Source organism: Alnus glutinosa, chromosome 7 (assembly GCF_958979055.1).
Source record: "Alnus glutinosa chromosome 7, dhAlnGlut1.1, whole genome shotgun sequence".
Lineage (NCBI taxonomy): Eukaryota > Viridiplantae > Streptophyta > Magnoliopsida > Fagales > Betulaceae > Alnus > Alnus glutinosa.
Window position 1 is genome coordinate 20,041,433 of NC_084892.1, and position 72,089 is coordinate 20,113,521.

Sequence of the window (72,089 nt, forward strand, 5' to 3'; positions counted from 1 at the left end):
TCCATGCGAGCCTTGGTGGCAACAATTCCTTCTTTTGTCCTCTATCTGACCTTGCGCTGAGAGCTGCCTGGAGACATTTTTTAGAACAAAATACAAAGAAAATATTTCTAAAAATACCAAAAAAAAAAAAAAAAAAAAAGTCAAATCCTGTTAGTTCAACCGAAAAATGGGCATTATAACGACAGTAAAATGGACTTTAAAAAATTACATAAATATTTATCTCAAGAATATCCCAAAATAAATCCTAATATTCTTAACAATGAAAAACACAAGAGAATAATATATCAGACATAATGAAGTACTTGGGATGGAGAAAATATGCAGAAAATGACAAAAGAGGACGAAAAATGACGAAAACTAGTGAGAAAATCACACAAAACCGCAAGAAAACTCGAGAAATCGCAAAAAAAATGGGGAAAAGAGGAGCTGTGCGGCGGCAGGAGGAAAAGAACATGAATTTAAACATGTAGGGCACCCGTTCGGACATGTCACTTAACCGTCAGGACGACTACTGTCAGGTCAGCATTGGGCAAGGCCGCACGCGTCCGGACGCAAGAAGAAGTTCGTCCAGACGCTCCACACTAAAAAGCTGAAATTAGAGGAAAATTTGCAGAAAAATATTTTTCTTAAAATTAGCTTCAGAACACGCATGTATAAATAACTAATAAAACAGTCAAATAGCAATTCAAAAATATGCAAAGATACATTTGAGAGTTAAGTATTCAATAAGCACAAATTTCCCTGCATTTAGAAATTTTAAATAGATTACTCAACTCATGCTATGCGTGTGTGCGTGTGTGAAAGCTTCTCAATAAGGTATGATGTTTGTTGATATGATTTAAAGCAACTAAATTTTCTAAATAAGATAGAAAATCATTGTTAGATTAGTCAAAAGTCAAACCTTATTTTATTAGGGCCTAGCCACTCTCATCTGATACAGTCCCCCTAAGATGCAGCACTTTTCTTTTACTTAGTCCTTTAGTGACCGTCTATTTCAGTAATGATTTGGTCACTGATTTTTTCTATAGACTAGTTTTAAGAATAGATTTATAACACATTAAGCAATGGATCTTTTTAATTATCCATATATAATGAAATTTAAATGATTTTTATCACTTGGTGTTATAACCTAGAGAGAATGCCAAAAGTTGAGTTTTAGATTCAATTAGCGAGTTGGTCAATTTGACCATCTTAGCAAAAAAAATAAAAAAATCTCTCTCATCAGAATTTTCAAAAACTAAAAATCAGAGAGTAAAAAAAATGTACCTTAAGAGAGCTTTGGATAATGCACAATTTTTTATCGCATGAGAAAATTAACTATCTAGCATTAAAATGCAACAGGAAAACTTAGCACATATCAGACATAAACTCTCAATCATATATAAGCATATTCAAGCAATGTACAATAAACTGAGATATCAGACAAAAAGACATGCAATATCTGAAAAGCTATCAAAACAAAAATAAAAATTATGCTTCTTCAAACCCCCCCCCCCCCCCTCCCTTTATTTTTAAGTTAAAAAAAAAAAAAAAAAAACAACGACAACAACAACAACAACAATAACAACAACAAAAAAAAACATGGTTATGGAGAAAAGACATAATATTTAGTCCTAGCATGTAAAGTAATAGCAAACCTAACCTCAGTGAAAGAGGTTTGAAATTACCAAGACAGAAAAGCAGCTGTCCGACATGCTTTTTCTGTTATCCCCATCAAATATCTGCAGAAATTTTTACTCAAGACAATAAGAGAAAATATAGGGATAAAACAAATATTGTTCCTAAGAATGCAAAGCATGTGAACAGATATATGATAGGAAAAACCCAATGTAATGCAAGCAAACCTAACATGTTCTAGGATTAGTAACTAAAATCATAGGCATGTGTGACCTTACCAACTAGAAGGGTCCATTCCTCCTCGAGGGGTGAGTGTCCTCATCTTTTCTATCCCAATCCTGCCTTTCCTATGGTGATGGTTGATCGTCTTTCAACTGTTTTTCCATATATTTCGACAAGTTATGCATAAAACTACAGAAAAAGGGGCGGCCCTTCATAAGATGGGTCTCTTTTAGGCGTCTACAGAGTCTCCATGTAGTGTCTTGATGTGTCCTTCTTTGGGATCCATTTTTGATTGACAGGAACAAATCTTTGATGTTGAAGTTTGATGCTGCGAAGCTTGATATCTTGCTGGAGGTTTTAGTTCCTGATGGAACGTGTCTTGATAGCTTCTTTTGACCTTGACGCTGAGGACACCTAGGTCAGATGTGATAGCTTACACCACAGTGATGGCATATGGGAGGTCTAGTTACTGATGGAGCATGTCTTGATAGCTTCTTCTGACCTTGACGCTAAGGACACCTGGGTCGGATATGACCGCTAACACCACAGTGATGGCATATGGGAAGGCTTCTTTTGGTAGGAGACTTCTTAATGATTTCAGCATCAACTACACCTTCTCCTTCAATGACAACCTCTCCCTTATCCATGCAGGCGAGTGGAGGCTCGGGGATTGTGGGCTTGACAAACACAGTCTTTGAAGTAGAAGGAATATAAGAGGTAGAAGCTACATACCCGAGTCCTGTCTTAAGCAATAAGGAACTCTTCTCAGCCTGCAGACTATTTAGCTCATGCACATGTTGTTGGTGAATCTCTATCAGCTTTAAGAACTTTATATAGAGGATTTTATAGGCCTCTTTGAGTTCTTCCTCGTCTTCATCGCTGCGCTCTGAGTAGTAGGATTGGGAATCATTCTGGTCTTCATGTGGAGCCACAAACGCTAGAAATTTCTGATCTTGACCATGAGTTTCTTCTTCTTCTTCTTCTTTTGACTCATCACTGAGAGTAGCGTTGTAGGCCTTCCCTTTAGCCTGCTTGAGATTCCCATAGTTAGCTCGAATATGCCCAAAGCCTGAGCACTCAAAACATTTGGGACCAATTGGATCCTTCTTCTCAGCTTCTTCTAGTTTCGATTCTCTGGAAAGTCGCGTGCTGGTTTGAGCAACAGTGAGTTCGTCAGTTGTTTCCTGTGGCTTAATCCAACCAGATTCAACAATCTTCCTAACATCAATAGATTTTAAAAAAGAAACACATACGAGCTTTTCAATAGCCATAATTCGTTCCATCAAAGACAGGAACAGAATTAAGAGTTTGAGATATGGTAAAAATAAATAGAAGTCTAAAAGATCACACTCAAGAATTTAATCTAAACACAGTGTACCAATCTTTGATACCAATTGAAAAATAATAAAGACTTCTAATTTACGGTGAGTGTGTGTGAATAATGTGTAACAAAATATCAAAATGCATAATTTAAATGAGACAGATATTTTGCTAATGAAACGAAAACTCTATTAAGAAAAAAACCACTCCGAGGCAACCAAACTCGTGAATTCCACTATTCAGAAGACAAAGCTAGTAACAAAGCAGTAACACTCACATACACCGATGCAGCGATCGTACCTTGTACTCTGACACGTAACCCAATGTGAACGCTTCCTAACCAGGTCTCCTACCTGAAGGGTCCTTCAATGAATGCCTTTAGCTTAGTGCTCCTCCCTAAGCTAAACTTCACATGAACAAGAACCACACACCAGGCATCACTTAGAGAGCTAGTAAATCTTCACAATTTCTACATAACCACCATTTCTAAGCTCTAGAGAATTCAATACCGAATTCTGTATATAATACATGCCTAGAGGCCTCTATTTATAGGCTTAGAAGACCTAAATCGCCTATGATTTGGATTTCTCTAGGTGGCGTCTGGACATAGTCATAGAGCGTTCGGGCAGTGAACTATGCAACTGTAACGACCCACTCCCAATGACACAATATTGTTCACTTTTGGCTCCTCAAACCAGACTTCCCAGGAGGTCACCCATCCTGGGATTGCTCTCGCAGAAGCACGTTTAACTGTGGAATTCTGATAGGTTCATCGCCATCACGGCTTTAAAACGGGTTATGTCATAAATGGTGCATTTATATATATAAGCACATCCTCATTCCCAAGCGATGTGGGACGTCACAATCACCCCCTCTTTGGACCTAACGTCCCCGCTGGCGTCCTTCATTGGGCTTGTGCACTCTCCCACTTTCTCAGGCTGGGCAATGGCTCTGATACCATTTGTATCGACCCACTCCCAATGACACAATATTGTCCACTTTTGGCTCCCCAAACCAGACTTCCCAGGAGGTCACCCATCCTAGGATTGCTTTCGCAGAAGCACGCTTAACTGCGGAGTTCTGATAGGTTCATCGCCATCACGGCTTTAAAACGCGTTGTGTCATAAATGGTGCATTTATACATATAAGCACATCCTCATTCCCAGGTGATGTGGGATATCATAGCAACCGCCTTTCCATAATGCGCATCACACGTTTTCATATTAAGGTCGCGTCCGGACGGTGTTGCCTTAGCGTCCGGACGATTGCAAGCTGTCTTTCTCTATCCGTGTCTGCAAAGGAAATCTGGATTCTTCTTGAACACTGAAGAGTGTCTGGACGGTGTTGCCCTAACATTCGGACGGATGCACGCTGAGCTGTCAGAATCTTCTCGACACAAGAGGGAGTCCGGACACTTCACTGGACCATTTGGACGGGAACAAGGGATTCGACTTTTGCTAAGTTGGAAACTTCACAGAATCTTCCTAGAACACTGAAATTGCCTTCTTGAAGCTTATGAGACTAAAACTTTTCATAATTGGGCCCTTTCCATATAGATAAATAAACTCTGAATACCTGAAGATTCTGAAATAAAACGACATTCCTATTAAGACAACAACATTGCATGATAGTGATTTTGTCAACAGAATGAAGCCAATAAAACTAACACATTACAATAAAAATATCAAGATATTCTGAATGCAATGAAGTTGGTTGAACTTTCGAAGAAATGTTTAGATGTTATTGGAGAATATGGGTGGGACTTTATATTTGAATAAATTTCTGTATTTTGTGCCAAAAACAATATTGTTGTTCCTAATATGGATGATTTGTACCAACCATGGCCACCATTTTGGATTTTTTTGATTGGGGGTGGGGGAGAGGGCAAAATTTAGGAGGGTGAAAAAAAAAAAAAAAAAAATTAGTGGTAAAGTTTTAATTTTTAAATTTTTTTAGGGAAAACATGATGGCTTAAAGGGCCCAAGCCCCAATCTAGCTCCACCCCTGGTCATGACAAAAAGCTCAAAGCTCAAAGCATGAAAAATTCACATCATTACCATGTAGAGTTTGATTATACTGTTATAGACATACAAGTATACAACTCTAGGAACTTAACAGTCGTTTTGTTGAGCTGATTTATGAATTATTACTTTGTGTTGCATGCTTGAGTCTAGATGACTTATCATTTGCTATTTTTAACAAAGAAAAATTACTCTGTCTTGCTCAATTAGACACAAATGATTTTTCAGCAGTTCAAATTATCATATTAGATAACCAACTTGAAACATATATCATTGACATGTGTTATAGTGAAGCATTTTCAACACTCAAAAGGATATGACAATTTGCTAAGAAAATGGTAGAGATGAAAAGGAATATTGTGTATCAATTGGTTTATTCATTGGTGACATTTTCATTGATTCTGCTAGTTGTGACAGCTACTATTGGAATAGCCTTTTCAGTAAAGAATATTACTAAAAATCATTTACGTAATAGAATGGGAGATTAGTAGATGAAATTGTATGGTTTCATACATTGAGATGGATATATTCAAGACTATCTACAATGAAGAAATCATGTAGCAATTTCATAATATGGAGACTTGTTGAGAACAATTGAATAAATTAACAATAGGCGTGAGAAAATAAATTGTAAGTTACATTTATATGTTTCAAACAATAATTAAATAGTGTTGAATTGTTTATTTATTTCGTTAGTTATATTCTTTAATTGATTTTTGTTCAACTTTATTTTTTAATTATGACCCCCCCAAAACCTAAATCCTAACTCCGCCACTAACATCAGCTATCTATTACGCTATGAAACATCAAACCCCGAAAACATAGAAAAAAGACAACAATTGGCCTTGATTTAGCCAATCTTTAGAAAACCCTTTTTCCATTTTCCCATGACTCGAATTCATTTCCGCAAAAAGTAACTGCACAAAACGACGGGGATGTTAGTTTATTGGCTACATTCTGTTGACAAAAACACTATATTGTAAGTTACTGCTTTAACAAAGATGCCGTATTATTTCAGAGTCTTCAAATATTCAGAGTTTATTTCTCTAATATGGAAAGGGCCTTATCATGACAAGTTTCAGTGTCGCAAGCTTCAAAAAGGCAATTTCAGAGTTCCAGGAAGATTTTGCGAAGTTTTTAACTCAGTAAAAGTCGAATCCCTTGTTCTCGTTTGGACAGTCCAGTGAAGTATCCGGACGCCCTCTTGTGTCAAGAAGATTCTGACAGCTCAGTGTGCATCCATCTGAACGTCAGGGCAACACCGTCTGGACACTCTTCAATGTTCAAGAAGAATCCAAATTTCATTTGCATACACAAATCGGGAAAGACAGCTTGCAACCGTTCAAATGCTAAGGCAACACCGTCCGAACGCGACCTTAATATGAAAACGCGTGAAGCGTATTATGGAAAGGCAGTTGCACAGTTCACCGTCCAGACACCGCCTAAAGAAATTCAAATCAAACTCGATTTAGGTCTTCTAAAGCTTATAAATAGAGGCCTTTAGGCATGTATTATTTACAGAATTCAGTATTGAATTCTCTTGAGCTTAGATAGGGTGTTTAGGTAAAAATTGTGAAGATCTGCTAGCTTTCTAAGAGTTGTCTAGTGTGTGACTTGATCGTGTGAAGTAAAACCCCTTCAAGCAGTGGACCTGGTTGGGAAGCGTTCGTGTATAGGTACACGTCAAAGTGCAAGATACGATCGCTGCATCGGGGTATACGAGTGTTACTGCTTTGTTACTGGCTTTGTCTTCTGAATAGTGGAATTCCTGGGTTTGGCTACCCCTGAGTGGTTTTTCTCTTAATTGAGTTTTCACTTTGTTAACAAAATATCTGTCTTCTTTAAATTCTGCATTTAGATATTTTGTTGCACACTTGATTACACACACACACGATAAATTAGGAGTCTTGATTTTTTTAGGGGAATTAGACAAAAGTAAAGCAAAAAAGCAGGGTGAAATTGGGTTATCAAATGCAACGAATATTTTTAGATCGGCAAATTTTTGTGACATTTATCCTGTGGTTATCTCGTTGAGACAAATGTCATTTGTCCTTTAGGTTTTAGTGTAGGAGTAAATATAGTGGCAGCGGCTCATCTCTAAATGAGTTAGCTCACATTTTCTCTCATTTAATAAAATTTGAAGACCTAAAATAATATATAATATACAACCAATCCTCTCTTCCTTTACTACGCCAATCCTAGCAACCATTGTTGCCACCATCACTGTCGACCATTGCCATCACCTCCACCTCCTCCTAGTATGTTACCGTTTGAAGCCCTAATTGCATCATTCCTTCTACTAGACATTTTATCCAACCAAGGGATAGCCAATTGTGTTGAATCGATTTAAACAACCTAAAGTTATTGGTTAGTTCAGGGCGCTATCTCCAACTTCTAACAACCATCAATTCAAGTACTGTTGAAGACAGCCAACATACAATATGTGGGAGTTGATGCCCATCCCCAATTGGTTCATTGGTTTGATGAAGAAACTAGTTATACCATAGTTGAACTTAGAGGCAACTTCAACAATAATCATCAACAAATTACAATGGTTTTTGGGATTAGGCTTAGGAGCCAAAATAAAAAAAAAAAAAAACTACAGCAATTATGGTGTAGTTTTTTTAATGCAGATTTAATTTCAAGTGTTCCATGAGAAAGAGAGAGAATGTGAAATTAAATCTAGATACTTCAAAAACTACAGCATAGATACAACATAGATGCTGTAGTTTTTTTTATAACACTTAAGCCAAATACTGATTTTTGTTATGCAAAGTTATAACCAAGATTCCAATATCACTTTTTTCCCATATGTATATATACATCTAAATTCTAACAGTTTAAAATGAATTTGTTTATGATCTAATTGCATATATAAAAATAAAAGCTCTAGGTAGAGAGGTTGAGCTTCAGTTAAACCTCATTTGGTAATGGTTTTGGAAACCCTTTTTTGGTTTTTAAAACAAATTTTTCTCAAAATCATTACTAAACAATTCTAAACACAAAAATATTTTACGGACCCACACTTCCCACCTTTATAACACATTAAAACATTTTTTTTCCCAAACCAAAACTAAAAAAATACTTTTCAAAACTATTATCAAACGAGAATAACTTCTATGTGGTTTTGGCACAAACCAAGGTCTTTGTGCCCTTCAATAAGGAAAGGAAACATCAACGTATTACACCAAATCAAATAAACACATAAACACAAGATTACTATTCAAGGCATCACAAAACTCTTCTATTTCCAATTTGGACCTTAGCCACCGCCCACCCCACTACCCACCACCGCCAAGCACCGCCGACCTCACTTCCTCTCCTTCGTCAAAATGTCTAGTGAAGAACCCAAAAAATGACAGGCTCTCAGCTTTTATTATTGGCCCTCCAAACAAAATTTTCATGGACGATTATCAGCTCAATAAGTCAAGAGAATTAAAATTGGAAAACTACTAGAGGGCCTAGTTACCGATAGGCTCCTAGTTTTTATTAGTGACCCTCCAGACAAATTTTTCATGAGATATTATCAACTCAATTGCTCAAGAGAATTGGAAAACTACTGGAGGGCCCGGTTACCGATGGGCTCTTAGTTTTTATTAGTGGCCCTCCAGGCAAAATTTCCATGAATGATTATCAAACCAATGGCTTAACAGAGTTGGAGGACTACTAGAGGGCCTAATTACCGACGGCTCCCTATGGCCACCCACTAAAGAGCCCAAAAGATCTGCTGACCCAGTGCCCAAACGGCCATCCAAGACTCGAGTGTGCTCGTGCTCAAGTTTGACGCCTAGCAGATGATTCTCCCTTGGCCAACTCAGTTAATAACAACATTTCTCACACCATGTGTCTGGTCCCAACAAATTTAGGGAGATAATCTTCACGTCAATAACAACTTATTGGTGGGAATTTCCAAAACCCTAAAGAGGAGAGAGGGGGGGAGATGACACAACAAAAAATTTCAATTTTAGTAACCTTACTTTAGTAACATGTAAAACTCTTAAGCAAGTTACTAACGTGTAGTAACCTTACTTTAGTAACGTGATGCTCAGGTTACTAAACCTTCGGTTACTAAAATAATTTTAGTAACGTGAAAAGTCTCACCAGGTTACTATTTAGTAACCTGCAAAACTTTTGCGCGTTACTAAATTTTTTGCAATGCGCAAAAGTGTTGCAAGTTACTAAATAGTAACTTTTCATTTTTTGCACGTTACAACAATTAGTAACGTGATAAACACTTTTGCAAGATACTAAATTTAATATATATATATAGATATCAAAAAAAAAAAAGAGTTGCTCGTTGCCAGAGAGAGACGCCGACGATAGTCACGTTACTCGCTGAAAATCGCTCCTCCAAACCACCGGGATTTAGGTTTGACCCTCCGGAAGTCACACCCCTGTTTTCACCGGAAATCAGTCCCTTACAACTTTTTCAAATTGTATATCTTGCCACAGGAATTTGGCAAGATACGATTTTGCCAAATGTTTAACTACATTTTTAAAAACAACTTTTTCAAATCGTATATTTTTAAATCGTACTCTTTTAAATTGTACTTTTTTTGTTCTTTTCTTTTTTTTTTTGTTCTTTTCGTACGACATTTACCTTACACGCCTCCCACATCAATACGTACGGTTAGATAGAATTAGGACAATTCTTTCTTTTTTTTTTATTTTTAAAAAAAAGTAATTAATTAGGATAATTCTTTGATTAGCAAGACATGCAAGAAGAAAGATAATTAATTAGTAACAATAATCATTTATCGGCTCCCTAGCTATTAGCTAGATAGCACCAAAGCATGCACTTTCGCGGAAAGACACCAAAAGTATATATATGCTGTTATTTATATATTAATTAGTTGAAGAAGAAAAAAGTTGTTGGTCAATTAAACAACTAAAAACAACATTGAATGTAAGTACCGTTTCGATCGTGAGCCTTTGAATTATCCAGTTTTTTTAAGCTTTTCTTTGAAGCAGTGTAACCACCATTCATGTGCTAATTAATGTCAATCATCTCTCTCTCTCTCTCTCTCTCTCTCTCTCTCTCTCTCTCATGTATTTGCATGTCTCACGCAAAGTGGCCTAGCTCTCACATGCGTGGGTTTTTCAACATCCACCAAATGTGCACATATTAACAAACACATCTCTCTCTCTCTGTCTCTCTCTGATCTGTTAGAGCAAGAAATTGCTTAGAAAGTGAAAGAAGAAGAAGACAAATCAAACACTAGCTAGGTAGCTTCTTCTGTCCTCTTCCATCTATCTATCTATCTTCTTACCATGCATGCTGAATTCTGCCGTCATCTCCAACTTTATGACACATATAATTAACAAACACAAATTAATCCATTCTATAAAGGAGTACTCAATGAGAATCAAGCTAGCTAAAAAGAAGTAAGAACGTTAATACTCAACGTATAGTAATGGCCATTGAATTGGATAGTTTAATAAATGCGTCTGGTATTTCACTTTCTATATATAAATGTAAAAGCGAATGCACAAAAGAAGGGCAGTTAAGCTACTTGCATTGCTTGCCATCCGTTCGTTTTTCTTTTTCTGTCAGTTTAATGAAACAGACAGAGACAGACACAGCTTTCGCTTTAGCTTTCTTCAAACGAAAACAAGGAACCTAATCCACCACTTTCGGTTCTGGTTTTGGTGGTTGGAAACTCATGCCAAGCCAAGCCCTCCCCTCCTTTGCTCTCCCTACACTCTCTCTCTCTCTCCCTCTCTATCATTTTTTTTTTTTTTTAAATAACCCGGCTTTGCCCCAACTAGATCTCCGAGATACCGTGCAAAATACTCTCTACACACGGTTCACGTAAAGACTTTTTTAAGAACTATCACCCTAATAAAAAAAATATATATATATTTTTGTGATAGGTTTGTTTAATTCTTGGTTAGAAATATAGCGAAGTCGTCTTTCTTATTCTTTTCCTAGACCCCGCTACTAAGAAAGATATTCAGTACTTAAAATATTCCATATATGCAGGCAGAAACAGGGAAATGGGTCAGATTTATCCCGACGGTAGCAAGAGTAATAATAATGTTCATAATGCTACACTAGTAGCAGGTATAGCAAGCAAAATTATACAAAAAGAAAATGAAGGATACGAAATAAACATAGTAGATGCATCGGATGGACGTCAAGTGGTTGATATTATCCCTTCAGACTAGAACTTCTTGTTTCATATAGCGAATCTATCAAACTTGATCAACCATTAACCTCAGGCTTCATGAGGTATGAGGGCCGGTCCGGCCCACCCCTTGGGGTTCTCCCTATCAATTTTCTCATATGCTTCTGATCACACTAACTAGAGAATTAATGAACAACAAGTGCCAGAAAACAAAGAAAAAGGTGGGGGATCAGATCAACTGCCAGATGAACCCAAAGAATTGAATTTCAAGTATATCATCAACATGAACATCAAATTAAAGAATTTAAAGAATGAACAATTATAAACAACATCATGAATACTAAAAGTAATGTCAATAGTTCACTTTGGTTGTGGGTTGGATGAATCCATAAAAAAATTTATGGACTAGTAATGGCAATCCACCAAAGGAGAGGCCGAGAAGACGAGGACTTGTTCTTTAGAGACGAAGGGAAATTTGGATTCTCGGTGATGATGATCATCTTCTGGGGCTGGAAGATTCAGGTCCAACTGCAGAATATTTCTTTGTTTCTTAGCTTCTTGGGACTGATGATCGGCAGAAGTAGTAGTAGTGCTCACAAACGTTCTGTGCCGCCTCATATGCCCCCCCAAGGCTTGGCCGGACGAGAATTCAGCGCCACATATCGAACACTCATGAACCTTGGATTTGTTATTACTACTGTAAATAACCCTATTTGCTATTTGCAAAGAAAGGGTTGTGCTTGTGCTTGTGCTTGTGTTGTTAAACTGATCAAGAACCTGTTCTTGATCATCAACAAACGCCACCGCTTTGATCTTCTCTTCCGTATTAGCCTTGGGTTTCTTGTGACTAGCTCTGTGCCCGCCGAGCGCTTGGAACGAAGGGAAGCACCGGTTACACGTCTTGCACTCGTACGCGTATAACCCTGCCGCCTTATTACTGGCTGAAGCCACCGGCTCGGAGGCTTTCCGGCCGTGGCCGCCTCGAGCCAAGAGAATCAAACAGTTGGCCATGTCCTCCTCTTCTTCCCTGCTCTCTATGAATTCGGCTGAGGTGGTTGCTGACGCCTCTCCGCCATCACTAGATGAGCTGGAAGCCATGGCTAGCCGGAGCGGCGACGGTAGCCTTTGACGCTTCGTGCGTTTGCCTTTGATTATTTGTGTGAGATCCTTACACCCCATAACTTCTTCTTGGGATTTCATCATCGTCTACGATCTTCTTCTATAGCTGATCAGAAGAGTTTCAGAGAGAGAGAGAGAGAGAGAGAGAGAGAGAGGGAGATGGAGGCCAGGAAGGAAATGGAAGAGAGTGGGAGTTATTATAGCGAATGATGTGAGAGGGTTCGAAGTAGAAAGAACCAAAAAAGCCGCCCCCGTGAACAGTAGCCGTGAATTTGGTTTGCCAGTCTTGCGTTTTTCCAAGCTTGGAAGTTATATATATATATATATATATATAAAGAGAGAGAGAGAGAGAGAGAAAGATGCAATGCAAGTATGAGGAGGCGAGGAAACGAGTGAGATTCGGTTGGCTTTGAAGCAAACCCGTTACTTTTTCCCAACGATTCCTTTCTGGAGGATTGGTTTGCAAGCCTGGAACCACATAATTTGCGCTTCTCCCCTTCCTTTTTTCTCCTCATCTTTCTTTGTTTATTTTGTATAAACTACTATTTTTGCTTCTAATTAACGAGGATAATTCAGTCTCTAAAAGTGTTTTATATTTCTAAACATGTCAGAATTACATATTCAATAGTACTTTTAAAAGTCACGTGACATTTAATAAGATAGAAGAAAGACTTTAATCCTCTTTATAACATTACTCTAAAATTACGTACTTTTACATATATTTTTCACATGGCTAATGCTAAGGAGCAGCATTTTATTCAAATGAATTCGTAGCTATCACTTTTATTATATGCTCAAAGGACTTTTATAGATTGAATTTGAAGAATTTTTACAATCCAATTTGGAAAATTAATTTTGATTAACCAATTTAATAATAACCAAGAAGTTGAAAAATGTGAGGAAGGGAATTTGTAATAGAAAGGCTTCAAGTAATGTAATTGTGTGAGGGACTAGTTAATAAAGGAGTTCATGTGGAGTTGACCCACCCACTCCATATTTAATAATAATTAATTATATAGTGGTCACTTCTTAACCCAAAAATCACGCCGGCAATATGATCCAACACATCTTTTGCTCTTACTCACCAATCATTAGGGCTTTGCAAATCACGAAATTAAATGATTATTACGACGGCAGCAGCGGAATTAGTTACGTACGTCAAGGGTAAAGCTTCCGTGATGAATTTTTCTAATCCAAACAAGTAGCGGCTCATAGTAATCTAATCCATGCCATGTGTTACAATCATAGTAATATCCTTTCCACATGCATCAAATTAATAGTATCATAATCCGATTATTATGACGTGATTTTTTATATTATTCGTTCATTTCACAGGCATCATCTTTTTTATTATTATTTTTAATACAATTAAACTTCTCTTTACTGGTCAATAAAATAGAACAAATTATTCTAACAAAATATGACTGGCATTATCACTCTACTATTAAGCCAGGTCATTCAATAAATCACATATAGTCCTATCATCCGTTTTTAGTAGTGGACGTAGGTTTGTAAGTTCAAAGTATTATTTTAAATTGAAGTAAGAATATTTAATTAAAATGGGATGTGAACTACAGAGTTAGGGTTTGAACTTATAACCTCTGTCTTCGATACTATGTTAAATTACTATTTATCCTAAAAGTTTAAGCTGATAGAAAAAGATATTAAATTTAATCATTTAATTTATATTCTAACACTCCTCCTCATGTGTGGATTCAAACTTTCCCTTAATAGGTGAGGCCTAACACATAAAATATTTAATTGAAATATGAAGTAAATGACGAAAACATGATTCAAACTCAGGACATCTTGTCCAATACCATGTTGAAAAACATAAACTAAAAAAATTATTGATTTAATCATTTAATTATTTAACGGTAGTCATGCATTACATGCACCAAAGCTTATTTCCTTAGGCTTGCAAGCCTAGGCCAATTTCGCCAAAGTTGGTCCAATGTGGCCTATAGTTAGCCAAATTAGCGATCGTTGTCAGCCTAGTTTCAAAGGCCTATTGTCATCCCAATTATCCTGCCATCGCCTTAATGCAAGCCATCACACTATGTTTCCGACCACCAATTGCTATCACGGTGGTCCTTTGGCCACCTTCCATCGATGTTACCATTGGCCACTCCTAGCCATAATCTCTGGTCATTGACCATTAACTACGTCGTCACCGATTATCATCGTTGTTGTCTACGACCATCATTACCACTGTCCCAAGGCACCATCACAGTCATTTCTAGCTACCATTTTCTTCCGTCCTCCACCGGCCATGGATCCGTTGGCCATGTTCAATCACAACTGTTTCAATCAAAAAAAAAGAAAAAAGAAAAAAGAACTTCAATACAAAAAAAGAAAAAGAATGTCAGATTTATTATTTTTCTTCATTATTTCTCAAACTCAAGGTGTATGAGCTCATACACCTTGAGTTTGAGAAATAATATTAATTTTATCACCACATGACATAGCTATTGGCATAGCTATTGACTTTTTTTATTAAAAACAAAAAAACAAAAAATTATGTAAATGGGTTGAAGTCTAGTTTTGTAATTTTTTTTTTTAAAAAAAAAAAAAATCAACAGTTGTATCAATACCTATATTCCTGGATGGCCAAATTAATATATTATTCAACAATTTAATAGGGATCGGCTCCCCTCCAATTAGGTAGCCTAAAAATGGGAGAATGCCACGTTAAAATAATAATAATAATAAAAATCTAACCATTATAATGTTGCCACGTAAATTATCTCACAATTTTAACGTTGTCCTTTTTTTGTTGTTGTTTTTTTTCATGTGCTTTTTCTTCGCCCCCACACCACACTCTCTCCTTCGTCTTCGACTTGGACGGATAGTCAGAGAGCAGAGCTTGTCAGTGTTCCAATTTCCCCCCTCTTTTTCCTGTAGTTTTTCTGCCCCTCACCACTCTTTTTCGTCTTCGAATTGGAAGAAAAGACAGAGGCACAGAGCAGAGCTTGTCCCTGTCTTTCTCACTTCTTGACCACCAGTAATGGAAGCCAAGCTATTAGAAACAGCTAAACCAGGCACTCCGGCCCACATTCCCTTCAAATCTTAAAGACCCACTTTGCATTTCGCCTCCCAGACCACCCTTAAATTTCTCCAATCACATTCTGGTGGGAATAGGCTTTGCCCTGCTCTGCTTCTTCTTCTTCTTCTTCTTCTTCTTCACCCATTAGGTACAGAAAAAAAGCCTTTCTTTTCAGTACATATATTTATTCAATTTCTTTCTCGTTTACGTCAATCTTTGAGCATTATCATCCCAATCTTTCAAAACTAATTCTACATCGTTAGTACTGTTTAAATTTGTTTTTCTGTTAATTTTATTTTCTCTGTACCACTGCTCATGACACACTGAATAAATACAAATACTAACTAATAAAGACAGGCAAATGCAACGTTGAGTCTTGTCCGTTGGTGCTGGGTGATTCCCACTGTTCCTCCCCAAAGAGTTCAAAGACGAAGGACTGGAAGGAGGGTGAGCGGTGTGAGGCGCAGAGAGCACAGGATAAAAGAGGAGCAAAATTGGAGAAGAAGGCTAACGTTAACAATAAATCAGCGTTAATAGGTTTTTTTAAGGAGATAATTGACGTAGCAATATTGTAGTTGTTATCTTTCTATATATTTTTATGATTTTTACCAATATACACCAAGAAACTAACATGTATTATGTATATAGCGATATCCAGTTTAATTTCCAATTGATCATATTAGGATGAATTATGCTAAAAATTATATTTTTATTTTACAATATTAACGTGACAATAATTTTTGAATCATTTATTGCTAAAATGAAAAAAGAATAATGCTATATATTACATCTCTCCATCTCTCTTGGTGATGTGTTAGTGTTCATCAGCTGTATAAACTTTTGTTTTTTTTAACAAAAAATTCAATGGAATACGGGCACTATCACATCAGCACAATAAAAAAAGATTAAAAAAAAAATCAAGAATTGATTATAACTGTGACATCAAAGTATTGTAATATATATATATATATATAAAAGAGGTTAGCCGAAATTGGAAGCAAGGGCAGATACAGGCGGTGGCACCTTGCTACAACGTGAGATAATGGATGGAAACAAATTGAGAAATGTATAATAAATAAATGGTGGACGGTGGCCATATTCGACGGGTTTCCGGTTTCCTCTTGGTAGAAGGTAGAGTAGGTGGAGTACGTGAAGCAAATGGATTTGTGAGCTAGCTAGGGGAAGATTCTTGGCGTGAGGAGTTAATTGGAGGGGTTGTGAGGGGCACGTAAGAACCAAAGCTAGCATCAGCACTAGCCAGTACCCAGTCACCACCCAAAGTAAAGCATCAATTTCAATTTTATACTTTGTATATTTCTTTTTTGTGGATTTTGTTGCTGAAATTACACGGATTTCCCTCATCACTCCTTGCTTCTTTATTCTCTCTTGATCTTCTACTACTACTTCCCCACCTTCTCATCTTCAAACATGTCAATACTATAAACTAAAGTTCTAAAAGAAAAAATATTAAAAACTGCAATTATTAGATTAAAGATCTATCGGTAGATTCTTTAAATATACCTCCACAGAAGCTCGTTTAAAATTCGACTGAAATTCAATGGAATCATTATTCTCTATGATCTCGTGTGACTACAAAAAGAAATCTATATATTGATCAACACATTAATTTAAAAAAGCAATCTGATGTAAAAGTTTAGATCAGTAATTTTGTCGCTTAGTAGTAAATTGAAAAATAAATCAATGTAAAGTTTCTTTTTTTCAAAAAAAAAAAAAAAAAAGGATAAATTTACGGTAGAGAAAAAGGTTAGGTCATTTTCTTAAAAAAATTAATAAAATAAATAAGGATCCAATTATCTTGATTCTGAAAACAGTATAGTATTCCCCTTTCTAAATATAGCCTCTTTATAATTTTGAATCAAGAGGGTCCGAGGAAGTTTCCATTTCCATTTGGCTGCCTCCATATTAGAAGATTCACGTGTTTGGTGAAAAGAGAAATATGTACTTGGCAAAGAAACAAAAGATAAAAAAGGAAAGAGAAAGACAACTATTTGTTTCCTTTCACTCATTTCTCCACCCACGAGGATGCTACTTTTCTTTTCTTTTCTTTTCTTTTTTTTTAATATAAATGTTTTTTATTTTTATTTTTTATTCAAGGGATAAAATTATAATTTTACAAAAAGCTTCCTTCAGAAAAAATGAAAAACAGAATTGGATGAAAAGATTAATTTGATGCAAAAGGCTTACACGAATGAGTTGTAAGATAATTTTTTAACCTTAGGAATCGATTTAATACAAGTCCAAATCTTAGGGATGACTTTAATCATATTCCCTTTTATAATAAGTTTGGCATTCCCTTCACAAGGTCACTTGATAATAATAATATTTACAAAAGGAAAGATTTTATTTGATCCTCTATTTGGTTAGGAAAATGATATTTGTATACACATATCTTGTACATACATTCTACACACACTCACAAGAGATGTGTTATTTGCACATTACCTAGTGTACACCAAGACATATTAGGTGTGAAACTCATGCATGTGTGTCTCATATATACATCAAAGTGATGTACAAGAATCATTAGCCCTACTCGTAATGGGTGGATCCTACATGCATGTGTCACACACCCACTGTGAGTGTGTATACTATGTGTATAAAATGAATGCATGCAAATTAAATAACACAACTCATTTGGTTAACCCCCGCCGACATGGTAACAAATATTTTACTTCTACTTTCAAAGATCTAGAATTTGATGAAGGTAAGTTATGCAGCATCAATCAATGAAATCACATTAAATATATTTTATCTTTTAATAACTTTATGTTAAAAAACAGTGTAATTCTATAAGGTAGAGTTTTCATTGTTTCCTCCCAAATGTGATGTGACTTTTAAAATTACTATTAAATTTGAGATAATCATTAATGAATTTTGATTCAATAATAATTTTCAAACCACATGACATTTGGAATGACATAAAAAAATATATATGATCCTCTTATAGCATTACTCTAAAAAGCACGTTTCGTCCTCGAAAATCATTCAAAGTTGGTGTTTTGGTTTTTATTTAATATATATATATATATATATATAAATTTTTTACAGACTGGTTTGTAGGAATTTCTACAGATATTAAAAATATGTGTTTCTCACATGCTAAGTGACACACATCATTCTTAGATGGTTATTTGTAGAAAATTTCTTACAAATCACTCCTTTTGAAATTTCTTTTCTTTTTTTTTTAGGAAAAAAAAAAAAAAAAAGCCATTTTAGTCTTTTTTCTCTTATCCCATGTACTGGAATGACGGAAATATTGATAGATTTGGTAGTTTTTTCTGATGTGGAATCACTTCAAAAGTCAAAAAGCCTAGTAAGCAACCAACACTAAATGTTTATGGCCAATAATTTTTAGTGTCGTTCCAGTTGCTTGCTATGGGGGGTTTGGTTGGTATCTTTTTTTCCATTTTTTTTTTCCGCTCATTTCCTACTTTTTTTTGTCGTATTTTTTACACTATATTTCCATTTTGAGTTTGTTGTTAAGAAGTCCACCCCTTTTTCAGTATTTTGAATCCCGGTAATTAAGTCTTTCTCAATTTGCTTAGAAAAAAGAAAGAAAGTATTTTTACCATATGAATGCCCAAAATTTGTTCTATACATGCAACTATATATGTAATTTGTTGATCTTTATATGCTTGAGATTCCTTATCAACTGAATATTGATCAATATATGCAACTTTAATCACTTCTTGAATCTTTTCCGTTTGATCCAAAATGAGAATATTCAATCTGTCATTGAGTTCTAGAGTTATTAAACCTAGGAAATTTAAGGTATCCAAGGGGAAAAAAAGAAAAAAGAAAAATTACACCTCAAAATAGTGATCAATACCATCATAAGTGTGTAACTTGAGAATATCTCTGTTACTTACGTGTTGAAACTTTTTTCTTTTTGACTCAGAAAAAAAAGTGTTGAAATTTATTTTCCCCTTTGTAATGAGCTTTTCATTTCAAAGAATGAATGGCTATGCTTAAAGAAAATAACAGTGGATTACAATTTACTACGTACCTCATTTTTCTTCCCCTTTCATATTTCTTGATCTATACAATTTGTTAGGAAGAGAAACATCTTAGGAGTCCAACAAAAGTAAGTTATGCTCCGTTTGTTTCGACGTAAAATGGTTTCCGTCGTAAAATATTTTCGACGAAATCAATTTCAAAAGAAATTATTTTCTCGAAAATATTTTTCGGCGTTTGGTTCGCACGAAAAAATTACGAAAAGTGAAAATGCAACTGTCGCCGGAATCCGGCAACGACCGGTCGCCGTCGTCGGAATCCGGCGAACATGTATGGCCGGATCCGGCCAAAATTGCCGGATTCCGGCAGAAAACCTCCGGGCCCGGTCAGATCAGGCCGGATTCCGGCCATTTTGGCCAGATCCGGCCGGGTCAGTGTCCGGATCCGGTCATATCCGGCCGGATCCCGGCCATTTTGGCCAGATCCAACCGGATCAGTGGCCGGATCCGGTCAGATCAGGCCGGATTCCGGCCAGTTTCTGTCCAGGGCCGGATTCCGGCGGCCGGCGGTATTCCGGCAGCCGGCAGTATTCCAGTGGTCGGATTCCGACGCCGGCATTATTCCAGTGACTTGATGATGCCGGATTTCGGTGCTGCCTATTTTCGAACGACCGACTATTGTCGGATTCGGACAGTCAGATATCAAACGTGCGTGTAAGGACGAAGAATATAATTTTGGAAAACGATTTACGGTTTTAAAAACCGTAAATCGTTTTCCAAAAATTAAAGAAGGTTTTACGGTCAAACCGAAAATGATTTTCGTTGACCATTATTTTCGCCCCTACCAAACACCGTAAAATACCGAAATCATTTTCTGGAAATCATTTTACGCCGAAACAAACGGAGCATTAATATACATATTAGGATATCATTTCTTTTACGTTGGCCCAACTCCTCCTCATGTGTGAGTTATTTACACAAGTTTACCATATATAGTCAAACCAAACGCTCTCTTGGAGCTCTTTTACCGGAACCAAACCAAACGTGTCAAATCAAAACACTGGTAACAGCAACGGAAGCTCATCATGACCCTGATATCAATTTCTTGGGGAGAGAAACATCTATTGAGTCTAACAAAAGTAAGTTAATATACATATTAAAGCACCTACTTCTTTAAAATTCAAAACCCTAAGCTAATGGGCTCGGGTCCACTTAAATATATTAACTACTATTTTCTTTATATTTTATTAATATGAGACACAAATTAAAGTGTACTCACACCACAATTATCTCAAGACATTTGTGGATTAGGTGGAACAAAAAAATTGATGGTAGTGGTGCAGGACTAAGAGAGCTATATTTATTGCTACTTAATATTATATTTCCCTAGGAACATTAACTGTTTGCTTGGAGTAGGCATCAATCGATGCTCTAAAGATCTTTGCTTGTTTGATATTATTTTAACATACTTTATACATTGACAACAAGGTTTTTGACAATAACCAGATTGTCTTGTATACTTATTCCTTAATTTGCTTCCATAATTAAGTAAAGAAAAAGCATCCCTTCTGTCTCTAATAAGCTATTGCTAGGTTTAGGTGGTCACATGGAGCATGAGGGAACCTTTATTTATTTTATTTTATGACATTCATTAGGATTGCCTTCAACTGACTCATACAAAGCACCCAATCATTCAATTTGCAGCTCCACAGTGCCAACCTGGCTAGTACTTTATAACTAAAAAGGTTCTCTTGGAATCAATGGAAAGTTGACAAACCTCACTACTAGTGTGTTGCATGCTACTCCACTAGATTAAGATTAGGATGACAATAAGAATTCACAATAATTATTTGCTCGAATTGTTAATAATTTAGATCGACAATATGAGAAAGCTTATATGAGTAAGGTAGATGGTAGAAAACTCAAAATTTATTTAGGCCATTAGTCACATCTAAACTCTCTCATATTATCTGTCCGAATTATTAGCAATTCGAACAGGTAATTTTTGTGGATCCCAATCCAATTAGGATAGCACTAGCTTTCCATTATGTTCTTTGATCTACTTATGTTGTTTTTCCATTGAGCCTACTTCTAATGTTGTAACATGTATTTTCTCTTTGAGAAATGCTGGGGATATCAAATTTTTTTACCAAGAGATCGATACCAAAATGATGTGAAGTTTATTCATTGGTATCCAAACATTTTTTTTTTATTAATTATTTTGTTCTTATCCCATGAATAAACTCCACATCATTTTGGTACCTATCTTTTGATAATAAAAAATTGACACATTTAGCATATTTCTCTCTTTTATAGGTTGTTAATGGTTTTGAAAACACTTTTTTTTTTATTTTTAAATAAAATACGTTTTACTCAAAACTATCAACAAGCTATTCAAAACACAAAATACTTTTTAAATAGGAGTTGCCAAAAAAAACACTTATTATCTTTATATCGCCTCAAAATATTTTTTTTTAAAAAAAAAAAAAAAAAAAAAAACACTTTTTAAAACCATTCTCTAACAATACCTTAAAAGGTATATCTCTTTACACTTTGACTTTTCTTTTTCTTTTCTTTTCTTTTCTTTTTTTTTATTATTATTTATTAATAGTATTAGATGAACAAACAGAAGGTTTCCTTTTTGTTTTGTTGAACTACTGGAGGTAGTAGAGTAGGAGTGATATTTTGAGCAACCACTTTGGAAGGTGCAACTAAAGCCACACGGATCCGTCTCCAAAGATAACGACATGATGCCGACTTCACCAAACAATATTGAGCTTTATTTTTATTTTTATTATTATTATTATTTATTTATTTTTATTGATAACAATATTGAGTTTAATTTACTCTTTTTTCTCCCTTAATTTGTATTAGTGCCCAACAAAGAGGAGGAACAAAAGAAAAATATGTTAGCTTCATCCGAGGTCACCACAAAAGAAAGGGGTGTGTGCAGGAACGAAGTCAAAAGCTTTTATGGGCAAAGGCCGGTGATCAAAAAAATTTCTTGCGGGTGCCAATAGGCTAAATTTTTAGTTTTTTTTATCTTTTATATATATATTTTTTTAAAAAAAAAAAAATTCAACCTTCTAATTTTTTTTTTTTAAGAAATTGAGGGGAAGCCCCCCCTCCCTCCTTCATTGGGTGTGTGTGATACATATTCGAGGATTTGGTTTTGGTGTTGTAAAAAAATTACAAGAAATCTTCCGTAATTTTTTTAACGGTCTAAAATTAATTTTAATTTTTTTTTAATGAGAATTTTGCTTAGGAATGACACAGATCTTAGCTAAAAAGATAAATTTACCTCCATGTTGAGCTGTTTGATACATATATTGGATTCTACATGTACATTAAGTGTCCATAAAAAAATAAGGTGGCTTCTAAAATCACTACTTGATCAAAATCTTCATTTAATCAATCACACGCTCAATAGTGATTTTAAAAGCCACCTCATTTTTTCATGGACACTTAATGTACATGTAGAATTATTCAATATATTGGGTTGTTTTTGTTTTCGGAAAATTATCCTATGATATCATAGTTTTCTTCTCAATAGCTTGATCACCAGATTTTACTAGCTAAAAATTACATTTATCTATTTTAGTTATTCAATTTTTTAAAGCACCCCAGCAACTTCACTATTTTAGCTATCTAATTTCACTATTCCATTTAAATATTATTTTTTTCAAAGATTTTTTTTTTTTCTCTAACATTTATATTTTTGAATGTTTGTATTGTCCTAACAATCATATTTCTCAATATTTGTCTTATTTTAACAGTCATATTTTTAAAAAATTATCTTTTCTTAACGGTCATATTTTTAAAAATTTGTTTTTTTCTCTAACGGTCATATTTTTCAAAAAAGGTCGTATGCTTTCAATATAAATGTTGAGAAGTAGAGTGTAAAAAATGAACGTTTTCTTTGAATGTGAAAAGGAAATAAAATAAAAGGGAGAGATAAATTTTATTATTTTTTATTCTTTTGGTGAGTCGCTCACCAAACAAAAGTTATCATTTTCCAGAGACTATTGGTGATATTTTTTATGGTTTATAGTAATTTGGCTCACCAAAATAGTTATAATTTTTTTGAAAATAAAAAATAAAAAAAAATCCTATTTTAGTGAGTTTATTAGAAATGCTTAAACATTTGGATTTACAAGTTGATATGATTGTTAAATTGTCATATCACATGTATCAGATAATTCTATTCTTTGAGAATTATTAATATCATAACATTTGTGCTTGACACTATCAAAATGAACCCAATTAACCAGCCTGAATCAAAAGGATTTATGTTGGTTTGGTTTTAAGAATTTCAATCCATGGGGGATTAGTTCAGTTTCAGTTTTAGATTGTTTTCAACTTGGGTGATCATAAACCCAAATCAATCTAACATATTATATATTATGTTTTCTTTATAAATTTAGCCACTTGTCAAATTCTAATAGGCTTTTACCCTTCCACCTTTACCTCACCCAGACCAAATACTTTTCTTATATGAGAAATGCTAGAGCTATTCTTAGTGTTCTTCTATGGTCCTTCTATGCTAACCCCTGAAATGGTACCTTGTTTTTAATTTTTTTTAAAAAAAAAAAATACGCATTGATTTATATCTCTTGTTTTTATTAAAAAAAAAAAAAAAAAAAAAAAACAAGGTGTCATAATAGCATATAAAAACCCCAGAAGGACACTAAAAAGAGCTCTAGCATTACCCTTCCTATATATATTTCCTAGCTTGATGAATTTTGATGTATTTCGGATGAGAAATGTTTCTTGCACACACTTCGTACACAAAGTATTACGTGGCACTTTGTTTTAATTTTTTTTAAAACAAAGTGTGTACAAAAAAATCTTGGCACGTAGGATTTTGTATACAAAGTATGTGCAAGAAACATTTCTTGTTTGGGATAGAGTAAAGTTTTCTGTACAATAAATGTACACACTTTGTACAACAACGTTGACGTGGAAATGATTTTTATTTTTTGTGTATGAGATATTACTCTTTTTTTATTGTGAAAATAATTTCCACGTCAGCATTTGTTGTGCAGAAAAGATTACTAATTTGGGAGATTTGCCACTTATTCTTCTTGTATTGATTGACATATGTAATTTATTTTCAGGAAATGATTGAAAATATTACAATGTTTGGACCAAATTTGTGAATGTGAAAATCAATTTTGATTAATAGCCTTAAATAACCTAATGTCGGTCCAAACAACTTGCCCAAAAATTGAAGACTAAAAAGATCGGCCCATACTGACAACGTAACCCGATCCGAAGCGACCACCCGTCCGATTGAAAAAACCTGATTGAGTTGAAAAATCTTCAACCCAACATGTTTTGTCCTACTCATATATTCACACAATCACACTAATCCAAATTCGATTGAAAAAATTTTCCTCCAAGGAGGAGGAGGAGAAGATCTACACTCATGAAATATAAATAAAAGCATATTTGAAAACATAAAAAAGACAATCAAGGGAATAACGACAGCAGTAGAGAAAAGAAAAAAAAAATAAGGAGATAAATAAAACAACCTCGGGTTTTCTAACATCCTTCCATCCTTCAAAACAACCTTGTGCTCAAGGTTGAGGATTTAGGAATTTATTCATATTTAACCGAAAAATAAGAAAAATGTTAAAAATAATATTGAAGCAGTGCTGTTTGATTAAAATTTTATTTGTTTTCAGACAATAAAAATACAAAAGAAAAGACTTTATCATCAAGCCACGATTTTATTTTATTTACAATTAGGACTTTCATTCATTTCTTTACTAGGACTACATTTTCTTTATTTATTAGAATTATGTTTACTTTCTCTATAAGTATTTTCTTTCTATATTATTTATAGGTGAGTTTGCAATGTAATAATCAACCATTGAATTATTAATCAAACTTGAGTATTTCTCAACACCTGAAGAGTTTATCGTTCTTTTAGCATACGAGCTTGTTTTTATCTTTTGGTTAGAGGACGCAAATGCTTCTGATTGTTGTTACCAATTTTTTTCGCTACGTCAGTTGATTATTAATGAAATATTCTATGAAAAATTAACCATTTCCATCGCATTTCTTCTTGCGATGACCTTGCATCCCTCTTAACTAAAGTTGTAAAAGGGTTGTCTTACGTCGATGTGACTCATGAATCTCAGTCTTTTTGAAAAATATTTGTCCCTAAATGAATTTTTTAGGGTGGGCAACTAGGATTTTAGAAAAATAATTTCAAGAGTAAGGAAAAAAATTTGGGTGGGGGGGGGGCGTTTGAACCCTCTCGACCCCCCTCCCTCTGCCCCTGTCTGCGGTTGTTTCCTTCACTCCGGTCGCCACTACCGACGAGTGGGTTTGCCCGCCCTACCATCCGCTGGTACTACTATTTCGTGAGTTTTTTTTGCTGTTTTTTTTTTTTCCCTATATTTTTATTTTTCTTGTATTTTGTAGCTCTTTCTGTATTTTGCTGCTTGTTTATTTTGTGGGTTGCTGTCTCCCAGCTCTTAGGAGTTTTGATCTTATCGTGAAGACTTTTGTAACCGAATTTGTATTAGTTCCTTTCTTTCCTGCAGTCCCTACATCGGACTATGACAGTGCATATTCGGCTTCAGCCTCTTTTCTGTGGTTGTTGTTGATTCCAGGTAGAGGTTCAGATAGGTTCGCCTTAATCTGTGTCTCTTTTACTTCTGTAATCGCCTTATTCGGCCCCTTGAGAGGACTTGATCACTTGTTTGACCCATTTCGACACTATTTTATTTTATGTTGGGTCAGTTATCAAGAGTTCACCCAATTTTCGTTTTTATGATCACCCATTCCTTCCTTTCTGATAAGGAGCGGGAAGAATGATCATTTCTTTTAATCCTTTCATTACTTAATCTTTTAATCCGACTAAGAATCTTTTATTAATTCGATTAAAAAACATAAAGAGAGATAATAGAGGATATGAGTGCCTAGGGCTTCGGCCCTCAACCTCAAAATGGACCAGTGCGTATGTTGGGCCTAAATTGAGTCTCTAGCTGGCAGTAAAATGGCGGTTCGGTCTAGTGAAAGGAGAAGATTGTCTTCTGTTTGTTTGGTTGCAACTTTTAGGAAACTATTACGAATGTTTTCTCTTCAGAAACATCTCATTTTTAAAAAAATAATAATTATAAATTATTTTATCAGTTTTTGTATTTTACTCCCTCTTAAGTCTTAAGGAAAAAGCAATGCTGCTTCCTTTTTTCCAAAATGTCTCTTTTCTCCCTAAACGTTATTTATAGATTTTTTTTTTTTTTTTTTTTTTTTTTTTTTTTTTTTTTTTTAATTTTTCCTGCTAGTTGAACGAAAAACCCAGTTAAGAGCCATTTAGGCTATTTAGCTAGTTCTTTATTCTCACTAGGCAGACAACTTGGGCGAACAAGCCCAGACCACATTTCTGAATGGTTTTTATTTGATTTTGTCATTAATTAGTGATAGACGTGTATATGATTTTTCACTAATATTTAGGGTGCTTACCTCCTTTAGTAATATATTAGGCTTTATATGTATTTCATGTTTATAATGTTTTTATTTTCAAGTTTTGCGTTTGAAGTATTTCAATTTTTTTTTGTTAAACGAAGTCAAAAGTTTTTATGGGCAAAGGCTGGTGATCAAAAAAATTTCTTGCGGGTGCCAATAGGCTAAATTTTTAGTTTTTTTATCTTTTATATATATATATATTTTTTTAAAAAAAAATTCAACCTTCTAATTTTTTTTTTTAAGAAATTGAGGGGAAGCCCCCCCTCCCTCCTTCATTGGGTGTGTGTGATACATATTCGAGGATTTGGTTTTGGTGTTGTAAAAAAATTACAAGAAATCTTCCGTAATTTTTTTAACGGTCTAAAATTAATTTTAATTTTTTTTTAATGAGAATTTTGCTTAGGAATGACACAGATCTTAGCTAAAAAGATAAATTTACCTCCATGTTGAGCTGTTTGATACATATATTGGATTCTACATGTACATTAAGTGTCCATAAAAAAATAAGGTGGCTTCTAAAATCACTACTTGATCAAAATCTTCATTTAATCAATCACACGCTCAATAGTGATTTTAAAAGCCACCTCATTTTTTCATGGACACTTAATGTACATGTAGAATTATTCAATATATTGGGTTGTTTTTGTTTTCGGAAAATTATCCTATGATATCATAGTTTTCTTCTCAATAGCTTGATCACCAGATTTTACTAGCTAAAAATTACATTTATCTATTTTAGTTATTCAATTTTTTAAAGCACCCCAGCAACTTCACTATTTTAGCTATCTAATTTCACTATTCCATTTAAATATTATTTTTTTCAAAGATTTTTTTTTTTTCTATAACATTTATATTTTTGAATGTTTGTATTGTCCTAACAATCATATTTCTCAATATTTGTCTTATTCTAACAGTCATATTTTTAAAAAATTATCTTTTCTTAACGGTCATATTTTTAAAAATTTGTTTTTCTCTAACGGTCATATATTTCAAAAAAGGTCGTATGCTTTCAATATAAATGTTGAGAAGTAGAGTGTAAAAAATGAACGTTTTCTTTGAGTGTGAAAAGGAAATAAAATAAAAGGGAGAGATAAATTTTATTATTTTTTATTCTTTTGGTGAGTCGCTCACCAAACAAAAGTTATCATTTTCCAGAGACTATTGGTGATATTTTTTATGGTTTATAGTAATTTGGCTCACCAAAATAGTTATAATTTTTTTGAAAATAAAAAATAAAAAAAAAATCCTATTTTAGTGAGTTTATTAGAAATGCTTAAACATTTGGATTTACAAGTTGATATGATTGTTAAATTGTCATATCACATGTATCAGATAATTCTATTCTTTGAGAATTATTAATATCATAACATTTGTGCTTGACACTATCAAAATGAACCCAATTAACCAGCCTGAATCAAAAGGATTTATGTTGGTTTGGTTTTAAGAATTTCAATCCATGGGGGATTAGTTCAGTTTCAGTTTTAGATTGTTTTCAACTTGGGTGATCATAAACCCAAATCAATCTAACATATTATATATTATGTTTTCTTTATAAATTTAGCCACTTGTCAAATCCTAATAGGCTTTTACTCTTACACCTTTACCTCACCCAGACCAAATACTTTTCCTATATGAGAAATGCTAGATCTCTTTTTAGTGTTCTTCTATGGTCCTTCTATGCTGACCCCTGAAATGGTACCTTGTTTTTAATTTTTTTAAAAAAAAAAAATACGCATTGATTTATATCTCTTGTTTTTATTAAAAAAAAAAAAAAAAAAAAAAAAAAAAAAAAAAACAAGGTGTCATAATAGCATAGAAAAACCCCAGAATGACACTAAAAAGAGCTCTAGCATTACCCTTCCTATATATATTTCCTAGCTTGATGAATTTTGATGTATTTCGGATGAGAAATGTTTCTTGCATACACTTCGTACACAAAGTATTACGTGGCACTTTGTTTTAATTTTTTTTAAAACAAAGTGTGTACAAAAAAATCTTGGCACGTAGGATTTTGTATACAAAGTATGTGCAAGAAACATTTCTTGTTTGGGATAGAGTAAAGTTTTCTGTACAATAAATGTACACACTTTGTACAACAACGTTGACGTGGAAATGATTTTTATTTTTTGTGCATGAGATATTACTCTTTTTTATTGTGAAAATAATTTCCACGTCAGCATTTGTTGTGCAGAAAAGATTACTAATTTGGGAGATTTGCCACTTATTCTTCCTGTATTGATTGACATATGTAATTTATTTTCAGGAAATGATTGAAAATATTACAATGTTTGGACCAAATTTGTGAATGTGAAAATCAATTTTGATTAATAGCCTTAAATAACCTAATGTCGGTCCAAACAACTTGCCCAAAAATTGAAGACTAAAAAGATCGGCCCATACTGACAACGTAACCCGATCCGAAGCGACCACCCGTCCGATTGAAAAAACCTGATTGAGTTGAAAAATCTTCAACCCAACATGTTTTGTCCTACTCATATATTCACACAATCACACTAATCCAAATTCGATTGAAAAAATTTTCCTCCAAGGAGGAGGAGGAGAAGATCTACACTCATGAAATATAAATAAAAGCATATTTGAAAACATAAAAAAGACAATCAAGGGAATAACGACAGCAGTAGAGAAAAAAAAAAATAAGGAGATAAATAAAACAACCTCGGGTTTTCTAACATCCTTCCATCCTTCAAAACAACCTTGTGCTCAAGGTTGAGGATTTAGGAATTTATCCATATTTAACCGAAAAATAAGAAAAATGTTAAAAATAATATTGAAGCAGTGCTGTTTGATTAGAATTTTATTTGTTTTCAGACAATAAAAATACAAAAGGAAAGACTTTATCATCAAGCCACGATTTTATTTTATTAACAATTAGGACTATCATTCATTTCTTTACTAGGACTACATTTTCTTTCTTTATTAGAATTATGTTTACTTTCTTTATAAGTATTTTCTTTCTATATTATTTATAGGTGAGTTTGCAATGTAATAAATCAACCATTGAATTATTAATCAAACTTGAGCATTTCTCAACACCTGAAGAGTTTATCGTTCTTTTAGCATACGAGCTTGTTTTTATCTTTTGGTTAGAGGACGCAAATGCTTCTAATTGTTGTTACCAATTTTTTCACTACGTCAGTTGATTATTAATAAAATATTCTATTTAAAATTAACTATTTCCATCGCATTTCTTCTTGCGATGACCTTGCGTCCCTCTTAACTAAAGTTGTAAAAGGTGTTGTCTTACGTCGGTGTGACTCATGAATCTCAATTTTTTTGAAAAATATTTGTCCCTAAATGAATTTTTTAGGGTGGGCAACCAGGATTTTAGAAAAATAATTTCAAGAGTAAGGAAAAAAATTTGGGTGGGGGGGGGGGGGGGGGGCGTTTGAACCCTCTCGACCCCCCTCCCTCTGCCCCTGTCTGCGGTTGTTTCCTTCACTCCGGACGCCACTACCGACGAGTGGGTTTTGCCCGCCCTACCATCCGCCGGTACTACTATTTCGTGAGTTTTTTTTGCTCTTTTTTTATTATTTTTCCCTATATATTTTTTTTTTTTTTGTATTTTGTAGCTCTTTCTGTATTTTGCTGCTTGTTTATTTTGTGGGTTGCTGTCTCCCAGCTCTTAGGAGTTTTAATCTTATCATGAAGACTTTTGTAACCGAATTTGTATTAGTTCCTTTCTTTCCTGCAGTCCCTACATCGGACTATGACAGTGCATATTCGGCTTCAGCCTCTTTTCTGTGGTTGTTGTTGATTCCAGGTAGAGGTTCAGATAGGTTCGCCTTAATCTGTGTCTCTTTTACTTCTGTAATCGCCTTATTCGGCCCCTTGAGAGGACTTGATTACTTGTTTGACCCATTTCGACACTATTTTATTCTATGTTGGGTCAGTTATCAAGAATTCACCCAATTTTCGTTTTTATGATCACCCATTCCTTCCTTTTTGATAAGGAGCGAGAAGAATGATCATTTCTTTTAATCCTTCAATTACTTAATTGAAAAAAAAAAAAAAAAAAAAAAAAAACGACTAAGAATCTTTTATTAATTCGATTAAAAAACATAAAGAGAGATAATAGAGGATATGAGTGCCTAGGGCTTCGGCCCTCAACCTCAAAATGGACCAGTGCGTAAGTTGGGCCTAAATTGAGTCTCTAGCTGGCAGTAAAATGGCGGTTCGGTCTAGTGAAAGGAGAAGATTGTCTTCTGTTTGTTTGGTTGCAACTTGTAGGAAACTATTACGAATGTTTTTTCTTCAGAAACATCTCATTTTTAAAAAAATAATAATTATAAATTATTTTATCAGTTTTTGTATTTTACTCCCTCTTAAGTCTTAAGGAAAAAGCAATGCTGCTTCCTTTTTTCCAAAATGTCTCTTTTCTCTCTAAACGTTATTTATAGATTTTTTTTTTTTTTTTTTTTTTTTAATTTTTCCTGCTAGTTGAACGAAAAACCCAGTTAAGAGCCATTTAGGCTATTTAGCTAGTTCTTTATTCTCACTAGGCAGACAACTTGGGCGAACAAGCCCAGACCACATTTCTGAATGGTTTTTATTTGATTTTGTCATTAATTAGTGGTAGACGTGTATATGATTTTTCACTAATATTTAGGGTGCTTACCTTCTTTAGTAATATATTAGGCTTTATATGTATTTCATGTTTATAATGTTTTTATTTTCAAGTTTTGCGTTTGAAGTATTTCAATTTTTTTTTTTTTGTTAATCTTTGTAGCCATCTAATATATATTAAAAGACAGTTACGTGAGTTGGATGACAAAGAGTTTTCTACTTTGGCAGTAGTGGCTAGAAAATTTACGGCTCAAGAGAAACACTGTAATTTTTGGGGATCTATATTCTATAATAATACAGTCAGTATAAAAAATACATTACAAGTGGTATCAGAGCAATTGATCCTACAATGGCGGGGTACTATCTTCCCAAATTTAATGGTCAGAATCTTTCAGGTTGAATGTCCAAGATTCACCAATTTTTCAACTATTATGATATTCCCGATTATCACAAATACATGATAGCCTCATATCATATGAAAGGCAAGGCTTTAACTTGGTTGGAAGAAATACAAATAAGGGGAGTCTTTACAATTTTTACTAATTGGAATAGTTTTGTGATACCACATGTAATGTATTTCTTATACTATATTATAGAATGTAGATAAAAGGTAGAAGATGAAGAACAAGAAATACGAAAAGCCTAGATACTTCGAGAAGTCCATAATCTCCAAGCTTATTCAAGAAAGCTAATCTCCAAGACACATTTTATTGAATAATTCTTTTCATGTCTAATACTATCTTTCCCTGAATCGTATATAGACTAAACTAACCATGGGCCTAACTATTAATATTTAGCCCAATTAACTAATCAATTATAAACCCAAGCCCAAAGGGCCCTCACCTAATATCCCTTACACATGTAGAACTTGAAGGTGATGAAATCCAGATTATGCAGGCTCTGAAAAAATAAGGTAAGGATTGATGTAGGTATGGTCTTCTGATTGAATATGCGCAATAATCTTTAATTTCAACATCTATGAAAGGTTTGCATGATTAAATTTAAAAAAAAAAAAAAAGTTTAATAAGAAATTATCTTGGAAGGAGATACTCTACATATAGTGAAGGAAGTCAATTATGCTACACCGTGCTTCAATAGTTTTGGACATTTTGTAAAAGATATTAAATTAGGATTGGGCTCTCTGAGGACATCCATTGTTATTCATGTCAAAAGGAAAGTTAATCTAGCTGCACATGGTTTGGCCCCTGAGACTACCACTCATGTCGTATATATTACATGGATGGAAGAAATTTCAGATGTAATTTATGGTATTCCTACTTCTTGAAGTCAGTTTTCTGATTACTAAATAAATGAGAATTTGTTAAAAAAAAAAAAAAAAAAAAAAAAAAAAAAAAAAAAAAAGGATGTATCTTTATTAGATTTTAATTAAATAATAATTTTAAAAGCCATTTAAAGAAGTTTAGAAATAGAAGTATATTAAAAGTGCAATGCAAGGATAAAGGATGTATGATATACCATAGTATATGATTTTTTATAAGTTGAAGCAAAGTATCATTTATACGCATCATGTCCAAACAGAAGATGGATTTGACCTACCCAGCACGACTATAAGGTAGCCAAAAGAGCATTCAAAATATAGCTAATCAATGCTATATTTTTCTATTTTAGTTAACTAATAACTTTTTGGGTGCATTCTTCATCCTATTATTATTTTTTTTTATAACATTTAATTATTATTATTTTATTCTTTATTTATTTTTTTAACCCAAACAACAAAGAGAAAGAGGGAAACCAAAATAACAAGAGAGAGAGAGAGAGAGAGAGAGAGAGAGAGAGAGAGAAGCATAAAATATTTATGCATTTGGAAAAGCAAGTAGCTCAAATGCATTTGATTTAGAAAATAAGATAAACATGTTTTTTAAGCTTTTGATTAGCCATTTTGAATACAATTCTATTATACATAAGCCACCCAAGTTTTCTTTTTTTTTTTTTTTTTAGGAGAAATTGTAATTTTATTAATTATTAGACAATAAAAGCTCAGTAATTACAATTTTATAGAGACAGTTAGAATAAGAGTGAACTCACACCTTGCATAATTGCCGAGAAACAACATATTTAGCAAGGAGATAGGCCCCTTTGTTCCATTCTCTTCTAACATGAAAGACAGACTAAGAATGAAAATCTTTTAGAATTCCTCTCGTGTCTAAAATAATACTGTCATATCATCTCTCTCGAGAAACTCCTTTGTTCAGACCATTCACTACGGTCTACGCATTCCCTTCCAGAATAATCGAAGAGTAGCCCATCAATCAACCCAAGTTGCGGCCCTAATTCTCCATATGTTTCCGTATGCAATTCTTTTGCTTTATTTTTATTTGAAATTCTTGTAAAAACTTATGTTCTCTCTTTTCTCTCTCTCTCTCTCTCTCTCTCTCTATATATATATATATATAATAAAAACATTAACAGACAACTCAAATATAAAATATTCCTTTAAATATAAAAAATAATTTTAGTTTTTATGATACATCATAATAATTTTTCAAACTAAAAAATAAAAATACCTCTAAAAATAGATTAACAAAAACAATTAGTTTTTCCTTTTGAGACAAAAGGATATAATTTATTATAAAATGTCTACTTACTTACCTCTGTTTCATGTTATGAATGATTTTTTTTTTAAAAAAAAAAAAAGAAAAAGAAAAATGAATTTAATCCATTCATTGTTTTTAGTACTTAACATTATCAATAAAAATAATATTTACTTAAAATAAAAAAAAAATTAAAAATATTTATTATTTAATAACTTTAAAAAGTAATTAGCTAAATTAACAAAATTAAATTAAAAAAAATAAAAAAAATAAAAATGAAAGAGCTCGTTGGGATTGGTGTTTTGCGGTGGAAGAGGACAAAGCTTTTGTCCCAAACGATCCGCTGAAAAGTGGAATGGATGATGGATCCCACGAGTTACGTGATGGCTCAGTCAAACATTACTGGAATCGGATTGGCCAATGGGTACAGCTGTCTGGATGCTTTCATTATGTCTGTCCGACCAATCACGTCGCCAGCCTGGTATCGCAACTTGCACGATGCCTCCATGTGGCCTCGCCTCCACGTTCACATTCACTCACGTGCCCCATCTCATAATTATGCGGTTCAACTATCTCGCCGGCGCCGGTACTGCATTCCTCTGCAAACCATTTCTTTCATGGCAGTTTTTTTTCTTTTAACAAATAGCAAGTGATATTATAAAATTTCAAAGCCATAAGACATACATTTTAAAAAATAGAGGGATAGAATTCTTTCACACTCTAAGTCAGAAAAATCTGACTTAAAAAACAGCTACTTATGTAGAGACAACAAGCCTTACTAGAATTACATTTGAGCCTCTCTTACATTAACGTACACTCTCAAATAAAAGAGGGCCGATCTAGCATCTAGCCAACTAAATTCCAATAAAATTTGAGTAATACACAAGCATATTGTACAGGAGAAACAAGTGGAATATAGAACACAACAGCAGGAAAAAAAAAACTGTTGGCAGAAGAGACAGGGACAGAATCTGCCGGAGACAGCAGCGCGTGGAGGACACGCACCGTCATTGGCACCACTCAATCGTAGATTGACCACCGTAGACCCCATCCACCACCGTGCACGCCCAGAAAAGGCCGAGCGTGGCCGTCATGCGCGCTAGAGAGCATTTGCACGCCAAAAGCAAAAGATTCTCTGGCACGTGTAGGCCACGCGCCGAAAACCGACGACCAACGTGGCTAGTGCTTCTAATAGCTGGAGCAGACGACGACGGGGAACGCAGCTGAGGGGCACATGTCTTGAAAAAAACAACGAATGTGTGTAGATCTAGCTCCAAAAGTCGAAGAAAAACGTATGAAAAACCGGCCAAAAAATCACTGATAAACAATACGATCTACCATTCCCCCAAGCTGGACACCTAAATTTGAGCCTTCCTGCCTGAACAAAAAAAAGAAAAAAAAAACACACACACACACAAATACAAGCCACCATAGCCTAACAAGGATAGGAGAAAGTCAGCCACTATCAAATCTACCGGAGGGAACAAAAGCACTACAGCCCTAATGGCTGAGAGAAATCTAGCCTCCACTGAGAAAAACTCAGGGAGGAAACAAAACACTTTAGTCTAAGATGACTAAGGAAAAGACAAGAGCCAGTAGGGAGGGAGGGAGCCTCTCCGAGCAACAAAAAGTTTTTTGGAGGGTTCTCTGGAGAGAGAGAGAGAGAGAGAGAGAGAGAGAGGGGCACCTTTCATGGCAGTTTTCTTTACACATCATTGTGGAACCAATGATAATTAAGGTTTGGATCTTTAATTACATTATTTTAAGCCCATGATCTATCAAATCTGATCAAATTCAACAAATTCTTCTAAGGGTTGACATCTGGGTTGAGATATTTAATAATTTGTTGTTCAAATTATAATAAATTTGAGCAGCAATCGTAAAAAATCATATATAAAACATTTTTGCAAATATAGATAATAGAGATGTACAATTGGTTGCAATAATAGTTATTTTTTCCTAATTGCAACCGATATAGACAGTTATTCATTTTGAAATAACTGCAATGAGCAGTTATCCAATTATTGGTAGCCAATTATCAATCGACAATCGTTTTTCATAAAAAAAAAAATAAAAAAAAAAAACAAAATATATTGTTTTTTAAGCCATAAATTGAAGAAAGAGGAGTGCAATTATAATAGTGAAAGGTATGTTTGTTCCTTGCAAAATTATAGGCATTTGTATTGTTAGAGAAGTGAGGCCTATTCTTGATTCTAATGAAGAAGAAGAGTTGCAACTTGCAATGCCAAGTTGCCCCAAAAATATAGAAACAAGTTGAAGGATCGAAAGCTGGAGAAAAAAAATTTAGACACAAAATTATTAATTAAACTTTTGTGTTCAAGTTTTCTCAATATTAATTTTAGTTTTGAAAAACTTATTTTATCTTAAAACAAATATTCAGCCGGCGACTTATTTGTTGAACAAGTACACCAAGGGTCCGTGTGGGTTTTCGATTTTTAAAAAGTGTGATTTGAGAAAATAAATTTTAAAAACGCATCTAAACATTTGACAAAATTACAGTTTGGCATTTAAAATTACGAGTTTTCAAAACATCATCCCATTTCCTGCCGATTATATAGAGCAGTTTTCTACATTTTTTAAATTTTAAACTTTTTAAAAATGTAATTTTTAAACAATTCATTTTTAATGTTAATTGGTTTGCAACAAATAGTGTTTGTTCATAAAACAAGCATGTGTATTTATTTTTGACGCTCATTGGGCTGATGATGTTGACGAAAACATGAAAACAAAAATCGTTAAAATCCCTATTCCCCCATTTGTACGAGAAACTACACACAGTTTCTCGTTTTGTCTCATTCTCATTATCAATTAATCATCATGCCAACTTTTATGACACACCATTTTGGATAATATTACTAATATATAATTATAATTATAATTATATATATATAGACAAAAGAGTTTCCACACTAGTTTCTGGATCCTTCGCTTATCAGATATAGCTTTACATGTTAATTATTGGCAATATTGCAGCTGGTCCCACCTTAGGTCATCTAGTTATCTCCAACCAGTCTTATCGTGTCGAATGTTTCCGTAAACTAAGAGCATCTTCAGTAATTGGAGTTCAAATAACTACTCAAAAAGTATTAATCTATACTTTAATCACTGGCTATCTTAAAAACACTCTAACAATAATCTCTATTCCACTTTTCATTTTCTTAAAATATTATTTTTTGATCTTTTTTTTTTTTTTTTTTTTTTTTTTTTTTCACTTCTACCTCTCACTCTCCGGTCTCCCCCAACCCCCAACCCCAACCCATCTTCGGCAGTGACGATGCAGAGATCGGATCTGACGATGACGGCGTAGTCGACGGAGGCGTGGATTTTGGTGTGGGGGAGGAAGGCAACGGCGTGCTGTACTTGTCGCGAAGCTTGTCAGGCCTGGTGTTGACGAGGGCAAGCTCATCGATGACCTCCATGTCTGCACCTATCAGGCCTTCCTTAAATCCCTCAACTTCTACCTCCACTTGCCCGCCCACACCTAAGACCCAGCGTACGTGGAGGTCGGTGGGCAGGGGCACGTAGACGGCGTCGACATCTGGATCGTCAATGACGGCCTCGTTCGGCACCGGAGCTTTGGGAGGATCAGTCGGATCTCTGCGTCGGCGCAGAGAGAGGAGACCGATGCCTATTCAGAGGAGCGGGGTAGACGTCAGCGTCGGACCTCATCTTCTCCGGCGGGCGAGAGAGAGGAGTGAGAGACAAAGGGAAGAGAGAAAAAAAAATAGTAGATATGAGAATAGTAAATAGCCACTAGTGGCTATTCACTGTTCATAAAATTAGCAAAAAAGTTAGAATAGCTATTCTTCTGGAGGAAGAAAAAGAGATAAAAATAGGCAAATATAACTTATTGGTGAAAGCAACACTCCTGTCAAAGATGCTCTAAATAAAGAGTAATTTGATATCTTGTCAGCTTGTGGCTGTAGTTTAGTGGTAAGAATTCCACGTTGTGGCCGTGGAGACCTGGGCTCGAATCCCAGCAGCCACAGACAAGTTTTCTCATTTCGAAGCATTTTTTTCACTTCCTTGTCCTTTTGTAGGGCCATCATGTCGATTAATACTGCCAAGTTTTGAGAAATTCCACCCAAATCACTTCAAAGTTCAAATGGTATCAAATAAAATCACTACTATTTTTGAGTGGAGCATAATTTGGATCGCCATCCCGTTTAGACTTTGATGCGTTCTTGCGTCAGTTGCGTGTGTGATCGACACGATATTGCCCATATGGGTAGTGAAAGATCATTTTTTGGGCAAAGAGTCAGTAATGGAATAGAGTTTCGGAGAGAAATGACAGCAGAGATATACTACTTCCAAAAAGTCGTGGTTTTCAATAGTTGCTTGGGAGGAATCTTGACTTTCAAAATATAGTAAAATGTATTCTGCAACAATAATCGACTCCATACTTCTCTTATTGATAGTTCATTTTTAAATAGAAAAATAATAGACTACTGATTATATAATAAGAGATCAATTAGGTCTTGACCTCTAAGACTATGCCAATTCTAGTAAAAAAAAATTAAAATAGAAGGAGATATACTCATTATTAAACTTTAGCACGACACGAAAAATATCTAATAGTGGAAGAAGTGGAGGTTGGCCATTTTGAGATGAACAAAAATTGAAGTTTTTCAAATTTAGCTATGATACCATATAGAATTAGGTAAGACTTTGTATATATGATATCAATACAATGCTATTAATAGACTTCTATACGATGCCTTGCAATTGAAATGTGTGGTAGGGAAAATTAATTCTTAATTTTTTATTTTATTTTATAAGTATTAATTTAAAAATTAATTTTTATTATTATATCATCAGATTTAGTTGTATAACAGTCTACTAAATAACATTATTTATTGATTAGACACCTTACTTCCATGCCAAATATTTGGGGATAACTTCAATTCGGTCTGGGCAGAATTCACCACCTTTTTGCCCACCAATAGCAAGTTGACAAATCAGCATGAAACAAAAAAAATACAAAAATGTAAGTGTAGGCAAAAACACCGGATCATCTCCTTCCTTCCAAAAATCCTCCTCCCAGTCCCAGCCACTGCCACACACGGCCAAGCCGGACCTCGAGCTCGGCGGCAACTCCACGGCCGGATCGGCAACTCCACGGCGTCGGAACTCGAACGAATCGGCACCCAATTTTTTTTCTCTTTGCTGTGAAATGAAGATCGAGGGAGAGAGATGAGAGATGAGAGATGGAAACCCAGCCCCAACCACCGACCCCCGACCCCGACCCAGCCCCAACCACCGACCCGGCGTACCCATGGAAGCTGCGCCACCACGGGGCCGACCCGAGATGAAGAGATCGAGGGAGAGAGATGAGAGATCCAGCCCCAACCATCGACCCCCGACCCAGACCCAAACAATCAAACCGGCGTTCGACCCCGAATCTCTGTGGTCGCCGGATCTGGAGGCTCGCCGGTGGTCGCCGGATCTCTGTGGCCGGATCGCTGTGGCTGGATCACCGGCTGTCCGGCGACGGGGAAGAGGCAGTCGGCTGACGGGTTGGGTTGAGGAGATTCGGTTTTTTTTTTTCATATTTTTTCAGTCCAGGCGGACGTGCGGTGATTTGGGGCGGATTAGGGGTGGACCGGCGGACCGCCTGACGGGCGGACGGCGGATGGGCGGCGTTGGGTGGACGTGCAATGGGATTTTTTTTTTGTTTTGGAATGTTGGATTGTTGGTACTGTTGTGAGAGGATTTTCTCTACGAGGCGGACGTTCGTTGGATGACCGGCAAGCTGGATGACCGGCGGACGGCGGACGGGCGGCGTTGGGCGGACGTGCAGTGGGATTTTTTTTTTTGTTTTGGAATGTTGGTACTGTTGGGAGAGGATTGCCTGCTTCACCAAAATTTTCATTTTTTGCATTTTTTTGCTTTTAGCTGATGTGTCAAGTGATAATTGGTGGGCATAAAACCCCTCTTTTCTGCCACGACCGGACCGAAGACGCACTCCAAATATTTTACCTGAACTATTAGGTTTATCTTAATGACAATGTTCCAAATAAGGATTTTTGTTAAATTATCATTCAACCCAAAAGGTTAAGTTGATATGAAGATGTAAATTTAATCATTTAGTATTAGAATGGAGGCCCTGAGTTTGAACCCTATTTTCGTCAATTCACCCCCATTTAAATTAAATATCTCATGTGTTGAGCCACACCTATTAAATGGGATTTTGAGCTCATTCGTGAGAGAGGGTGTTAAATATTTGATTAAATGATTAAATTTATCTCTTCTGATCAGCTTAACAATTTTTTCATAGTTGTCTCCATTTCTACTAAAGGACTTCATATGTGTGTGTTTGTGTGTTATAAATTACATTTTTATTTTACCATTATTTCACATTGTTGATGTCGTAGTACCAACTAACTATTAATTTTTATTTTTATTTCAAAAAATGATTAATTCAAGAATTGGTTAGAATAGTCACATTAACATTATGAGACAAAAATATAATTTCTAGCATATTGTATTGTGTGTGTGTGTGTATATATATATATATATATATATATATATATGTATAAAACCTCTGAACAAACAACCATACATCAAACAATCAAGGTGTGACAAAAATGTCACTTTTTTTAATTATAAATTAATAAAAAAATACTAAACTATTTTTTAAAACAAAAAAATGGGTAAATGCAAAATCAGTCATTGCGGTTGGCCTAAATTACAAATTACTCCATGCAATATAAAAAATAATTTAGAGGTCTTCGAGGTAGGCCAAAATAATAATTTAGTTCATAGAATTAATTTCGTCAAAATACTTGATGGATTCCGTTAGTGTGCTACGTCACCACCAATAAAATAATGAAATATGTCGCTCTTAATAAAATAATGTAAAAATATTAAATATATAAAAATTAAAAACTTAAAAAATTAAGTACTATTTTTATAAGAAAAAAGAAAAAAGAAAGGGGAAAGAGGGCCCAAAGGTAGTTGGGGGTGGTGCGCCACCACTAGGCTTTGCAATTTTTGACAAGACCCGCGAACCCGGCACGAGCACGGCACGAAAAAAATGGGTTTGAGTTTAGCATTATCAAGTAAGGGTCATAATCTGTTTATAATCGTGTTTCGCGGGTCAGAACACGATTATGACACGGTTCCTCTGCTAGTGTTCTTGCCCAAACAATCTGCGAGACTCTGAGGACCAGATGACCCAATTGCATCTCCTACAGAGCCTTACAAGTCTTGGGTGATGGGTCATGACCACAAGAAACAAGATCCACCAGAACGGGGCTCCAAATAACATCAAGGTCAATTGTGTTTAGCGGGTTGAGTTCGTGTTACCCGATTCACAATCGGGTCGTGTTCAAGTCACAGGTTCCAACTTAATTAATAATCGAGTCGGGTTCGTGTTGAACCTGTTTGTGTAATGGGGTCAGCCCGGGTCGACACTAACCCGAATTGCCAAGCCTAACCACCACCCCCTCCCCCAAGGGGGTGGGTGCCTGCGGCCACCCATTTTCTCCTTTATTTTTTATTTTTTTAAAAAAAAAATTAAATTTTTAAGATTTAAGAGTGATATGTGTCATGATTCTATTAGTACTGACGTGGTACACTAACGGAATTCATTAAGTGTTTTCATAGAATTTGACTACAAGGACTAAATTATTATTTTAGCCTACTTTTAGGACTTCAGAATTATTTTTTATACCACATAGAACGATTTGTAATTTATGCCAACTACATGGACTACTCCACACCCTTGGGTTTTTTTTTTTTTTTTTTTTAAAAAAAAAAATTAGTTTAGTTTATTTTTTATTTTATTAATTTCTTGTTTTAATTGTTAAAAAAATAAAGGTATTATAAAAATATAATAAAAAAATAATAATTTTGACAAACATGAAACATTAATAGTTTGAAGCATCACCTTAACACACTTATCATTCCATGGGCTATTTTACAACCGAGTGTAGTTCGTGGGTTTCTTATATTTTTTTTTTCCATATATATATATATTCGTTTTATAATTGAAAGCCCTCCATGTCCCCCTTCACCGTCCACTTTATGGTATCTGAAAAAGAAAAAAGACGGTGGCAATCATTAGACTTCAGCATTTGCAGTCATTAGGCGACATCGACCGGCTCTAATTGTTGCTCTTTACGCTACAAACACATAACCATATCGAATCTTATATTATCTTTATGAAAAAAAGATAATTGCATCATTAGCTTTTAAGATTTACCTAAATTATAAATTACTTTTTGTAGTATAAAAAGTACATAAATGATCATGTGATAAACTACAATTACGAATCACTCCCTGAACCTATTTTCCGTTCATTAAGTTAACAGATTTCGTTAGTTTGCTATGTCATACCCAATAAAAAATCGACACGTGTCAATTACAAGAAAAAAATATGAATAAATAAAACTTAAAAAATATATATATATTTTTAAAGAAAATAGAAAATAATAAAGGGGTTGCTACTGGGGGTGGCCCGGCCACATCTAGGGGTAGCGCAAGGCCTCCCCTAGGCCTGGGGTGGCCACATGTCAATTTCCTATTATGTATAACGTGGCAAACGAATGAAATCTGTTAACTTGATGGATGAGAAACAGGTTAAGAGAATGATTCGTAATTACAGTTTTTCACATGGACCCTTCTTGAACTTTTTGTACCACAATAAGTGATTTGTAATTTATACCAACTTTAATGACTAATTTTGCAATTATCCCTTATACAAAAGGTTGCTTCTAGTTGTGGCCAGGTCAAAGAGCGACTAGAAACAACAAGTTTTTTTCTTCTTTTCTTTTCTTTTTTTAATTTTTAAATTATGATTGATTGATCAAATCAACAATACCTACTCCTACTAATTAATGGATTAAGTTAAAATATCAGTTTTAAAATAATTCAAGTTGTGATTAACCATTACTTTCTACTTTTTCTTTTTGACCTTATAACAGTTTCAGAAATTCTTAAAGTCTCTATTTGAGCTATGTTTGATTCACTTATTTGGATTGCATCGGCTTCAGGGGTTTTCTCTACCAAGACGGCTCATCATTTATATTCTTCCTCTCGATCCCCTCCAGTTTCACCTGTTGCTCCTATCAGTTGGAAAGGTCTGTGGAAGCTGAAGCTAAATCATAGACTCAAACTTTTCCTCTGGAAAATGGTCTGGAATATTGTCCCTACAAAGGATCGTATTGCTCAATCTATTGTCACCTCTCATAGGGATTCTTCATGCTCTCTATGTTCTGCTTCAACAGATTCACAGCTTCATCTTTTTTTTCTCATGCCCTATTGCGAAAGTCATTTGGAGGAACTCTTTTTGGCCATTGGACATTACTACCCTCTGTATCTCTGAAATTTCTAATTGGCTAAATATTATTCTTCATTCGGGGACAATAGGTATTCCTCCTGAAGATTTTCATCTATTCCAAATTTTTGTAATGGTAGCTTGTGATTGTATCTGGCACTCTCGAAACAAAGCTCATAATGATGGTTGGATTTCAAATGCTTTATCTATCTCAGCTAATGTTAATCGTTCATCTTGGACGCACTTCTGGGCTTGGTCAAACAAAATTTCTCCTGTTCTCCAGGTCTGGACTAAGCATGCTCCTCTTTGCTTCAAAATTAATTATGATACAGCAATTCAAAGGAATTTCTCAGCACAAGCAGCTGTTTGTCGAGATTCTACAGGTGCCATTATTCAAGTTTTGACGAGAATTAGTCCCCCTTGCACCCCTTTGTATGGAGAAGCAACCGCAGCTCTTCTTGCAGCTACACTGTGTTCATCTATGAGACTAACCCATGTAACTTTTGAAGGTGATTTTCTGACAGTCAACCTTACCATCAATAATCTTACGATTACTCAAGACTAGCGTATTTCGTCAATCATATCGAATTTTATTTTAACCATTTCCCCCACTACTAGCTGGTCTGCTAGTAATATCAACCGAAGTGCAAACTTCTGCGCTCACTATGTGGCTGATTGGACCGCGACTAGATTTACCTTTAGTTGCATTCTCACCTCTAGTTCGTCCATTCCATCCCTGTTTTGGAATTAATTTTTCTTTCTCTTTTAAAGTTCCTTGACTTCTTGTATGCTTTGACAACTGTCGGACTTTTTTTTTTTAAAAAAAAAAAAAAAAAAAAAAAAGAAACCCATTACTTTCTTATTCTATTTCACAAGAGTCTATCCAACAAAGATTCGCTCTACTACAAAAAAACCGTGAGCCAAACCATCTCCCACTACGATTAAAATTCAAAGCAAATAATATAATAAACCCCACGAGACACCTTTCCGTTGATGTTTATCGTCCTACGTTCTTTTAACCCGTCCTATGAATTGGGACGGCTTAATTAGTGTTACAACATAAATGTGTATAATATTTATCCAATTAGACATACACATATTAATAGGATTTATACTTGTGAGTTACTTTTATATTGTGTAAAAATTATTTTTTTATATGAACTACGTACACTAAAAATAAATAAATAAATAACTTCAATTTTTGCACATCAACCGACCTCGATGATACTGATAGACCTTGGGGGCCACTTGATTTGTTTATGGGTGGCCAATAACTATTGCCATGTGTCATGTCAGCGTCAAGCATGACAAAGATCCAATTCATTACAAAACTCACTCACTACTGCTTATCCCCTTTCCTCTTTTTCTTTTCATATAATAATAATAATAATAATAATAATAATAATAATAATAATATTTCATCTCTCAATACCCCTACATATTATTTGAAAGTTATTTATTTGTTTATTTTATTTTCTTCAATGTTTTGAAAAAAGTGTGTGAACTATCAAAACCAGTCGGGATAGCGTCCGATATGCCCATTACAAATTTTAATAACCGATTTGCAAGAAATAGCCGGTCACACCATATACAAAATGTTGTCTATACATTCAGAATCACACTAATAACTCAAGTCAATTCACAAGGTTTGTTAAAACTATCAGTGATATACATATAAAATACGTGTAAGATTATCATCATGACCATCATACTTGCAAATTAACGCAATTATCAGTGAACTGATCGGATTAACCAACCAAAGTTCGCTTCAGTAACGGTCGATATTACATTTGAAATAAATAGCTTTGTTTGTGTGGCCTAATCTCAAGATTGTTTGAATAATTATTTTGAAAATATTTGCTTAAAACATAAAATTAAATTATGCAAAAAAGGGTTGGAGGTTGGTCTCGATCCATGCATGGCGTTTGTCGACAAACTCGACGGCCAGGTGCAGTAGCCACACGATGGTTGTCAGAAGAAATTCAACGATCACATAGTAATTGTGGTTGGCCAGCTCCGATGGCCACACAGTGATAGCTAGACACACATATGACACTAATTTTTATTTATTTAATATTAGTTTTCAGACAATTTATCGAAATTATTTTCATAAATATAGTCAACAAAAATTTTTCTTTACGTGTTTTGAAATGTATTTTTTATACACATTTTATAAAAACTATTTGTTGAGCCTTGAGGGATGAGATCAGAAAACTTGTCTGTATAATAACTTAAAAGTATTTTCCATTATCTAAAAATAAAAAAAAAATAAAAAAAAATAAAAAAAAAACCCGAAAAACAAAAACACATAAATATACAAAAAGTGATTCGATCTTTCCAGAGGCCAAGGAAAGCAGACAAAAACTCCCACTATACAGAACGTAACGTGGCCCTTATCCTTGCTGAACACGTGGCAAAATTTCGGCAATTGCTTCGGTGTACGAACAAGAGGGGCTGGTAGAGTGGTAGATGGTCTTCCCCAAAATGTGAAATAACCCAATAATATCATTATTCACAGCCTGTTCACCAATCACGTTCTAAAAGTTTTTGCCATCCTCATTCTCGACCGGAAACCGGCTGCAGCCGGTGCATTTGCTCTCGTCACGTTCAATATAAACACACCAGCTGGGAAGCGGAGAGCAGGACCTAAAACCAAAGCTAAAGGCAGTGACTGTGAGTGTACTGTGAACGTAGTAGCTACAACACTCATCAGACGATCGACGACCATGCCGTTCAGGAATATTGCCGTCGGAAGGCCGGAGGAGGCGATCCACCCTGACGCCCTGAAGTCGGCGTTGGCGGAGTTCATATCGACTCTCATATTCGTGTTTGCCGGGGAGGGCTCCGGCATGGCCTTCAACAAGCTCACCCACGACGGCTCCACAACCCCTTCTGGGCTCGTGGCGGCTGCCCTGGCACACGCTTTCGGTCTTTTCGTCGCCGTATCCATCTCCGCCAACATCTCCGGCGGCCACGTCAACCCAGCTGTCACCTTCGGCGCCTTCATCGGTGGTAACATCACCCTCCTCCGTGGCATCCTCTACTGGATCGCCCAGCTCCTTGGATCCACCGTTGCTTGCTTGCTTCTTAAGTTCGCCACCAACGGCCTGGTGAGAGAGGCTATCCGTTTTCTGTTAGTTGTTACTGCTAGTCTTGACACTTTATTTGGAATTTAATTAGTTAATTAAAATTAAAATTGGATCTTGTTACTGTACATGGCAGACCACCAGTGCTTTCGCTCTGTCCTCGGGAGTGGGCGTCTGGAACGCCTTGGTTTTGGAGATCGTGATGACCTTCGGCTTAGTTTACACAGTCTACGCGACGGCCATTGATCCAAAGAGGGGCAGTGTGGGAGCAATAGCCCCCATCGCCATCGGTTTCATAGTGGGTGCGAATATTTTGGCGGGTGGCGCGTTCGACGGCGCTTCAATGAACCCGGCGGTGTCGTTTGGGCCCGCCCTGGTGAGCTGGACCTGGAGGAACCACTGGGTCTACTGGGCTGGGCCTCTGATCGGCGGTGGGATCGCCGGTCTCGTGTACGAGTTCTTCTTCATCAGCAACACTCACGAGCAGCTGCCCTCCACAGACTACTGAGCAAGAAAATCAGGAAACTGGGTTTAAATGCCACGGCTTTTCTCTGCTGTATTTACTTGTTTCGAGGGTTGTTTATTGTGTTTAATTTAATTGGCCACCGTTGATCTTTATCATCATCATCATGATCATCTCGCCACAGTTGTTTCTCATTGAATTTTATCACTGTAATTCTCAATTCAGGGTGTGTGGTTGTGTTGTTCTGCTTCGGATGAATGATTTCAGTTCTTTAATTTCAATTTCAAAATGCTTTTTTTTTTTTTTTAATTATTATTATTGAATTTTTTTTGGGTTTTTTTCCCGGGTCCGTAACTCAATTATTGTATCTTGTCTGTCCAGTAGGAGGTCACCACTAGGAGTAGTGAAGTGAAGTAATCGCGTAGAAATTGTGTCGGTGTGGTGAATGATCAACTGCTTTGTCGGCTAAGATGGAGATCAGTAATTTTATGGTCGGTATTTAGTATTTTGTTGTATCTAATAAAACAAAAAACGTCATATCATTTAAATTTTTTTAATTAATATGCCAACGCATTATGTAGAATTATTTACACCGTTACCTCGAATGATGGACCAGCTGGATGAAACCTGTTGGGCATGGACAAGAGACACATTATAGCTAGAAAATAATTGATTCAGAGTCTTCAGACCCAAGCAAAGTTTTCACCTCCATCTCAACGGGCTGCACCAAATTACAAAAAGCCAGCAACAGCGTAGCAAATGAATACTCCCATTATCAGAAAAGGGGGAGAAATGATCACTACCACGTCAACATGATTATTGGGACGCCACGCCAACGTTAAATGCATCTCTCATGTCTGATTGTCTTCCGTCGCCGAGAGAACATTTAGGGTAGTAAATGCATTTCTCACCTCCCCCATTCAGAAGAGTAAATGATGCCTAACCAATAATAAACCCGCGATAAAGGAAGAAGACATGCATGGTCCCTTTTGACAGTTCCCTCTCTTCTTCTTCTTCTTTTTTTTTTTTTTTTTTTTTTTTTTGTCATATTTTCACTTCTTTAAATAAAAACAAACTTTTTTTTACTTTTTATAAAACATGAACAAATTTTCATGAATATTTAAATAAAAAACCTACTACAATACAAATTTTCTTTATATATATTCTTTTTACTTTATATTATATCAATTACTTTTTATTATTACTAGGGACGGAGCCAAACATTTTAATTGGAGGGAGCTATATATATATATAAAGCCAAATTTTAAGTAAATTAAACATTACCCAATTTTTATATTTTTATTATTCCCTTCAAATTAAAAATCAATAAGCAAAATTTAAAGCTTATTTTAAAGCAAAAATAAAGCTTTTTGGAAAAAAAAAATGTATAGAAAATTGCTGTCCAAAGATTCAAAAACTGAAAAAAGAAAAAAAGAAAAAAAAGGTTTCAGTTTCTGTACTGAAATTGAGAAATTTTAATTGGATGAATTGTGTGCTTCTCAGTGTTCTTGCAATGCTTTACCTGAATAACAAGGCTCTTGAAACTAACATTATTTTATTCCTTTCGTTAGAACAACTCATTCTAACTAATATGGTAGACCACTAACTCTTATACAAAACACATTATATTCTACACAAAACATATTTTGCTAAACGCAACACAATGCAAATGAAATGCGTATCTTTTAGACTTTTTTAATACCATCTAGCTATATTGAAATGAATCTCCATTTTACGCTATCTTTACTACGCATCCTTATAAAATCGAATTTTACCAGGCGTGTGACTCCTCGAGTTCACACCTATCTTCTTCTAATACACTACTTTACTAAACCCTTTTTATTTACTTTGAATAAAATCTGTAACTTTATAAAACTAATTCTATTGTTACTATTTTTCAACATGTCCGTTACATCCTCTAAAATATTAAAAAAGGAAGTTTTGACAACCATAACCCACTCGGAAAAGATGGGCAATTGAATAAGCTGAAAGGTAAACCTCTCACCTACACCCACTCTTGCATATACAAAATATACACGGCTCCTCAGCCCTTAAAAGCTTATTTCAAAGTTGTACTTGATTTAAAGCATCAAAAATATCTCCGGTGGAGTGAGCTTATTTCAAAGTTGTACTGGTTTAAGCATCAAAAATATCTCCGGAGACTCACTCCGCCGGCGGACCTCTGAATCATTCCTGTACGAGACTTTTATACCTAAGTCATACGTGGAGCCAAATTAAGCCCTAGCGAGTAGAGTTAGAGACTCAAACAGCGGTTGCAGTTGGGCAGGCACCTAGAGATTCCTCTCAATCATGAAGTTGAAGCAGCACGTGAAACTTTTGGATGGGATCAGTGTTCGTATCAATTGGCCCTATACTTTATCGAATGGGGACACGACTTTTGCCCTTAATTTGGGTTCCTTTTTCCGGTCAACTTTTTTGGTCACGTTCCTTGTCTACCCAGGAACCTACAAAGTTACTCCACTTTTTTTTCCCAGAATGATGACCAATAGAGACGCTTGGCCCATTGAGAGTGGCACTCCTTATTGTTACCATCTTTTCCTTACTTCTTGGGTCCGAGACATATTATATAAACTATTGGAGAATAATAAATGATTGTGATATAATTTTTAACACAATTTTTATATAATTTTAATTAGATGGTTGATTTTTAAAAAAATTATTGAAATATAGTTATTCTTAAAAACTAAGAAGATTTTTCATCTTATACTAAATACTAAAAAGTTGACTAAACTACACTAATTAAAATAAAGAAAAAATTGCATCATTGGTCATTGTGGTTGTCATAAATTACAAATTACTCATTTTGGTATTAAATCGCTCATTGGAGTCAAATTCCGTTAAAAATTTCAACAGATTTCGTTAGGCGCCATATCAATGCTAATAAGATGACGACACGTGTCGATCATAATAAAACAATATAAATCTATTAAAAATAATAAAATATCAATGAATAAAACTTAAAAAATTATTGTAAAAAAAATAGAAAATAAAAAAGGGTTGGTTACCGGTTGGGTAGCCACCCTTAGAGGCCGAAGGTAGCGCACGGCCACCTGAAGAGGCTAGGGGTGGCTCCCACGTGTGGCTACCCCCAGCAGGGGTGGCCAGGCCACCCCCAATGGTTGGGCAGCCACCCCTTTTTATTCTTTTCAATTTTATTTTTTTAAAGTTTTATTTATTTATATATTTTTTAATTTGATTAGCACGTGTCGCCATCTTATTGGCGTTGACGTGACGCCTAGCAGAATCTGTTAAAAAATTCAATGGATTTTGATTCTAGGGAGCGATTTGTAAATTAAGCCAACCATCTGAACTTATTTTGATACAAGAGAAAGCCATCGGTAATTTACGCTAACCACGTGAATTAATGATGTAATTTTTGCTAAAACAAATCAGGAAAACACAATTATTATAGCAGTAATTGAAACAAATGATAGAAGCATAATTAATGTTAACCACATTAAATTAGTTTGGGGGACCATGACCAAATTTCTTTCTTTTTTCAAGATTTTTGAGATGGGGCTATTTATATTAATTTAGAGCCCACCCCTAAGCCATCATTTTTTACCAACTTTTATTAAAAAAAATTAACAAACATTGCCCCATCAACATGAAAAGTTTCAAATACCTTCCTTAAAAAAATAATAAAAAAAGACCCTTCGGAATTTTGGTATCAATGAAGGGTAAAATACCTTTTTTTTTCTTTTTTAAATATATATATTGAGAAGGGTATATCATAGGTTGATTATTGGATGAAGACGGGCAATAAGAGGGGGAGACGTGGTATAAAAAAGACCACACAATGCACCCTCTCAATCTGTTTTGTTTTTATAAGGACAGTGATCAAAAGTAGATGGGGGGGGGGGGGGGGGGGGGGGGCTACTAATCACCGCCCATTTGGGGCTGGCCGGCGGTTCTTAATAAATGTCCTTTATTATATGAGAATGAGATATTTGTTTTGTAAAAGGATTAGACAACTCCCATGGAATATATGTCGCCGCTCTCCTCTATATTTTATTTTTACGTACGTGCGATCATGACAATGAAGCAAATGTCTTTTTTATATTTTCTTCTTATCTTTTCCATTTTAAAATTTCAGATAAAACGAGGAAATATCAAGATCTTCTTATCCTTTCTATCACGTGCTTTTAGTATGAGAACTCTCTCTCTCTCTCTCTCTCTCTCTCTCTCTCTCTTTTAATTTCTTGTTTGCGTCACATAGGAACTATGATTTGATATGGAAGTAATACTATCTTAGACAGAATCTAACTGGTATACATTATGTACCAAATACAAAAAAAATGAAATTTATGCTCCGTTTGTTTCGGCGTAAAATGATTTATGAAAAATGATTTCGGTATTTTCCAGTATTTAGTAGGGGAAAAATAATAGTCAACCGGAAAATGATTTCTGTTTGACTGAAAACCCTTAGTAAATTTCGGAAAACGATTTACGTTTTTTAAAAGTGTAAATCATTTTCTGAAGACGCCAGATGCATTCGACTCTTATTAAACGACACAGTCGACCTTCACTTCAAGTAGTCGACCATTACTGAAATCTTGCCAGTGTCGAAATCTGACAGTATCCGATCTATGTCGCCGGAATCCGGTCAGTCCGAATGGCCAGAAAAACCGGATTCCGGCCGGCCGGACAGATTAGGCCAGAATGGCAGGCCAGCCGGATTTGGCCAGAAAATTCCGGCCGGATTTCGGCCTACTGGCCGGATTCCGGCGGTTCTGGCAAATTCCGGCCAGTATGCCGGAGTCCGACCGTTCTTTGCCGCAATCCGGCAGTTTTGGCTGGAATCTGGTAACTTTTGGTCGGATTCTGGCTATAGTAGCCGGAATGGCGGAATCCGGTAAAAGTGGCCGGAATCCTGTCGGTTAATGACGGCATCTCGTCTTCGGTAATTTTTATATTATTTTACATTAATATTTATATGTTTGGAATAAAAATTGATTTTTATAGGTTAATATGATTGAATAAAAACATTAAAAAAATTTTGTGATTTTCTGTACGCTCCAAACACCGGAAAATGCTTTCAACGAAAAATATTTTTCAAAAAAATGACTTCCCTGAAATCATTTTACGACGGAAACCATTTTACGTCGAAACAAACGAAGCATTAGAGAAAGTTCAAAATTATAGCTCAAGATTCCAAACAACACTTAGAAGGGGTTGGATAGGTGTTCTCAATATAAAATATAATTTAAAAAATTATCGACCAAACAAACAATCACCATATATTAAAAGCAATAAATCAATCAACACAAATAATTTGGAGATGAAGTGAAAACCTTTTAAACAATCGTTCAAAAGTAAAACCTTTACGAGCTAGGGGCATTACATGCACAATCAACCCCACCCTATGACTATAGGACCCACAACTTCTCTCTCCTCCCTCTCTCTAAGTAGGGTCCTCTTCCTCCTTCGAGGCCACCCTCTGCCGTTAATGCGGCCTCTAGGGGAGGAGGGATGGCTTCTCATCCCTCCCTCCTCCCTTTTTCTTTGGTTGTTGTTATTTTTTTTTATTTTTTATTTTTTTTGTCATGTCTTTTTCCTCAAATGTAGTGTCCTCTTGACTTCATTACCACGTTGTCCACCTCGTCGATCACCTCCTCCACTACCAAGGTTTTTAGATCGGATTTCTTAAGCTTGTTCTACTTTCCTCCGCCAGTCCCAATTGGCTACGCGCCCCTCCACCGTCTTCATCGGTGTCCCAGCTTCCCGTTGTAAGGATTGCCAGCTAAGAGTGAAAATGCAGATTCAGATGCGATTATGGCTGTATTTGAGCCGAGCCAAGCCAAGTTTGGGGCTGCTAGATTTGGCTCGAATACATAGAATAGGGGCTCGAGCCAAGTAGTGAAGGGTTGTTTGAATTCTTAACAAATCGAGCCTCCAATCGAGCTTGAGGAGCTCAAGCTCGATTGGAGTTTTATAATTATTTTTATTTAAAATAAAAAATAAAATTCAGTACAATTTTAATTTTGATCTATATTTCACATTTTAAATAGAACGTTTGCAGTATTACATATATTATGTTTACTATGTTAATATTTATACACTATAAACTATAATTATATAATCTTATATTTATAAAACTTAATTTTATACATATATATTAATAAATATGAATACTATACACACACACACACACACACACACACACACACACGAGCGAGTTAACGATTTAAGTCAAACGAGTCGAGTTGAACTTTTACAAGCCAATCTCATGAGTTTTGTTCAAGTCGAGTTGAATTTATATGAGTGTGTCTTATTTAATATACAAGCATATTATTGTGACATTTCATTTATTTTTTGAACTGAGATTAAATCGAGTTTAAGCAAACCGAGTTCATCAGAAGCCGGGCTCATCTAACACCCCTAGATGCGGTTATTAGCAATATCTATATGCACATCTCCATAATGCGGTTATCACTTTTAGGCATCCGCATAATGCGATTACTATCTGCATCTGCGTGGTTATTATGGTTATTAAATGCGGTTATTATCCATTATCCGCATATGAGGTAATGAACGTTTTGGATTACTATCTAAATTTATATGCAAGATTAAATAATGAGGTTATTACTACATGCAAGTTTAAATAAATTAAGATTTCATTTGTTACACAATTCATGAATATCAACTATAAATGATTATCGTCTCATAGAGTAATCAGAATTTGGATTACCCAAAGAAAAAAAGAGAAAAAATAAATATAGTGAGGTATTACTTTGAAATGATAGTGAAAAAAACCTAATATAACTTAAAGGTCTTAAACTTACAAAATTCAAAATGACCTTGTTTTTTTGAATATAATTAAATATATATTATGTGTAAAGGGAATGCGGATAATAGACTTTGATAATCGCACCCGCATCCTTATATGCAGATAACGGATGTGGATGGTTATTATTCGTTCACATTTTCACCCCTCTTGTCAGCTCGCATCATTTTCTAAGCAAAACTCTTGGAAAAAGGCTACAGTAAAAGAAATTCAAACAAAAAAACACCAAAAATAAAAAAGAAAAAGAAAAAGAGAAAAAGAAAAAGTAGGGTTATGAAACGGGCCCATTAAACCATCTTTTTATACCGGCCTGCTGCTCGAGCCCTTCTTGAGCCCATATGGTGAATCTTTTAAGATATATAATGTGCATGAGTCCTGCATTCATCTCGTAAGCCCATTACTGTTTGATCAAATGACTTTCTACTGTATTTTGGCACTCCCAGGCCTTACTTTATATCTTTGGCCCAATTGCCTCGCATTCAAAAATTCTCTCCCAATTAAGTGCATTTTCCTTCCACAATTTTGTTTAGTTTTTGCCGAAAATCCATATCTTGAAACAATCCCTCTATTTAATATTAGGAAAAATAAAAAATTGTTTCCTTTGTTTTAACTGGTTTAAAAATTAGGGACAATACACAATAGGTCACGACTCTCTTGTGCTTTCACGTTTCTTTCTTTTATTTATTTATTTACTTTTAAGACCCCAATTTTTAATTTGATGAATTTAAGACTTGTGTTTTAAGTACAAATCAAGAACTCTATTAGGCTTTCTATCAACTAAATAACAAAAATGAGTGTGAAAATACAATTATGCTTCTCAAATAAAAAATTAAAAAAATAATAATAAAAAAAAACCCATACCCCATGGGCGAACCACAGCCACCATAGAGGAACCAACAATAAGAGGAGAAAGTCATGGACTTCCATGGCCTCAACGGTGTCTTTTTGGGATGAGGATCATCTCCCTTTTCAATTGGTTTCTGACTATGAAGACCTACAATCAAGGTCTCGGAGGTCCATCGTCTCCTCCTTTCATGGTTGGTTCCCCCATAGCCTAGAGGCCAGGTTGGTTGACCAACCATAGGGTGCATATTATTATTATTATTATTATTTTAATATTTTTATATCTAAGAGGCATAATTTATATTCTCACACTCATTTAATTTTATTATTAATTTATTCGATAGCAAAACTAACAGAAGTCTTAATTTACAAATGCTCAAATCACAAGTCATGATTCAGATGACAAAGGTTAAGGCAGGTGCAACCTTTTCTTCAATTCGTATGCGTACAAAATATGGATGGGTGACGAGGAAATTTTCATTGATATTTTTGTTGGTTTTTTGGGCCCCACCTAGAGACTCTTGGGAAAGGATCAAATAGAACCAAGCCACGTACCCACCTGACAAATTCTCAATGTTTATCCCTTACGCTTTTTGACGCGTGCACAGCGACCTGCCGTTTGAATGGTGCGTGGCCTTCAAAAGACGACAGACCGTAAAGTTATTTCTGGGGCCCAATCCGCGTCAGCGAATCTCGCGAATCTATCTATACTTGTCTAATAATTCGAGCCGAGAAATAATAGACGTATGAAGGTCCGTTTGAGTTTGCGATTTTAAAAAGTGCGATTTAAAAAAAATGATTTTTAAAAACGTAGTTAAGCGTTTGGCAAAATCGCAGTTTAACATTTAAAATCGCAAATTAACTTTTAAAATTCTGCGTTTTCAAAAAAACACCATCTTACCTGCGATTTTAAAAAACAGATTTTCTACGTTTTCAAATCGCAATTTTTAAAAACGCAGTTTCCAAACGATTTATGTTTTGAGATTTGGTTTAAAATCGCACTTTTTATTTACGAAATTGCAATCTCAAACGCACCCTAACACTCTCTATAGAAAGTGTATTTTATTAAAAAAAAAAAAAATGAAAGAAAGTGTATTTTATTTAAAAAAATAAAAGAAAATATTTTCTTTTGTAGAAAATGCCAGACAGGGACGGCTAATGGTCCCCTGTCGTCTATGATTATCCTCAAGCCTAACAGTCATTTTCACTCCCCAAAATATTCTTTTAAAGTTATCAAAATATCCAAGTCCCCATTGAACACAATTACAAGAAGACAATCGTATGTGATTATCCAATTTCTTGTTGAATAGTAGCTTTACTGCTTTAGGTGTTGATGTTTGTATTTTATTTTAGGGATAATTGCATCACAAGTCTTTGGGATATATCATAATTATGAATCACTCCCTATGGTTTGAAAAGTTCAATGAAGGTCATTGTAGTGAACTGTAATTACACATCAATCTCTGAAGTCAAATTCAATTAAAAAATTTGACAGATTCTGTTAAATGCCACGTCAGCGCCACATCAAACTAATAAGATGACGACATGTGTCCATCTGAATAAAAAATATATAAATTAATTAAAAAATAAATAAATAAACTTTTTTTTAAAAAAATAAAAAAATAAAAAGAAAAAAGAAAAAAAGAAAAAAGGGAAAGCCACCCTTTTGGGGGTGGTCGCGCACCACCCGCAGTAGCCTGGGGGTGGCCTTCGGGCCACCCCTGGACCTTCTAGGGGTGGCCGGGGGTGGCGTGTGGCCACCCCTTCCCTTTTTTGTTTTTGTTTTTGTGTTTTTTTTTTTGTTTTGTTTTTTATTAAATAAGTTTGTTTATTTATTTTTTAATATATATATATATATATATATATATATATATATATATATATATATATATATATATATATATATATATATATATATATATATATATATATGAGTAATGATTCAATGCCACCCAAAGATACAACTTTTCACCATCTTGCCTATATGGCAAGGTGATCCCCACTACTTTTTGAGTTTTTTTATTTTTTAAAAATAAATTAAGGTAGGGGACCACCTTGCCACATAGGCAAGGCGGTGAAAAGTTGTATATTTAGGTGGTAGTGAATCATTACTCTCTCTCTCTCTATATATATATTTTCAGATGGACATATCTAGCCATTTTATTGGTTTGATATGACGTTGACGTGATATTTAACAGAATCTGTCAAAATTTGTAATGAAATTTGACTCCAGGGATCGATTTACAATTATAGTTTACCACAATGACCTCTAATGAACTTTTTAAATCATATGGAGTGATTCGTAATTATGGCATACTCCAGGGAACAATGGTGCAATTTTTCCTTTATTTATTTTTACTACTTTTAATTTTGGTAATTCTTCTGGGTTAAAAAGATTCATTCCTTCATTAAAAAAATGTTTAGAGTTGAGCTCATGAAGCATATTATTGTTATGCATATTATATATATGCATTTTCACAAAAGGAAATTAGGTAATATATACTTGTTAACTGTTTTGAACATATATTTTTTGTTTTTAGTTTGCAAAAATATGTTCTAGTCGTGTGACAGGAAAGTGAACAATTTTTATGTTTTGAAGAGTATGTTTTATGTTTTAAATTGTTTGTTAAAGTGACTTAAGAAGATAAAAAAGTATTAACCAACATGGCCTTAAAACAATAATTGTAACAATTATTTGATCCATCAAGCAAAGGTTTGAGATTACCTACTCCGGATAAAATGTAGGAAGAAAATAAAATCTCAATATTTCTCTACATAAAGAAACATAGCAACTGTTGACATTGATTTTTGGACAATCTAACCAGCGACAGAGCTCCTCTTATAAAACAAGGGAGAGGTCATTAAAAAACCCCCTAAACCTTTGACCGGAAGTACTTCGACGCCCAAGTTAGTAAAAGCTCTCTCTCAAAACTGAATAGAGAGTTTAAATGAGAAGGAGCGCCTATTTAGTACCCATGGATGTACCCCTTTTTGTATTTATTATTATCATTGCAATTCAGTTCAATTATACTGCTATCTTAATTGAAATCACCATATAATCAAGAAATTTGTTCAAAAGTAGCACAAAATAAAAGTATAGTACCAAGCTGAACCTAAGGATATATGCAAATCTATGCTCAACCACACTACTTAATTGCAGCAATTTAGATACTCTATTCCTTAATAATATTACTATCCTATTAGAAGAGAGAGAAAGAGGAAACAACATTGTTGGGGGAATGGCGAAACAACGGCAACTAGAATGAGCGTGGCTCGCAGTGTGGTGGAACAATGTCGATGGTTGACGACTCAACAAAGAGAAAGAGAGAGAGAGAGAGAGCGCGTTGCAGAAAGAATGTTTCGATGTTTTTATCCTAGTATTCCTTGCGTAGTTTACCTGAATGTCAGGAATTCTAGGGTTCTCATCGTTTTATAACAACAGTGAAAATTCATCCAAAAAAAAAAAAAAAGGTATTCTGAGGTCCTCGTCGTTAAAATGAAACGAAAATTTCAGCTAGAATTCCTTGCATCTTTTAAAAAAGGCTAGGAGTTCAAGGATTCCCTACATTTTATTAATAAATGACGATTTTTTTTTTTTTGGGCATATTTATAAAAAGGCCTAGAATTTAGCCACGCATGAAACAAACGACAAAAATAATAAAATTAGTGGCTTTTAAAACAAACGTCGAGGAAAAAAAAAATGACGATAAACACCATTTTTTTTTTTGTAGCGCTCATTCTCTTAATTACAATGTCTTCAAGCACTAAACAAGTAGCACCAAACATTCTTATTAGGCTTAAAATAGAATAAAAATAAGAACCCCAACGAGAATCATCAGCTCATTTCAAAGTGCAAATTTGATTAACTCATTTTCCAGTTTCAAGTTTATCAATAGCTAGCATATATGCAATTTGTGTTGCTTGAATGGCTTGTAATTCATCCCACCATCATATCATTGTTCATAAATATTTGAATATCAAGGCAATGATGAGAAAGACAACGAATATTTCATTCTAATTATGCTTCCCTACTCCAAACTTTCAACGCCAGGATGGGGAAAGGCTTGCTCAGAAGGAAATGAAGGAAGAAGTAAATGCGAAACCTCAACGGATGTTCTTGGAGGAATGGGAGGAAAATCCGAAATCCATGGCGCAAGATCCGGACTTATTTATGTCGGATTGTGCCAGGATGGAGGTATCCTCAATAGGAATAGCTAACGGAAATAAGAGTAATGATTCATTACCACTTTTTGATACAACTTTTCTTCACCTTGCCTATGTGGCAAGGTGTCCCCTACTACTTTTTAAGTTTTAAAAATAAAATAAGCTGAGAGACCACCTTGCCACATAGATAAGGTGGTGAAAAGTTGTATAAAAAGGTGACAATGAATCATTACTCTAAAAAAGGAGGTAGGAAAAGGAAAAATAGTGAAGCTTCTGGAAAGAATCAGGATTGTGCCTCTTCTAAAGGGACGTCTAAGCTTTTACCAGGCCATGTGGATACGTTACCGAAGCCCACAGGGGAGTTGGGTCTGGCAAAAGCGATCTATCGCCCTAAAATAGCGGCCCAAAGAAAAATGAGATTTAATTCGTACGGCTGAGATAGGCCCCCAAGGAGGAAAATTCAGTCATAAGTGGTTCACTAAGCAATAGACACATGGGTGGAGGAGAACCCAATTTCGGGGGTTCCTTCTAGAACAAGGCTCCACTCTCTTTACCCAAGCAGATTCGAAAGAGGAAGGAATGGGAACTTGTCGGTGAGTTGGCGTTGAAACATCCTTTGTTTAGCTATGACGAGAATTCTGAGGAGGGCGGAGGAAGAAGAAACTGGAAGAAACAGGCTAGAGAAGTGGGGGGCACTATTCCGGTGAAGTTGGACGGTGACTTGGCACAATGGACAAGGGCGAATTCAGGGGAACAACCACCTGCAACCTTGTTACCTGGAGGAACACAGGTGGGTGAACCAACTTCGGCAGATGAGGATAATCTGATCCTGCAAGTTACCTAAGGGAGTTAACCTTTTGCCGTTCCAAGGTATGAGTCGCTTTCTTTGGTCTGTAACGACGATTCGGCGGTGGCTGCGATGCAGCCCCGCCAGTCATCATGAGTCTTTTATGCTGGAATTGCCGGGGGCTTGGGAACCTTCGGACAATTCGGAAACTTCACAGTTTGGTGAAGAACAAGAAGCCCCACGTTCTGTTTCTCATTGAAACGAAAGTGAAAGTAGGTGTTTTACAAAGGCTCCGACGCTCCCTTGGTTTTGGTGGGCTGCTTCAAGTGGATCCAATAGGGAGAAGTGGAGGCTTGGCCTTTTACTGGAAATCTGAAACGGACGTGGAGATTCTTAATTACTCCCAACGGCATATCTCGGCTTCTATTAATTTGGCACAATCCAATGATGTGTGGACTTTTATCAGGTTCTATGGACATCCGGCTCGAGACCTTCGGGAAAGTTCGTGGAAACTGCTTTCTTACTTGGGTACCCAGAGTAGCTCGGCTTGGCTCTGTATGGGAGATTTCAATGAAATAGTAGCTCAAAGCGAGAAGGTCGAGGGAGTTAGAAGGTGTGCAGCTCAGATGGAACGTTTTCAGAATACTCTGGTGGATTGTAATTTGGGAGACTTGGGGTACCAAGGCTCAAAATACCCATGGAGCAATAAGCAGGATTCATGATCTTTCATTAAGGAACGGTTGGATCGGGCGGTGGCCACTCCTGAATGGTGTAGTTTGTTCCCGAATGTGGTGATTAAGGTGCTTTCGGTTAGTAATTCTGATCATAAGCCCCTTTTATTGAGATTTAATACTACCTATCGGGAACCCCCTCGACTCTTTCGATACGAAGCTAAATGGAATCTTGATGAGGAGTGTGCGAATGTAATTAAGGAGGTTTGGAGTGAGCAAGCGAACGGAAATGATCCTATGTGCTTAGTAATGCAAAACTTGTCCAGAAGCAAAAATGCTCTCTCTGAGTGGAGTCGAGCGAAATATGGGGCAACCAACCGTACTATCAAGCATCTATCAAAAAAGTTGGAGAGGCTGCAGAATATGGAACACCCTGGGAACTTGCCTACTATTAGACAGGTACAAATGGACTTAGATAAGCTTTTGGAGATGGAAGATGTTAAGTGGAGGCAGCGAGCTAAAAGATCTTGGTTCAAAGATGGAGATCGAAACACTCAATATTTCCACGCTTGGGCTAATCAAAGACAAAGATCTAATTTCATTGGCTCTACCAGGGATATAGAAGGACAGATCCGGAACCGTCGAGAGGAGGTGGGTTTGGCCTTTTCCGACTATTTCCAACAACTGTTTACAGCTGAAGGTGTGGATGGGATAGAGGAGTCTATCTCGGCAATGACTTCCAAAGTTTCTCCGGAGTTGAATGCCATGTTGACAGCAGTCTTCACAAAGGAAGAAATTAATGTCGCTTTGTCTCAAATGCACCCTCTTAAGTCTTCGGGCCCGGATGGTTTTGGAGTGAGTTTTTACCAATTTCACTAGGGGCTTATTGGTGATCAAGTTAGAGATTCTATTATGAAATTTCTGAATGATGGTCCTTTTAATCCTATGATAAACGAAACTTATATTGTCTTGATCCCGAAAGGGAAAAAGGCCGACGCCGTGAGTGATTATCGACCTATAAGCCTCTGTAACGTGTATTACAAACTTATTACGAAAGTGCTTGCCAACAGGTTAAAGAAAGTTCTTCCATCCACTATTTCTAATCACCAAAGTGCCTTTGTGCCAGGTCGGTTAATCACGGATAATGTCTTACTAGCATATGAGGCCCTTCACTCGATGAACTCTCGAATGAGGGGAAGGAAAGGGTATATGGTGGTGAAGGTAGTCATGAAAAAAGCTTATGATAGAGTGGAATGACCGTTCCTTGAAGCTATGATGAGGACTACAGGGTTCGAAGAAAGGTGGATCCACCTAATTATGACATGTGTAAAGAGTGTCTCCTATTCCGTGTTAATCAATGGGCAACCGTATGGAAAGATTTTACCCTCTAGGGGGTTGCGACAAGGAGATCCACTATCACCGTATCTTTTCCTCCTTGTGGCGGAAGGGTTGAGCTCTTTATTGGTTAAAGCAGAGGCTGGTGGTAGAATTTCTGGAGTGCCTATAGCGGCTGGGGGTACAAGACTCAGCAATTAATTTTTTGCCGATGACTCTCTTTTATTTTGTAGGGCAAATTTCTCGGAATGGTGCAACCTTTCCCACATTTTGGAGGCATATGAGAGGGCATCGGGACAACAACTTAATGCAGCCAAGACCACTATATTCTTTAGCAAAAACACTCGATCAGCTTTTAAACGCTTCATCTGTAGCACTGTAGGGGTGTTTGCTACTATTGGTATTGAGAGATATCTTGGACTCACTGCATTGGTGGGTAGATCAAAACTAAGGCATTTGTGGGAATTTGTGATAGTGTGAAGAAAAACCTCGACGGATGGAAGGAGAAATTCCTTTCCCAGGCGGGGAAATAAATTCTTATCAAAGCGGTCATTCAAGCAATCTCTACTTATAGTATGAATGTTTTCTAGCTCCCCAAGGCGTTATGTAAGACACTCAACTCTCTGATGGGTCGCTTTTGGTAGGGGCATAAATCCAACTTAATGAGAGTTTCTTGGATGAGTTGGAAACGTTTGGGTACCCCAAAGCACTATGGAGGGATTAGGGATTTGGAGGTTTTTAACAGGGCCCTTCTAGCTAAGCAAGGGTGGAGGCTCATGTCTTGTCCGGAGTCATTATTATTAACCTGTATTCTTAGAGAAAAATATTATCCGGGTGGAGTGTTCCTTGAGGCTCGAATGGGAAGTCGCCCATCCTTTGCATGACGGAGCATAATGGGGGCCAAAGAGGTGCTGGAAAATGGGGTGGGTTGCAGAATAGGGAATGGAAAACAAGTGAAAATTTGGGGTGATGCTTGGTTACAACCCCCTCATACCAGGTTGTTTCTCCCTCCAAACCATGTTCTCAGCCCAGATTCTCATGTGGATGCCCTCATTGACTCTGAAGTAGGTTGGTGGAATCTGAATTTGCTCCAAAACTGTTTTTCACAGGAGGAGGTGGAACGGATTGGAAATGTGATTATTAGCCCATTGGGGCAGGATGATAAGATAATATGGAAAGGAACTCCTTCGGGGCTATTCACTGTTAAAAGTGCCTATCATATGGAGATGTGGAGAATTTCTCGAGAAAGGGGAGAAAGTTCTGGTGAATATGGAGGTGGAATGGTATGGAAGGCCATTTGGGATTTGAACACCCCCCCCCCCCCCTGTGTTAAGGAATTTCTGTTGGAAGGTGTCCAATAACTTGCTACCCAATATGGAAAACCTGTTTGGGAAGAAGATTGTGCCTAACCCTTTTTGTCCCATTTGTACAAGAGAGTCAGAAACCACATTTCATAGTCTATGGAGGTGCCCTTCTGCTGAAGTCGTCTGGCAGGAATGCAGTAGAAGAATTCAGAAACTGACCTACGAGGAAACTGATGGTAGGGGGCTGCTGCTGTTTTTCTTTGAAAAGCTTGACAATGAGGAAGTTCTAGAAGCTCTCACAGTGGCCCAGATGATTTGGCTTCGAAGAAATTCGATGGTGTTTGGGAGGGGTTTCTCTCCCCCTCTCAAGGTTATTTCAGAAGTGCACAGTTCTCTGGAGGATGGGGCACTTGGTTCCAGCAACCTTGCTCATTTTATTAGCGGATTAGAGGTGGGTCATTCTTTTTGGTCTAAACCTCCCCAAGGATGGTGGAAAATCAATTGGGATGCATCCATTGATAAGGAGGCTAGACGAATGGGCATTAGGGCTGTGATTCGGGATGGAAATGGGGCAGTGGTGGCAGCCAGGATGAGTTTTCTCCCTTACAATGATGATCCTTCAGCGGTGGAAGCATTGGCGGCATGGCATGCAGTGAAACTTGGCAGAGAAATGGGGGGAACCTGCATCATCATTGAGGGAGATTCCATGGAGGTGGTGATGGCTTTGAGGAAGAATAGGTACAACTATCAGAATTATGGTCATCTTCTGGAGGATATTGCAACTAGTCTATCTTTTTTTTCAATCTGTTCAAGTAGCGCATGTAAGGCGTGATGCAAATAAGGTAGCCCATGTTTTGGCTAAGTTTGCTATAACTCATTTGCTTGACAAGGTATGGAGAGAGGACTACCCTTCCTCCATCCATAGTCTTGTGTTGGCTGGATTGTAATTTTTTTTACGGTTTGCAATGAGATTATTTCCATTATCAAAAAAAAAAAAAATTATGCTTCCCTACAAAACCCTTTTATTTTATTTTTCCAACAAATGTATGAATTTGTGAAAAAATAAAAAAAGAAAAAAAAACAAGAAAGAAGGTATACTATTTATTAATTGTATCAATCCATTCCAAAGCTTTGTAAAAGATCCTTAAGATGGAAAAAAACATAGAGAACTGTTATCAACATGGCTGATTGTAGCGGTCCATGATGAAAGTCGATTGGGGCAATTGCAGACAGTCAAAAGATTCTCAATTTCAGGTTAACTAAAAGAAGAGCTCGAGAAACCGTTACGAACCAAAGTTCGTAATGGGATAATTTAAGTTCTTAGAGGGAACCTAGACCTCACATCACAAGCCCCGAATTTGATTAATTATTTTCTTCCTTTATTCATAACATATTAACCTTTAAATAGAGTAATTATTACAACGTTTCTAAAGAAAATTAGAGCTAAGTCATCAATCAAGCGACTCTTATGGAAATACTCTTATAGAAATACATACACAATATGACGTACCTAATATGACTAGAATTGGCTTATACTACTTAACGTGGAAACAATGACTAAGAGCATTAGCAGTAGTTACTCTATATTGGTTCCCTTCTCTATATTTAGGAAAAATTTCATAAAAAATATCAAAAAACCTCCCACAGTAGATGCCTAATATTTAGATGAGGGGGTTGAGAATGAATAGTAATTCTCTATGTATACATGTCTACTATTCATTCCCTATGTATTATTTTAATATAAAAAAAGTATATTTAATTGATATAGCGAAGAGAGAAAAAGTAGGAAAGAGAGAAAAAAAAATAAAATAAGAGGAAAAAAAATATATTTAATTGATATAGGAAAATGTAAGGAAATCTATTGTGGGGTGTTTTTTTTATAGGAAAGCAAAAAGTAGTTTTGTTCTCTAGATATAGGGAAAATGGTTGGGAATCTGCTGCTAGTGCTCTAACAAGAAAATAAAAAGATTGCATAGAAAGAAATAAAATAGTTACTACTCTTAGCATATATTTATTTCCTCAAATCAATAGAAGATTGTAACATTTCTCTCCCCTTGATGAAATCTAAAAGAGCCGAGAAAAACACTCAACCATTGTCGAACAGCATATCTTCTTCCATAGGCTCCAAATCATCAAGTGCTTCCAAACTTTTCAAAGGAATTTTGCTAAAATTTTATCAACCTCAAAATTAGGCCCCATAGCTATATGGTAGCTTTTAGATGATGAGAGACCATTCATTGCCACATACCTGGTAAATGGTACGATTAAGTCATACCTCAAAAAACAAAGCTCTTCACCATCAACAATCAACTTTGAATATTCCAAGACATCCTCATGAAACGTAGCTCCTTTCAATAAATTTTCTTCAACTATGACATCCTCATACTCATTTGTTCCAATGAAGGAAATAAATAATGTAGCACCTGTTTCTACACACGAATACCCATGAAGAACATAATCTAAAGAAGGTTGCTTATGTTCCAAAGAAACAACTTGCACTTCATAACAATGATTATGAGAATTATCTCCACATGGATGTGAACCATGAGTGGCATTATTAGTACTACTTCGTTTTGGTGAAGTTGAATATGTTGTTTGACATGCTTCCATCAGTTGATCAAATCTGGAGTTCATGGCAGCGAAGAGCTCTTGCATCTCATGCACAGCTAAGCCTAATCTTAGCCAAACGATCAAGCCTATGATCGAAATTATAAGATGATGGTGAAGCCATTCCTGGCTTTGCTACCAATTTGTTACGAACCTAAATTCATAACGGGATAATTTAGGTTCTTAGAGAGAACTTAAACCTCACAATGCAAGCGCTGATTTTAATTAATTATTCTTTCTTTATTTTTATATAACATATCAATCTTTAAATAGATATATTATTCCAACATCCCTAAAGAAAATTAGGGCTGAGTCATCAATCAAGCGACTCTTATGAAAATATTCTTATAGAAATACATATATAATATGACGTACCTAATATGACTAGAATTGACTTATACTACTTAATGTAGAAATAACGACTAACAAAAAAAATAAAAAGAATAACAATTACATGAAAAGAAATAAAATAGTTACTGCTCTTAGCATATATTTATTTTTTCAAATGAAAGAGAGGATAAAGAGTGAATTTTGAAGCGCATATCTGAATCTTGCTGCAGTAACTTAATCATATGCTTCAAGAAAAAAAATTCCTTAGCCTATCTCCTGATGTAGCCTCGAAAATCCAAACAAGATCGATGTTTGCCTCTTGTCACTGAGTGATTGACGTGGAAGTCACAGCAACACATCTCTTCCTAATCTCGTCAACAAATGATTGAATATTCTGGTCTGAGGAGCCACCCTCTGCCACCGCCTCCCCAGCTGCCGTCTTCCATTTCAATGCATGTTGCTTCAGTTCTACTGCCTTCGGGCTCAGCGTTGCCTCCAGTAAGCATTTCTCAACCTCATCTCTCAAGATCAATCTGTTTTCGGCCTGGCCACGGGATAATCTCACCCCCACTCCAAACACATCCACCAAGAACTTTGAATTAGTAACCTGATCACCCCATTGAGGAAATGTCAATACCGGCACGCCTAAGCTGAGGGCTTCCATGGAGGAGTTCCAGCCACAGTGGGTTACGAAACACGCAACTGAAGGGTGAGCTAATACCTCTTCTTGTGGACTCCATTGTATCACCTTGCCTCTATCCCCAACTTTCTCCAGGATACCATCGGGTAGAACATGCAACTTGAAATCGGTATCTTTATGAGGTGGTTTCATTACCCATAAAAACGAGATCCCAGAATTTAAGAGCCCGTAAGCGATCTCATCCACTTGTTCTTGTTTGACATGGGCAACAGTGCCAAAGGAGATGTATGCGACGGATGCTTGGGGCTTCGAGTTGAGCCACTCAATGCAATCATCGGCTTTCAAGACGTCGCCGCGAATACTTGTGTTTGGTGCTTTTGGGTTTATGAATAAGGGGCCCACGGGCTTGATCATGCAGAGCTTTGCCATGTAGTCAATGATCTCGTGCTCGAGCTCCTGGAACGTGTCCATCAATATGCAGAATGGTTTTGATAAGTTCTTGAACTGGCCTAGGATGAGCCTCCCAAAAAAGTGATATGGGCTAGAAGGGTGCAAGAAGTCAGGGACTTCATCGTACCTTAAAAGAGGCATGGAGGGCAGTTGAACATCAAGCTTGGGCTCGGTTTCAGATGGGAAAGGCACCAGGTTATGGTGATAGTGATAATAAGCCGAAAAGGCTGCACAAGACTGAACCCAGAGGACGGCATTAGGGATGCCAAGCTCGGTGGCTACATCACAAACCCATGGGATAAAGGAGTTGTTTATAAGACATGAAACTGGATGATCTTTGCCGGCGTGTTTCTTGATTATTTGGTGAAGTGCGTCCTTTCCAGCAGGCTCAAGATGACGCAAGAATTCTTCCAGGTCTTTTCGTCTAGGATCGTCCTCTTCCCAACCATCTTGGAAAAATTCAAACCTTATAAAACCCTGTCCCACTGGAGTGGCTTGGTCATCAGTGATATTGTTGGCCTTTCGCATATCTTTGCCAATGCTCTCGGTTGTAGAGAAGGTGACGAGCAGGCCCTTGGCAGCAAGTCTCTTGCCTAGTCTGAGCAAAGGGTTAATGTGCCCTTGGCCTGGGAAGGACACAAGAAGCACATGAGGAGCTACAGAGCCCATCGTGTTTCTTAGTTGTTTGAGTATAAAGAGGGATCGGAGATAAAAGCTTGTGCTCGACCAGTAGGAACCTAGGTGTGGCTGAACGTACTGTAGATATATAAGCCAATTCGGAAATGATAGAGAAATTTCACAAGCACAACAGGTGCCCTCCGACAAGACACGTTGGGGTGTGGCCCACTTTGTGTGTGAGCCCCACAAGGCAATTTGCAAAGCAAAGGAAGGAGTTTTAGGTAAGTTACGCGCGCCTGTCTGCTCATCCCTGCGTGGCCTTCCAGTAGTCATATGAATGGTTTGTCATCTTCTTCGCAAAGTCGATCTTCCCATGCCTCTCTCGACGATCAAACATTTACATCATAAAAAAAGTTGGTGTACGTCATTTTCAATAAAATTTCACAAAACGACAAGTGCTACAGTTTGATACAAGAAACTATCGTTTTGTGCCATAAAAGTCAATTTTTTCATTCTTTTTAAAATACTATTTTTATACTATTGATGTATCAAACTGTTACGTTTGTCACTTTAATTGTGGAGCTTTACGAGTCACTTTTAGAGTATTTGCTCTGTTAAGGTCATTTGCTCTTTCTTTGCTTTATATATAATTTTGGATATGAGTATGTCATTAGAAAAATGTTAGATTTACAACACCAATATAACAATTGAACAACAATCCCTTACATGAAAGTGGTCTCACACACTGAGGTTCATCCTCATGTGAGGAGTTATTGTGCGGTTATTGTGATGATGTAGTGAAATAATCAAATCCCATGTCATTATGGGTATAGTGGTTGTAGGATAAGATATATCGTCATTGAAATGTATGCACTGGGAGGTTGTTTCCATTGTTCTGTCGACATTTCTTAGCAATATGATCACGGCTTTCTGTTTTGAATGACTCCGTGATAAGTCTGAGTTCTTACTTGAAGTTACATTTAAGCCAGTATGTAGCCTCTATTGGTCAACCAAAAGCCATTTTAACGATTTTACTTTCACAGATTTTTATATTAATAATTGGAAGTACGGAGTATTTAGCTTTCGGTTTATCTTATGCATTTAATGTTAGGGAATAAATCTATGTAGCAAGTCAAGCCCACTCCTCTATCTCTGTAACAAGCCATCCAGAGATGCAAATCATATCTACAGCAAGTCATCCACAGCAAGATCTCTGCACTACTGCATGAACCACGCCAGAAGCACCATCTCTGCAACAAGTCATCAGCCATTCCTATACTGCAGCAATCCATTCCTAACCACTCCTATCTCAGAAGACCATACCCATTTGTATTTCTTTTTTAGTTTATGTTTTTGTACTTTGGTTTTTAACCTTTGTTAAAGCCTATATATTATATATTAATGTATTTGTAATCAGAACAAGTAATGAAATTAGCAATAATGTAGTCCTTAATTTTATCTTGTGTTTCTCTTCTTCTTCCCTTTTCTCCTTCTCTGTGTTCACTGTCTTCCCTTTACCTTTTATTTCTAACATTTAATTCTGATAAACTAAATGAGAAGTAGTGTGTCAATATAATTGATCTGGGCCATTACATTTCAATTCTTTGGTTGCCTTGCACTTAATCTGGAGCATTCTAGAATGACAATTATGAATTCTTCGTTTTACATGGTTCAATTGAGGCTGCTATTATTTATTTCTTCACCATTTGCACATTCATAATTTCATCCTGTCTGCACTTTAAGTGTCCAAGTTGGGTTCTGCTCTTTTCATCAAATGTATATATACTTTGCATGTCTCTTCATTGACTTAATGTCACTATTTAAGTGTCGCTAGCTGTTAATGTATTGGATCCTTTGCTTAACTGTCATAGTTGAAATCTGTCTTCTCGCGTTTGTATTAATGGCTTCTTCTTCATTTGGTTTAGAGTGCTTTTACGTAGTACTATATTGGTTGCTCCATGTAATGATGTGTAATTACCTTGAACAGAACCAATTTGAAATGTTTAAGTAAGGAAACCATATGCCTTGTTCTCTGAATGGTTTAGTACTGCAAGAGCCTCCTGCACTGTCACAACCGTTGCTAGAATTCTTATCTAGTTTTTGTTGGTCTGTTTGTTCTGGTTATTCTTAACATGTAAAGGTATTGCGTTTCATATAGGTGATCAGGATGCCATTCAGTATATGTGTAGGGAGGCACCAAAAGCTGTGATTGAGCTTGAGAATTATGTAAAGGTATTGCGTTTCACAAATTTCTGACGTGTCAAATATTGGCATGTCAAAAAACTTCCAATTTTGAAATCTTTATTCTTAACGTTGAACACACGTCAATAATGACAAGGCCTCCGGACTTGTAAAGAACGGTTGGCCAGGAAATTATCACCTTTTTGTAGAGAGATGACGACCCTTCATGAGCATGACATATTTTTAGATGATCAAGTTTTTTAATTTCAAAACACAAAAGAATACAACTCACACTCTAACGGGTTCATACTTCATATGTAGCACCAAACTGGAAGCCAGTAAACAAAATAATACCAACACGTACACATCCAAACATCCTACTACCCAAACAAAGTCAACCCCATGAGATAGGGAAACCCCCACACAAACTCTTAAATCACCATACAAAAGAGAGCAGTAACTACACTAACATGTTACAACTGCAGCTGCTAAAGAATAGTATATTATACATTCTCATCCAAAATGCTCAAGGTTGCCCCAATTTTCATAAAGCTGGACATAATTCAGTACTGAATTGTACCTAAATTTCCCCCTTCCCCATGATTCTTTTCCACATTGTTCCAAGTGTGAATAATATATATAAGGGAATGGTTTGCATCATATAGGAACTATATATGATTTGATATGGAAGTAATACGTGTTTTAGATAGAATCCAGCGAGTATACATTTTGTACCAAATGTGAAAAAAAGGAAACTTAGAGAAAGTTAAAAATTATAACTGTAAGACTCCAAACAACACCTAAAAAGGGTTGGATATGTGTTCTCAATATACAATAGAATTTAAACAATTATTGGCCAAACAAACAATCACCGTATCTTGAAAGCAATAAATCAATCAACATAAGTAGTTTGGGGACAAAGTGAAATTTTTTTAAAACAATGCTTCAAAAGTAAAACCCTTACGAGCTAGGGGCATTACATGCACAGTCTACCCCTCCTTGGAGGCCACCCTCTACCGTCAATGCGGCCTCACTACAAGAAATTTGATCATTAGCGGCTACATTATTAGCGGCCAACGCATAGTGGTCACTAATGATTAAATTATTAGCAACCACAATTAGGTGGCCGCTAAAAATGCACGCTAATAATACACTATTAGCGGCCACCTAATTGTGGCCGCTAAAAATGGAAGCTAATACACAAAAATATTAATATTAGCATCGAAATTCAGATCGCCGCTAATAAGTGGTCGTTAATAACTTGGCAGGAGTCGGCAGAAAATTCCAGGAAGCTATTAGCGGCGAGATATTGTCGCCGCTAATAATTTATAAGTGGCCGCTAATAATATTTTGATGTCGATATTTTAATAAAAAAAGTGATCATTATTAGCGGCCAATTTTATAAGTGGCCGCTAATGGTTTTTTTAAAATTTAGTTCTACTTTTACAAACACAAGTTTACAAACTGATGTGACCTTTTAAATAAAGACTAAAATGGCCTCATCTGTTTTATATATATATATATATATATATATATATATACAGCTTAGAAAAAAAAAAAAAATTCTTTTAGTGTATTTTTTGTAAAGTTTTTTTATTATATATGGACCATTCTATTCAATTTTTAGTAAAGATTCAATTTTTACATCTAAATTATTTGGTTGTTGAACAATTAATTTTAAACTATCATTTGTTATACAAAATCAAAGGGTCTTGTCGTTTCTCCCCTATCTATGGAAGGTTATTTTCGTTTTTTCTCACAAAGTCTAGGTACAGCCATAAGTTGCGGAATGTTGAGGATTTTTATATTTCCGTTGACTCCAACTTTATCTTGCATTGGTGCTCAATACTAAAATTATTGAAGTCACTAATTAATTGATGGCAGCTCAAAATACAATTTTGAAGAAAATGACAAGATCCAATTCCTTGCTTGTGATTAACCGTGATATAACATGCTTTGGATTTTTTAATCATCTTGGTGCTTTAGTCTCATTGATCGTGGTAAGATCGAACTTGACACAATTGAAGGTTTGATCGAATATCTAATTCATCTTAGTGCATCGGTTCAATCTATTGTGATACAAATGTTCGATCAATCAAACTTGACACAGTTATCTGTTCGATCTAACGTGCGATCGATCATGATAGGTTCATAGGATCGATAGAATCATCAAATCGATATTGGTCTATTACTCTGATCGATCCTAGTGCATTAGTCTAATCGATCATAATACGATCAAATGATCGATCAAACTTGACACAATTTAAGGTTTGATCGAATATCTAATTCATCCTAGTGCATCAGTTCGACCTATTGTGATATGAATGTTTGATCAATCAAACTTGACACAGTTATCGGTTTGATCTAACGTGCAATCGATCATGATAGGATTATAGGATCGATAGAATCATCCAATCGATCATGGTTTATTACTCTAAT

The 72,089-nt window shown here is 35.7% G+C and overlaps 4 protein-coding genes and 1 non-coding gene across 5 annotated transcripts; 3 read left to right on the top strand and 2 right to left on the bottom strand.

The window, feature by feature from the left end:
• Positions 1–11,554: 11,554 nt before the first annotated feature.
• On the bottom strand, positions 11,555–12,730 carry LOC133872988 (zinc finger protein ZAT5-like). The gene has a single exon (XM_062310685.1). The coding sequence runs from the start codon at positions 12,509–12,511 to the stop codon at positions 11,714–11,716; it is 798 nt and encodes a 265-aa protein (XP_062166669.1). The 5' UTR covers positions 12,512–12,730; the 3' UTR covers positions 11,555–11,713.
• Positions 12,731–37,999: 25,269 nt separating this feature from the next.
• Positions 38,000–38,071, top strand: TRNAH-GUG (transfer RNA histidin (anticodon GUG)). Its single transcript has one exon. It is a non-coding gene; the product is annotated as a tRNA-His (tRNA).
• Positions 38,072–45,927: 7,856 nt separating this feature from the next.
• LOC133872773 (aquaporin TIP1-1) lies at positions 45,928–47,201 on the top strand. Its single transcript, XM_062310374.1, has 2 exons — positions 45,928–46,473; positions 46,586–47,201. Exons 1-2 carry the CDS (start codon positions 46,090–46,092, stop codon positions 46,955–46,957), a joined length of 756 nt encoding a protein of 251 aa, XP_062166358.1. The 5' UTR covers positions 45,928–46,089; the 3' UTR covers positions 46,958–47,201.
• Positions 47,202–62,413: 15,212 nt separating this feature from the next.
• Positions 62,414–63,656, top strand: LOC133873305 (uncharacterized). The gene is made up of 2 exons (XM_062311025.1): positions 62,414–62,803; positions 63,015–63,656. The coding sequence occupies exons 1-2, from the start codon at positions 62,414–62,416 to the stop codon at positions 63,654–63,656; spliced, it is 1,032 nt and encodes a 343-aa protein (XP_062167009.1).
• A 2,225-nt stretch (positions 63,657–65,881) lies between these two features.
• Positions 65,882–67,603, bottom strand: LOC133873156 (gallate 1-beta-glucosyltransferase 84A24-like). The gene has a single exon (XM_062310887.1). It carries the CDS (start codon positions 67,518–67,520, stop codon positions 66,084–66,086), a length of 1,437 nt encoding a protein of 478 aa, XP_062166871.1. The 5' UTR covers positions 67,521–67,603; the 3' UTR covers positions 65,882–66,083.
• Positions 67,604–72,089: the final 4,486 nt, after the last annotated feature.

What these genes read in the sequence shown, in the direction of transcription:
- LOC133872988 (XM_062310685.1), bottom strand. Translation starts at nt 12,511, where the DNA reads ATGATGAAATCCCAAGAAGAAGTTATGGGGTGTAAGGATCTCACACAA.
- LOC133872773 (XM_062310374.1), top strand. Translation starts at nt 46,090, where the DNA reads ATGCCGTTCAGGAATATTGCCGTCGGAAGGCCGGAGGAGGCGATCCAC. An exon ending in AGTTCGCCACCAACGGCCTG is followed by an intron (nt 46,474 to 46,585) that starts GTGAGAGAGGCT and finishes TGTACATGGCAG; the next exon opens with ACCACCAGTGCTTTCGCTCT.
- LOC133873305 (XM_062311025.1), top strand. Translation starts at nt 62,414, where the DNA reads ATGGGGGCCAAAGAGGTGCTGGAAAATGGGGTGGGTTGCAGAATAGGG. An exon ending in GTGAATATGGAGGTGGAATG is followed by an intron (nt 62,804 to 63,014) that starts GTATGGAAGGCC and finishes GTCGTCTGGCAG; the next exon opens with GAATGCAGTAGAAGAATTCA.
- LOC133873156 (XM_062310887.1), bottom strand. Translation starts at nt 67,520, where the DNA reads ATGGGCTCTGTAGCTCCTCATGTGCTTCTTGTGTCCTTCCCAGGCCAA.